This window comes from Prunus avium, chromosome 3 (assembly GCF_965620075.1).
Source record: "Prunus avium chromosome 3, drPruAviu1.hap1.1, whole genome shotgun sequence".
Taxonomy (NCBI): domain Eukaryota; kingdom Viridiplantae; phylum Streptophyta; class Magnoliopsida; order Rosales; family Rosaceae; genus Prunus; species Prunus avium.
Genome location: NC_142286.1, coordinates 26,144,297 through 26,216,385, shown reverse-complemented (window position 1 = coordinate 26,216,385; position 72,089 = coordinate 26,144,297). Strand labels below are relative to the sequence as shown.

Genomic DNA, 72,089 nt, shown 5'->3' with positions numbered 1-72,089 from the left:
ATCAAATTTTTAGAATCATCAATTTCACCAATTACCTTACCAGTTCTCAAGGTAACTGCTTGAACATGCTCACGCCCATTTTGTATCACTGTTTGGCTAGACATTATCCTAGCTTCCCTTTGACTCAAAGATGTGACAATTTGCCCCACTTGATTTTCTAGATTGGCAATGGCCTTAACCATTTTCTGCATGTGGGTATCATTCCTCTGCATATGGGTGTCATTCCTCTGCATGATGAAACTATCTGTGTGTCTAACCATTGAAGCAACAATTTCTTCCAAAGTTGGTCCTTGAGGTGGTTGGTGAGATTGACTAAGTGGTGGTGGATTATAATATTGGGGTTGACCATAAGGTGGACAAGTATTATGTTGGCCTTGATATGGTTGATATGACCCTTGTTGAAAATTTGGATTGTCGGTCCACCAGAAGTTTGAATTATTTCTCCACTCCGAATTGTATGTTTGTCGGAAATATTCATTCATAGGCAATTCATTATGAAATGAGCCAAAAACATTTGCTTCTTCCATCACAAATTTATTGGAGTATTCTTACATAGTAAGTTCCACAATTTCAGTTGCGGCTGCCATTGGAGATGGTGGAGGTGACTCCTCGGATGTTCCTGTAAGAAAAAGAAACAAAAATAAATCAAGATAAAATGAAACAACAATCAATAAACAAAAATAAAACTAAGTACTCTAAACATACTCAAACAAAACAAATAAGCAACCGTGCCAGTTCCCCGGCAACGGCGCCAAAAATTGTTGCATTCCTAAAAGGACACAAATTAATGTGCAAACAACCAATTAAAAATACCCGCAAGTGCACGAATCTAATGAAGTATAGATTATGTAAGTACGGGGTCGATCCCACGAAGAACTTGTCGGTTTCCTATAAGTTCTAATTTGAGTACGTAAAGAACACTAATTTTACACAACACACAAACACAATACAAATTGGAAACTAAAAATGAAGTAAGGAAGATAAAAGAAATGAAACAACACAAGAAAATAAAGAAAAACACAAACAGCACTTTCTATCACCCGTTTATCACCATTTGGACAGATTCGTTTCTCTGTTTTTCAGTTTCGACCTCTGTCCAGTTTTTGACCTATAACTTTCCAACCGTTTATCCAAAATTCACGTTCTTTATACGGTTGGAATCAGCACAGAAAATGCAAGAACACAACGCGGACCAAAAGTCCAAAACAATTACAAAACAAACAAAATTCAGTGACAAAGACACAAAACGTGTCAAACACGCAACTCACACACACATTGGGGGGGTTTTTTGATTTGGTTCAAGTGACCTATTTCTATTGCATGAAAGTAAATGGACTTTGAATTTAAATGTGAATGGCAGAGATGAATTATCAAAATGTGAAATTAAAATGTAACAAACACTAGGGTTTCGGAATCCACCCTAAACAATTCTACCCATGTTCATGGATACTCAAGTGATGAACTCTAAATGTATTGATGAAGATGTTCGCAATCAAGACCATGGGTCGTGGCTCAAGACGCATTGATTCTCTCTAATATACGTAAAGTGCATGGTTCGTGCTACAATACTTGTGCCCTCCTCATAACCGAACCTAGGTATGGTTCGTACTTCGATTCGATTGCAAGGAAAACCCATTAAGTTCAAAGAGAATATGAACATCACAAGAACCCTAATAGCATGGTGTTTACATTAGGTATTCAAGAAACCAATTCACATGGATGGTTCTTACTCCATCCATCTATTGCTTAGGAAAACATGAAGATACACATAATCCCAACAACCTCAAGAAGCATGCTTTCAAAGGTAATCAATCAAGGAAAACACACATCAAGGATAGATTAATTTGGTGAATTGGAATTCATCAATTGTTGTCAAGAAACCAATTCACATGATGCTCACTTAAACAAGTTCAATCATTTGTTGCTAATTAGAAATTGTGTTCTTGGTTATCTTACACAACTTCTCAACTTTAGCTACATGCATACAACCTAAGGTGATTAAGCAAAGGAAGCAAACACATATCATAAAATTCAATTAGTGAATGGGGTTCATCAACAACATCTAGAAATTCATACACTCAAGCATCAAAACAATAAGGTAATCATGTTTAGGGCTTCAACCTAAGCCCTAGCTATGGAGTTTAGTTCCTCATAATCATTTCAAACACAAATTCAAAATGAAATTAGAAAGAGTTTACAGATTTTCAGAAAATGATGAAAGCTTCAAGATCATCAATGGTGGAAGTCTTCTTCTCCACTTTTCTTGACTGCACCTTGTCTTTCTCCTAGCTCCAAGCTCCAAAATCTGCTCTCAATTGTGTAGAATGGTGGAATACCCTCTCTCCCGTTGCAAAAACTCCCCCAAATCTGATTGCAATCCCTTTTGACTTCCCTCTCTCCTCCTTTCCAGCTTTTCTTTTAGTATAAAACTTATTCTTTCTCTAAAGCTATTGCCCATTGTCCCCTTGCAAATGATGAAACCTTGTTTTAAGGTATAATCCAAGGCTCCAATTGACTCAGGAAATGCCACTCAAATGCAATCCATTGTTACCAAAAGGTGTGGTAACAAGTAGAAATAAAATGCTATTAAGTGGGGGTGAAAACTGGGCCAAAACAAACATCCAGAGCCAGCGTCAATTGTCCGATCAGCTGGATAGGCTACACTTGCCCAATGGAGCTCAAATTTGGATATGTTGTAGTTAACATCCATTGGAACAAGTCTTATGAAGATCATCACCTCATCCAAGGACCGGAACATGCTGATCCAAGGCCACGAAGTTGACCTACGAAAATGAACAAAAACAGAATTTATATCAAATAATGCACTTTTAGCTCATTTTCATACAAACCAAGGTAAAACCTATTAAAACACAAAAAAGAAGTAAAAAGCTATAAAATGTCAAGAACTAACTCAAAATAGTGGGTGAATAACATGAAAAATCATGTGTAAAAATGAACCGAACAATACCATGCTAAAATATGAAACCTAGTATGAGAATATTTGTTTGTGAGAATTTTATGTGTATTCTTCTTATTGTAGGAGGTCATATTTATAATACAACGAAACCTGAATGGGCAAGTAAATAATAAATTCCTTAATCTATTTACAATAGGAAATCAGGAATTAAAGTAAATCAATTACAATTATAATAGGAATTCTTGGTGTGTAAGGAAAGTAAGTTAACAGTCCACAAGTCACGGCAACACCTGGGTGTTCGCTCCAAGGCCTCCCCCAATTATCAGGCCACCAAGGCCTTCTCCAATATACCTAACTCGTTTGGGTTGTGGCGGAGAGAGAGAGAGAGAGAGATATATATATATATATATATATATATGTATATATATATATATATATATATAAACATAGGGAGAATGGGTCGTGGTATGGGTTTGCAGGTTAGGGCTCGGGCATGGGTTACAGGTGGGGATATGGGTGGTCGAGGGAGAAAAAAAAAATAGAGGGAGAGGGAGAGCAGAGGAGGAAGAGAGAGAGAGAGAGAGAGAGAGAGAGAGAGAGGGTAGAACGAGAGATGGAGGGGGAAAGTGAGGGATAGGCTACAGTGTGGGCGATGATATGAAGGGTAATCTTAAGGACTATTAATGTCACAAACATTCCACATCAGGATTTTAACAGAATTTCTAACGGAAGTAGCAGGGAAGATTTTGATGTTCGGAGGATAACCTTAAGAACTATTAATGTCACCCAAAAAAAAAACCTTAAAGATGATTGGTGACAATTTTGCAAACCTTAAGACTATTCGCGATAAAAAAACCTAAAAAATATTATGTTTGTCATCTATACGTATAAAGCAAAAGGCAAAGAATAGTAAAACATTCAACATACCAGAAAATGCCTTTGGTTAATGCAAACATTAAGAATTGAAATTATTAATTAAATGAGGATAATATGGTAAATTCACACTTTTTCATATTAAAAAAAAAAGAAAAAAAAAAGAAAAATCAAATAATAGATCCTACTTTTATGGAACACAACTACCTATTATCTTTTTTAATTCTAAAATAAATTATTATTATTATTTTTTAAAAAGCCTCTTGCAGGGCGAAAGTGTATGCTGTGAGGCTAGTATATATAAAGCAAAAAGCAGAGAATGGTAAAACATTCAAAATACCATAAAATGCCCTTGGTTAATGCAAACATTAAGAATTGAAATTATTAATTAAATAAGGATAATATGGTAAATTCACATTTTTTCATATTAAAAAAAATTAAAAGTAAAAGAAAAATCAGATAATGGATCCTATTTTTATGGAACACAATTACCTATTATCTTTTTTAATTCTAAAATAAAATAATTTTTTTTTAAAAAAAAAGCCTCTCACAGGCACGGAAGCGCGTGCAAAGAGGCTAGTATATATAAAGCAAAAGGCAGAGAATGGTAAAACATTCAAAATACCATAAAATGCACTTGGTTAATGCAAACATTAAGAATTGAAATTATTAATTAAATGACGATAATATTGTAAATTCACACTTTTTCATATTAAAAAAAAAATTTTAATTAAAAGAAAAATCAGATAATAGATCCTATATTTATGGAACACAACTACCCACTTTTTTTTTTTTAATTCTAAAATAAATTTAAATTTTTTTAAAAAAAGCCTCTCGCATGAATGAAAGCGCGTGCGGAGAGGCTAGTTAATCTGTCCATATATTTTAAGGAAAATGGAAAGAATGATGAAACATTCAAAATATCAAAATAGGCCATTAGTTAATGATAATATTAAGAATTAAAAATGTTAAGCAAATGCGGATTAGATAGTAAATTTATATTTTTTGAATTGGAAAAATATAAGATAAAAAACAAAATCAGAACATTGGTCCTAATTTTATGGAACAGCACATTTTATCTTTCTTAGTTCTATAATAAATAATAAATAAAATAAAAAACCAATTGGCACAGGTCTGTGCCAAGGGCTAGTGAAAATAATAACCAAGGTGGTTGGTGTGAGTGGTTCGGCACTCTCATTCCTTAAGAGAGGTCAGGGATTCGATCCCTGTTCTCGTATGGAGTCACCACTTTGGCCAGCACTTTACCCTTTACGGGCCGACCCGGTGTGAGCGGGGATTAGTCTGGGTTGTGATTAAGGCTTAAAGGTGCCACCTATAGTTGGGGCCCATCCATGACCACCTCGTGGTTCAGACCAAAAAAAAAAAAAAAAAAAAAAAAAAGAAAAAGAAGATTACCATAGAAACAGAAACATTGCATGCACCGTTTAAAATTAAAGATCTCCGAAAGAAAATTCCCTTCGCTTTGAAAAACCGTTTGGCAAAATCCTATGTCTCTACACAGCTTCAAAGAAGCCCTTAAACCCTGCAGAAACTCATCATCCTTAACCTCCTCAGCAATCCAATCACAGTCCTCACTCTCCCAAACCTTAGAAGACCCCACAATCCCTAGAAAGCCCCCCAAATCCTCTTTGTCTCAGCAGCTTCTGAGACTCCAAGATCCTCTGTCTCTCCCCCCAATTCCACCACAGAGCCAACCCAAACCAAACCACGACCTGAATGGCAAGGAGGATGAGAATGACGAAAAAGACGACGACCCAGAATCACTGGATTATGAGAAGCCTAAAGTGGGTTTGTTTGAGTTTGATCGCATAGGACCATATGAACCGTTGGTTTTGTCCTCTGAGGGAGAATTTCCTGTTATACAGGTATTTTACGTGCTTATAAATTTCCTTTGAACTTTAACGACACATTTGCATATGTATGTGTTGCGTAATTTCGTACTGGCGGGATATAGTTGATGTATCTCTAGTTTTTCTTTGTATTAATGGTATTAGAAGATTATTATTTCTTTAGCTTGCACAATGTAACTGTTCGGAATAAGGAACGAAAAGGTAAAAAAAAATTATTAGAGAGAGTTTCAGACCCGTGTTTGTACAAATCTAACATCAGCTTTTAATCCAAGATTGATTATTATTTGACCCTTTCCTTCTCTCTTAGTTCCAAAATTGTGTGACAGACAGAGTAGTATGGTCATTATGTAACATTACCAGCTTGAAGAGTGTTTGGTTTGAAGTGAATGAGATGGAAAGGAAAATAGTAATGAAGAGTGATGGAATACATGAGAAAGGTTTACGATTTTCCTTAATGATTTGTCATTTTATGGTCTGTTAACTGATTTAGGTCACTTTGTTGAGACAGTAATTGGATGACACTACTGTATACTTGTATCTTTGTCATCTGTTAGGGATCTGTAAGAAAACATGAATGAATGATTTTCATCTTTTTGGCACAGTTGAAGTGCCATTGATGTAGCTTTGGGTCTTTACAAGAGGTTGGGATAAGTTGCTTGAAATCAGATTTTATGAAATGGATTGCATGAAGGAGATATGGAAATTGTTGGAATTGTTTTATAGGTGTCGTTATCACTTCTTTTTATGGTTGCAGGTTCCGGCATCCATTAACTGCAGATTGCTTGAACATCAGAGAGAGGGAGTGAAGTTTCTATATAATCTGTACAAGAACAACCATGGAGGTATTCTTGGTGATGACATGTAAGTATATCCTCAACTTTATCTAATATAGTTCTTAAAGTTTTGACTTTCTTCGTATTACTTTTTGTTGTGTTGTCTGGACTCCTTTTTTCCTTTCCTTTTCTTTGTCATTTGATTCAATTGCTTTGGAATTTAATTCTGAGAATTTTCGCTTCCATTCAATGCTGTGATTGACTTAGTGGAAAATGGAATGATTGATTTCAGAGGCATGTCTCCAACAGAGTTTACCATGCATTGTTCAAACTTTACATAAGCACCTGATCTATCAGACTGTGAACCAAAGATACATGGTTGTACTCAACTTAAGAATGCACTAACTTGGACAGGAGTGCTAGGACAAAAATTTGGTGGTGGAATTTTTTCTTTAAATGAACTGGATGAATTCATGATTGTTTCTAGGAATAACCTTGACAAGCCTGATCATTTGCGATGAGGAACTCTTATAGTATTTGTGCGTAGCATTGGCACTCAGGATTTAATTTGCAAGGAAGGTAGCTGCCACTCTCCTAGAAAATATCTTCTGACATGAAGAAAGAAAAGGAGGCAAAGTTAATCTTCCATCTTCATGAAGTAGAAAATTTGACAGTTTTTCTAGTGCATATATAGTTAATCTTGATAGAATTTTGGACTATACTTATTTGGTGGAGTTCTTGTCTGTACATTATCATGAGGATGGTTTTACCCTTATACAATGTGAACATTTCCTTCTGTTTTTCTGTTGTTATATTGTAAAATGCTTACAATGATTCCTTTTCTTCTTCTGTTATTTATAAATGCTTATTGTAAAAGGATGTTTTGTTTGTCTTACCTTGCTAGACAATCTACATTATCATGTTGTCAGCCTGTCAATTTGGACCATGATGAACAGATTGACAGTCTGACAAGAGAGCATTACCTACACACATACACACTCTCACACATTGAAGTTCCTAGTGGGTAAGTTCTTTATATTTCGTGCACGTTGAACAGGGGACTAGGAAAAACCATCCAAACTATTGCATTCTTGGCTGCTGTGTTTGGGAACGATGGGGATTGTATGGACTCCACATTACTGAAGAAGAATCAGACAGCAGAAAGAGGCCCTGTTCTCATAGTTTGCCCTTCTTCAGTTATCCACAATTGGGAGAGTGAATTCTCTAAGTGGGCTAACTTTAGTGTTGCTGTTTACCATGGTGCAAATCGTGATTTGGTTTATGATAAGTTAGAAGCGCATGAAGTTGAGATACTTATCACAAGCTTTGACACATACAGGATTTGTGGCAGCCAGTTGTCAGAGGTCAATTGGGAGATTGTGATTGTTGATGAGGCACATCGGCTTAAGAATGAAAAATCAAAGCTCTATATCGCATGTTTAGAATTTAAAACCTTAAAACGTATTGGCCTCACTGGAACCGTGATGCAGAACAAAATCATGGAACTTTTTAATCTCTTTGATTGGGTTGCACCAGGAGCCTTGGGAACACGGGAACATTTTCGAGAGTTTTACGATGAACCCCTCAAGCATGGCCAAAGGTCAACTGCTCCAGAAAGATTTGTTCGTGTTGCTGATGAGCGAAAACAACACCTAGTGGCACTTCTTCATAAATATATGTTAAGAAGGACAAAAGAGGAAACCATTGGGCATCTTATGATGGGGAAGGAAGATAATGTCATATTCTGTGCTATGAGCGAATTGCAAAAACGGGTGTATAGGAGAATGTTACAGCTACCAGACATTCAATGCCTAATAAATAAGGACCTCCCATGTAGTTGTGGCAGCCCTCTTGCTCAAGCTGAATGCTGCAAAAGGACTGTCCCAGATGGGAAAATTTGGCCATATCTTCACAAGGAAAACCCTGATGGATGTGATTCATGCCCCTTTTGCATTGTCCTTCCTTGCCTTATCAAGCTCCAACAGGTAATATATTTCAAGTTTTTATAACTTTTAGCACTGCAATCATTTTGCTAAATTAGGAATAAATTTTCTTTCTTTTGTAGAAGCGCTTTTTCCTTTGTAAGTTTGTAACTGTTGACATTATAGTCTCTTTGAGGGAAGAGTTGGAAGAAAGCTATTTGTCTTTCCATTGGGTATAGCATGAATTTAAGGTGGTGTAGAGGCAGGACTTACAGGGTTATTTTAGTCTCCAATCATCAAATATTCTTAATACGAAAAATATGAATGAGAAAACAAAATAACTTGGAAGAAAGGCATCATATGTCTTGAAAATCAAACAAACATTGAATTCATTATATTTTTCAATACAATGTGTTTTCAGTATGCACACTTTCTGTGCATTATTTTTTACCTAAACGAAAAAGTTATTGACGTGATGGAAATCTCAAGCCTCAGATTCCTCCCAAAAAATTGGTTGCCTAGAGTTTCAAGTGCATCAGGAATTTAGGTTTGGCATTGTATTTTGGATTGTTATGGTGTTTGATTACTTGATATTGAAGAATATATTAAAGAATTAAGAACCTTCAAAAGCAGTGCTTACATGGAATATATTAGAACTCAGTCTAGAGAGAGAAAGAGGGAGAGATGAATTTTTGTATTATACATTGCTTTTCATAATTTTTACTGGATTGGTATTTGTTTGTATTTATATTTTGAAGATACTTTACAGATAAGTAATCACTTGGAGCTGATTAAGCCTAATCCGAAGGATGACCCAGATAAGCAAAAGAAAGATGCAGAGTTTGCCTCCGCTGTGTTTGGCACAGATATTAATCTGGTTGGAGGGAACACCCAGAATGAGAGTTTTATGGGCCTGAGTGATGTTAAACATTGTGGCAAAATGCGAGCGCTTGAAAAGTTCTTGTTCTCGTGGATTTCACACGGTGACAAAGTTCTGTTGTTCAGCTACTCTGTCAGGTGATGCACTGTAGTTTTTTTTCTTCTTTGTCTTCTGTCAGGGTTACAAACTGTAATTAATTTATTCAAAATGTTCTGTTGAACAGATTTTCATTTGTGGAGGTTTTGACTAAGCACAAAATAATTTGAGCTCTTAACTGAAGATTATATAACATAAGCTTTATCACTGATTCTGGAAACAAATGAATACATGAAGACATTTTGTGTAATACAGTCAAGATGGTCTCGGACTGAATATTTTCTGTGTCAATGAATTGTCCGTGCATACATTTTCTTCTTTAGGTTCTCTTTGGATCTTTTTTTCTCCTGAACTAGAATTTCTTCTTCCAGGATGCTGGACATACTGGAAAAATTTCTTATACGTAAAGGCTATTGCTTCTCAAGACTTGATGGTTCTACACCAACCAACTTGCGCCTGTCTATTGTTGATGACTTTAACTCAAGTCCAAGCAAACAGGTATGTTTTAAATCAAATATGACAACAGAAGTTCGTGCTTAAATTCTCTTTGACAGTGGTTTGTTGCTGTAGGTGTTCCTTATATCAACTCGAGCTGGTGGGCTTGGATTGAATCTTGTCAGCGCAAATCGTGTGGTGATATTTGATCCAAGCTGGAATCCTGCCCAAGATTTACAGGCCCAGGACAGGTCATTTCGTTTCGGGCAAAAGCGGCATGTTGTGGTTTTCCGCTTTCTTTCTGCTGGCTCCCTTGATGAACTTGTTTATTCACGTCAGGTGTACAAACAGCAGCTATCCAACATTGCTGTTTCTGGAAAAATGGAAAAGAGATATTTTGAAGGTGTTCAGGTAGAGAAACCGATCATTTTTTGCTTTTTATTTGTTCTGGAACTTTGCTATTGACATTCAACTACAAGATATTTGTATTTCACTTAATTGGGTTATTTCAGGATTGCAAAGAATTTCAAGGGGAGCTTTTCGGAATTTGCAATTTATTTCGTGACCTTTCAGATAAGGTCTTTACCAGCGAAATATTTGAGTTGCATGAGAAGGATGGACAAAAAGAAGGGTATGGTATAAGACAACAATCGACCGATGTTGGAAGCAATAGTGTTTCATTAAAAGAAGTGGGTGTTACATCCTTATCGTTGTCTGAGACCAGAACAACCAGTAATTCTAAGAAGGGTTTAACAAGTCAACCTGTGCTCAAGGATGTGGGTAAGTTTGATTTCTGAATTAGAGTTATGGTCTTCTGTTACTCTTTCTTTGCATTTTTCATCATTGTGCTTTCTTATCTTTTTCTTCTTAGAATTGTTGGATTGGCATAGTTATATTTATGTACAACTTCCTTGTGCTCATTGTGGACTTCAAATTGCCGTTATTTTGAAAAAAAGAGAGAGTAAATTTGTAGTCATTATAGAACCCTATTTTTTATAACTCCAAGGCATGACAGTTTTGGGCAATCATTTCATGCTCAGCAGCAATGAATTTTTTTTAGGCACAAATATGATGAAGGCATTTATAGAAGCTCCTAATTAGATTTGTGCTGTGCACAGTAAACCACTGGCTTCGAGGAGAATAGATATACTGAAAACAACTTGTGCCAGTGGTGCGACATTGAAATCAATATATGAGTCTTTAAGTTAGCGAAGATGTGGCAGCCTTGTCAGAAAACATTGCCAAGAAAATAATAATAATATGTATAAAAATTTGAATGTGGCCAAGTAATTGAGATTGAGTTGAACCATAAAGATGAACAATTAAGGGTAAAACTGAATAGAGGGATAGAGACTAAAATTGAGTCATAACCAAATTGTGGGCCTGTTGAAGTAATAGGGTTAAATATTAGGTATGTAATGGTTTTTCACTTAACACGTTTAATATTTGCTAGGATATTGGGAAGCGGAGAATGTGGTTTGCTTTAAAATATTTTATTCTTTTTTATATCTCTTTTGGAAGAAAACTGAAATGTCTTTGACTCCTTAGGTGTCGTGTATGCGCACCGAAATGAAGACATTGTGAATTATGGACCTGGAGGTCAAGGGGCGACGGAAATGATCCCTCAGAACAATGGTATCATGGACCCATACATTCGTGTTGCCCGGAGAAAGAGACTAGATGGTATAGTTGGAAAGGAGAATTTTCCTTCACGCAAGGATCAGAAAAGGATTCAGTATAGCCTCATTTCTATATTCATGGGTTTGGGAGAGCTAGAGTTCAGCAAGTGGGTAATATCTGCCACTCCTATGGAGAGGGAGACAGTGCTTCGGGACTTCAAGAAGCGAAAGGAGAAGATACATGATGGTTGAAGCATTATCTTCAAAGTTGTACAAAACTAAACAGCTGTGCTCATTGTACAAATTTGTATCTCCATGATTTGCCAATAGAAATTGCTCTGTATCTTCAATAACTTAGTTAGACCTTTGTATATGAATCTGCGGTACCAAAAGGCTACCACTCTTGACCGATCTTTGATGTAATATTGTCCTACACTTTCCACTAATTTTAGCTGTGGCAAAGGTGTAATAGTTTAGCCTATTTTCTTTGAGTTGAGAAACATGGATGACTAGATGGATTTCTATTTCCTTTTTATATGCTAGTGCTTATACCGTGGGTACTACTGGAAAGGGACTTGAACGCATTGACTGTCGGCTTAAGACTCCTTTTACTGGCCGGAGGTTTTTTGTCTGTAGAGATTCGCAAATAAACCGAGTTCTCTACATAAAAATACTTTATGTTCTTTTCTTGTTTGCATACCGAAGCATTTAGATAACAGTTGATCTCAAACTATTCAATTCTAAATTTTTGGTATGCCTTGTTTGAATCAAGATATTCAAAACTAAACAATTGAAAGTTTTACGAATGAAGCAATATTTAGGATGAAAATGCTAAAGCAGAGGGTTCATACATGACAATAAACATGAGTATTTCAGTATATTATGATTCTAATAGAAACCCAATTGAAACGTAAACGGCGTTATACGATAAACTAAACAAAACTCAAAACTTCAATCTCATTGTGTTTTGAAGTTACGCTATTACCGCGGCTCCAGGGATGAATATAATGTGTAAACTTTGAATGAAGTTTTCTTGGCAAATTTTAAATCCATAGACATGAAGCAGCTAACAAACTCACTACTAGTTGCAGTGACCTCTTCACTATTCTTGCCAACCTAGTCATTTTCGATTTTGGTAAGAGATCATATCGTTGGTGAGGACAGAAGTTGGACTATCAATTTTGATTACCAAACTTGGGCTCGAAGAAAGCTAGCTGTTCCAGGTTGGTGACAAACTTGGTAAATGGGCAGAAGAAGCAATTCAAATTCAAGAAATTAAGAAGCTCAGCACCTCAAAACTAGTTATAATGGCTTCTTCCCAGCTCTTCACTATCGTTGCCATTCTAGCAGTGAGCCATTAACAAGTGGAAATGATGTGATCAGCGCCAGAGAGAAATTGTTACATTTGTGGTGTTCCCAAGCATTGTGCAGTTGGCGGCCAGAAGCTTGCTATAACTGTGCTTCCATCATCATTTGCTTCTAGCCCAAGCCCCACCTGGGAATAATACAGAGACTAGAACTTGAAGTGTTGGAGCCAAATAAGGGTGTGGATGAAGAAGATTAACATTATTGGCATTATATAAGTAAGTGTGAGTTTGCAATCGGTTTGTAGTACTACAAACGTGACACGAATTGCTTTTTGGTTTACAATAAGAATCGAGTTAATAAAACTGTCACATAATAGGGGACAAAATTTTATAATTAGATGTCACTTTAATTGAGAAAGATTTCATACTTGTACTTTACATGAATAGACACCTGCCATAGCCATGAAATGTTATTATTTTGGACCTTGGGGCCCATTGTAACTAGGAGAACAAAATTTCATGTGGTCCTGCCAGCCTCTCTTTGGTATAGAACTCCAATTGATTTGGCACTTGAATTATGCAGACATCTTGGTTCTTAGTAAACCCACTAGCGGCAATTTCCTTGTCCAGAAAGACAAAAAACTTGGAACCCACCGAGGCCGCAGACAACTGCCCTCCTCACCACCTACCTACCCACTCAAGCCAAACGATAGCTCGGCCCCTCCATTAAAAAAAAATAATGTAATGTATGGTTTTCTTTCATAGATAAAGTAGTATGAAATAAAAACATTAGTTGATTTTGTGTAAATGTATTCAGTGATGGATCCACGAATTTTTCAAGGGAGGGGCAATATTTATAAGGTTAAAAGCTCCCTGAAAAAATTTAGACAATCAAATAACCTTAGAACCAGTAGTGGATCCAAAAAATTTCCGTTGGGAAGTCAACATCTAAAAGTTCTCAAAAATTTTAGACACGAAATACTCGTACAAATTCTAAGGATTCACTGATGAATTTTTTTTGTTTTTGAAAAATTTGCATAATCCACATTACACATGTATGTTTTGAGTAAGTTGATTAAATTTTTTTTTTTTTTTTGATCAAATAGAAAGATTCATTCAACCGTAGCACCAACCAATGATAACGTTTACAAATGAACGGAGAGCGTTAGTGTGGCCTCATTAAAACCTTGCCATCCAAAACCCCCAATGGGGGAAAATCCGGTCAAGGAAAAAGAGTACCACCGCATCTCAAAAACAAACAATGAATTACACCATAGCTATATCCTTATCTAAAAGAATGCTTAACCATGGAGGAGCACGGTCTTTCCAAAAAAGGCGAGATCTCACTCTCAACCCATGCTGAGCTAGACTATGTGCCACCCCATTACCCTGCCGGTGTTGGTAGAACACTCCAGTCACCTCTCGATCAACCATTAACCGACGAACATCCTCCACCACATTACCAATATTACTCCACCAATCCAAACCATCTTTAAGCATAGAAACAGCTTCTTGAGAATCAAGACCAATGGTAAACCGAGTAAAACCCATGTATCCCATCATCAATAACCCTTCCCGGACAGCCACTAACTCCGTGCCCAAAACATCCAAACCAGGTGGACCAAACGATGCGAAACCATAGATAAAGTTTCCGGCGTGGTCACGACAAACTCCCCCCAGACCCCGATCACCTTGCTCACGTCCCACAGCCCCATCACAGTTAAGGAGAAGAGTATTGACCCGTGGTTTCAACCAATGGGCCTGCGGAGAGACGAGGGGGAGCTTGGACCGCTCCTCACAAGATTTAAACACTTCCAGCATTTCCATCGTGTTTTCCACCATATTATCCACCCGTGTAATCTGTTTCCCATGCAAAGAATCATTACGTAGTTTCCACGCACTCCACGCACAACAAGCAAAGCGCTCTAAGTCAGCTTTCGACAGCATTGAAGCCACAGCCTCAAAAGCATCAGCGAAGGTGCCCCCCGCCATATTAATTCGCCGGATGAAATGGGTACACTTCCATAGCTTTTGACTCATTTTACACGACCACAAAGCGTGGAAAGCATCTTTAGGATAGTTCCCACACCTTGAGCACACATGAGACGGAAGCACCCTTTTCTTAAATAAATTGACTGCAGTTGGCAAAATTTCAGTACATGCCCGCCACAGCAGCATCTTAATTTTGTTGGGGACAGCTAGCTTCCAAATTCGCTTCCAGAAGCCTTCTTGAGCACTCTGATCCGATCCTCCCACTCCAAAATCATCATCGCACTGCCTTACCGCCACACGATACCCAGTTTTAACGGAATATTTCCCGTTCTTTGAGGAAAACCAATATTTGCTGTCACCCAGCTGTGAAACTGATCCCAAAGCGATGCCAGAAATGATATCCCGATCTTCCAAGCTAAAATGTTGCTCTAACAGTGGCAAATTCCAAGAGCCAGAAGCCGTTAGAAGGTCAGAGACCATAGACGTCTGCTCCAGCCCTCTAGTCATCAATGGTTTAAACGTAAAAGGTTTTGGAATCCACTTATCTTGGAGAACACGGATAGAAGCTCCATTGCCCACCCTCCAAAGCAAGCCATCCTCAATAACCTCACGTCCCCACAGAATAGATCTCCATATCAGTGACGGCGAACTCCCCAAACTAGCCTGCATAAAATCATCCTCTGGAAAATATCGGGCTTTAAGCATCTTAGCCACCAGAGAGGTGGGGTTCTCTAAAATTCGCCAAGCCTGTTTTGCGACCATGGCTTTATTAAAAGCTTCAAAGTGTCTGAAACCAAGGCCTCCCAGCCATTTTGGTTTACACAATTTTCTCCAACCCAACCAATGAATTCCTTTCCTACCACTCTTCCCCCACCAGTACCTTGCAATCATAGCAGATAATTCCTGACACAAAGATTTTGGCAGCTGAAATACTCCCATTGTATAAGTAGGTAGTGCCTGACCAACCGCCTTAATTAAGACCTCCTTGCCCGCCGCTGACAGCAACTTCGTATCCCAAGTATTAAGCTTGCGCCACACTTGTTCTCGCACATGATTAAACATCCGGGATTTGCTGCGTTGAGCTAAGGTGGGCAGCCCAAGGTAGTGTTGCGTCGATACAGCTGCACCAAAATGGATTAAGCTGCATCCTCAACTTGTGATACTCGCAAGTGCACGAGCCGTTCGGTAGTATAGCGTATGTAAGTGCGAGGTCGATCCCACGAGGATTGGTGATTGAATGATCCCATTCATTTTCCCTACACAAAACAGAAATGAAAAAGAAAGGAAATAAATACAACAAGAAAAAAAGGAAATAACTCAAGCAAATAAGTTCCCAAGTTCAATTAGATTAATGGATTGATTCTAGCTAAAGTATGATTAAGCCATGGTGTGTGGTCATAACCTTGTGTTCCTAATTCCCTAATTTGATCATTTGTTGTCTAACCTAAAATTAAGCATTAGGAACCCATTAAGCATAGAAGAACATTTTAAACAACCAAGTATGTATCTAATCCCTGTTGTCGAATGTCCATACATACTCTTCCTATTCATAGTTCAATTCGAATTAAAGCATGGTGTATACTCTTAATTCAAACCAAGATAGCTAACATGCAAGCCTAAATGGTGATCAATCATTCAAACTAGCATATTAACTTATAAGCATAATGAATAAGAACAAAAACCATAATTGAAACTTGGAAACTAATTCAACTTGAAAACTTAAGGAAAGAATTTACATTACAAAGAAAAATAAATTACAACTAAGAAGAAAAAGGAAAGCTAGAATTGAGAACTAGAAAGCAAAATTAAGAGAATTTGAGGGAGAGAAGGGAAGGGAGCTCTAGAGAAGTGTTTGAGAGCTCCCCCCCTTGGGGTGTGTTTACAAGCTTAGAGAACATCCCTATTTATAGGCCTAGGGGAAGTGAAAATCTGAATTCAATATGGCTAATGCATACAACACTTGTATTATAAAATCTTGAATTGGTTGATGCACTTGTATTAGAAAATCTGAATTGGTTGATGCACTTGTATTAGAAAATCTGAATTGGTTGATGCACTTGTATTAGAAAATCAGAATTGGTTGCTGCACTTCACCAATAAATCCCACCAGCAGCCCTAGCTCATCTTCATGTCACCATGACCAAGCTTCCAACCAGAAACAATAGCTCATCCTGAGGTCAGCATGACCAGCAACTTCAAGGGCTTACAAATTGGGCTTCTCTTAAGCAAATAACGACTTTAAGCACTCCAAATTGAAGTTCAGAATGTGTATGATCCAACCACATAAGTATTGGCCCAATCCAAGCTCGGAGGAGGAAGTTAAGGCCGAAACAAATTGCTAACTCATTTTGCTCGCTGACAAAAATCCATCCTGAGCATGGTTCAGTGTTTGCTAGGTGACGGACTCCAGATTTATCCAATGGGGCTGAATGTTGGATATGTTATAGTACACACCCATTGGAACAACTTTCATGAAGAATGCTGCCTCATCCGAGCTGTGTAGGTTGCTGAAACAAAGCTTGCAATATGACCTACGGCAGGGGGCTGTAGCCAAAATGAGTTTGTCTTTAAGCTCTTCTTCCCTTCATCCAAATTAGGCCTTAACATGCTTGAATTGCATAAATTATGCTCTCTTGCTCTTTTGGCCTACAAAACACACAAAGGGAGGCAAATAACTCAAAATTATAAGAAACTAAGCAAAAGAAGTAAGTAAATTTGGGCATGTATATGTATGAAATTATGAGCTTAACAGGTAGCGTTCATGACATGTAACAATCGGCACTCCAAGCATTTCAGCAATCAGTTGCTTCATCACCGGATCAGTGTTGGGGCTAAAACAAACTGCAGACTTATCAAAATTTATTTTCTGACCAGATGCTCTACATGCTGAGAATTTGAAGCAAATAAGCACAATCAGCAAGATGGGCATTACAACAAAATAGGCTATCATCTGCAAAAAATAAATGAGAAATAGTAGGTGCTCCCTGAGCCACGGAAATGCCGCTAATACGCTTGATTCTGAGTGCGTTAGAAAGCAAAGCAGACAGTCCCTCCGCACAAATTAAAAACAGATAAGGAGAGAGAGGATCTCCCTGACGCAGCCCCCTTGATGGCACAATCAGTCCCGACGCCACCCCCCGAACTTGAACAGAGTATGTAACAGTGGATATACAATCCATGATTAGCTCTACCCACCTATCGGTAAAGCCCAAACGCTTAAGCATAGCCTCAATAAATGTCCATTCCACCCTGTCATAAGCTTTAGACATATCCAGCTTTAGTACCATTTTCTTCAGCTTACTCCCACCACGCCGTTTAATAGCATGGATGCTTTCAAAAGCAGCAAGAATGTTGTCCGTAATCAGCCGTGTAGGGACAAACGCGCTTTGAAACTCGGAGATGATAAGCGGCATAATAGGCTTCAACCTGTTAACTATAGTCTTGGAAATCATCTTATAGATTACTGTACACAAACTAATCGACCGAAACTCCGTAACTTTTACCGGATTGTCAACCTTAGGAATGAGCGTCAAAAGTGTGTGATTAATTGCTTTCACACTGGCACCCCCATTCAATACATTAAGGCAGTACCCTACCACATCATTGCCTACCACCCCCCAATACTTCTGATAAAACAGTGCCGACATACCATCCACTCCTGGAGACTTAGTAGGAAACATTTGACCCAAAGAAGTTTCGATCTCCTCCCTTAAGAAAACTTGGTTGAGGCGCAAATTTTGAGATTGAGTGAGTACCGGTTTGACCACCTCAGTGACTGCCCCTGCCTCATGAAGTCCATTTGAAGCAAACAAGCCTTGAAAATAATCACAAAAAACAATGCCAATACTTTCCGTAGATGTACGCCATATCCCCTGATAATCTACAATAGTCTTAATTAGGTTCCGTCGTCCCCGCATTTTTGCATGTTCATGGAAAAATCTAGTATTTTTGTCCCCATATTTCATCCATGAGACCCGCGATCTCTGCCTCCACAACATCTCTTCTCGTTCCAGTAACACATCCATTTCCCTACAAATATCTCTCTGTTGAGCCTCAACTATTGGAGAAGACCTTCTGCTTTGGGTGTCATCTAACTTCTGCTGCAGACTTCGGAGCTTTGTGGGTATTCGGCCTACATGGTCATTATTCCACGTCCGTAGAGGCCCTTGACATGCCTTCAATTTCTCTACGACAGTTCCAGTCTCAGACTCCCAAGCATGCGTAATGACATCTTGGCAACCCTCAACAGTAGTCCACATTTCCTCGAACAAAAACCGCTTATGCGTCCGTGCCCAAGTACTTGGTCTCAAATATGACAACAAAGGGAGATGGTCAGACACCATAGAATTCAGATGATGCGTTGTGACCTCAGGAAAGGTCCTAACAAAGTCACCATTAGCCACCATTCTATCCAGCCGAAGCTTTACATTCCCATCACCTTGCCACCGGTTAGACCATGTAAACTTATACCCCTGAAACCGAATAGTTGTCAAACCACACTCCTCCAAAGCTTCCCGAAAGGCCCTCATTTGTGACATTGGTCGGAAACGGCGACCCAAGTACTCATGAGCCTCAAGTATTTCATTGAAATCCCCACCTACAAGCCATGGCCCTTGAACAGTCCCTGCAATTCGTCGTAGCAAATCCCAAGAGTGCCGTCGTAACCTTGTTTCAGGATTACCATAAAACCCAGTAAAGCGGAAAGTCTCCATATCCACACCCTTTAAAATAGCGTCAATATGCCCTGGAGAAGAAGAAAGAATAGATACTTCCACTCCGTGTTGCCATAAAAAAGCTAAACCCCCCGCCCTTCCTTCTCTTCCCACACTGAAGCACCCCATCATACCCAACTGCCGTTGCACACACTCCATCTGGCGCACCGTCTTTTTGGTCTCCGACAAAAAGATGATACGAGGCTTTTTATCTCTGAGAAGGAATCTCAGAGCTCGGAATGTTCGTGGGTTGCCCAGACCCCGAACATTCCAGCATAAGATTGTCATTGCTCGTGATGGGCCCGACCCCCGGGACCCATCACAGGTGTGCGCTTAGCACCAGATGTATTATCAGTCATCACCGGACTCCCCCGAGGCCTGGCACGGCCTCGCTGAAAGCCACGTCGTATACTACCTTTGCAGAATGAGGTTGGCGGCCCCAAGATAGCAGAAGCCGCAGTGATATCTTCCCCCAAAACTGTTTTGCCCTTGTCCAAACGCCTTGGAGCAGTATGAAGAATCTGTGAGATATCCTCATCCAGCCGCAGGGGACCCATATCCGACCTCGCAGCCTCAGTGACCCCTTGGTTCAGATGCACCCTACCTTCCCTGTGGCCAACCACATCACCATCGGCCCCTTGTGAGGAGACCGTGACCTCCTTTTCCTTGTGCACTGTTAAGCTCATAATTTCATACATATACATGCCCTATTTACTTACTTCTTTTGCTTAGTTTCTTAGATTTCTAAGTTATTTGCCTCCCTTTGTGTGTTTTGTAGGCAAATAGAGCAAGAGAGCATAATTCATGCAATTCAAGCATGTTAAGGCCTAATTTGGATGAATGGATGAAGAGCTTAAAAGACAAACTCATTTTGGCTACAGCCCCCTGCCAGTCCATTTCCGTAGGTCATATTGCAAGCTTTGTTTCAGCAACCTACACAGCTCGGATGAGGCAGCATTCTTCATGACAGTTGTTCCAATGGGTGTGTACTATAACATATCCAAAATTCAGCCCCATTGGATAAATATGGAGTCTGTTACCTAGCAAACACAGAGCCATGCTCAGGATGGATTTTATCAGCGCGCAAAATGAGTTAACAATTTGTTTTGGCCTTAACTTCCTCCTCCGACCTTGGATTGGTCCAAATGATATATGGCTGGAAAGAAGACATTCTGAACTTCAAGTTTGAGTGCTTAAAGTCTTAATTAGCTTAAGGGAAGCCCAATTCGTAAGCCCTTGAAGTTGGGACCCAGCTGCTGCCCGGGCAGCTCAGGCGCGCTAGAACTCCAAAACCTCACTTGGGCCCCGTCCTGCACTGGCAAAGGGCTATTGCTGGAATTGCTCTAAAGCCTTTCACAAACACTTAGTGGCCATTATTGCCCAACCCAGTCGGACCAGAGGTCTAGATTACTTATCTCTATGGTGTTTTCCGGCGAGGGGAGGTGCAGAATGTATTAACTCAATCTACCCCTAACACACCCCCATAGAGAAGAACCTATCACATACCAACTCGACCCACACACATTAGTTTTTCAAGCATAAATTCCTCCGACCAAGTAAATATTTCACATTCAGAAAGTGAAAAGTGGTTACACTTGACTTAAAGATTAATATTATTTGATACAAAAAAAAACACTAACCTCTTCCTAAAAAACTTAAATACACATTCAACATCACAGTCAAAGTACCTGAAACATGGAAACTTCATAAAATGAGAATATGCTATTTGATAAACAAAATTATCCGGCAAGTAAACAAATCAAATCAGTTTAACAATCAACAATCAAACGTTACAATAAACAGTATGAAAAAATGGCTGATATTTTTAAGAAGCAAGTTCTTACATCTATGCATTATGATGTGATATAGATACCATTTGTGGAAAATCAATCATGGTGACCTTCTCGTCGTCATCAATCTAAAAGAACCAAAATTGGAAAATAAATACAAGTTTACCAGTGAGTTGAAAGAGCAAGCTAAAAAGCATGGGCGGAACTAATCCTAGGGCTATACTGGGCTATAGCCTAGGGAGATTTGGGGATAAAAAAAATCAGACATATATATTGAAAGGACTCGACCCGAATTCCCCCTTGGAATCTGTGACGAACCTTGCTTCTCGTCCGGCATCTAAGCCATGATGGACCTGCTTTACTAAAAAGCCCTTTAGCCCCAATTTAAACTGATAGACTACTCGACTTCTATCGAAATTTTGGCAGAATCTCCCCTGTAATTGGAATATTTCCCAATTTACAGTACCTGCAAACAAGTGCAAACAAGTGCCAAAATAAATGCAACTTTCAACATACACAAAGTGAAGGCACGCACAACAGTTAATACTATTCAAATGGGCTTCATGCCCTCTACCCAAACTTAAACGAGTAAGTAGAGCAACTAAAGATTAAGTTTACAACCCAGGGAAAAATAAAATGTACAGAGTGATAATAGCACACTCCTACAGAGCAGATATCGATGATGCCTCGACGTGGTGGTCTCGACCTCAGCTATCTAGAACCTTCAGGGCGCAAAACAGAAAATGTGAGTGCACGAAAACAAACGTTAAACACCATTTATAATCAACATAAAGAACCCCTCCATTCTAGAAAATAATGTAAACTTGTTAATTTAATCCTTATTGTAAAACCGTAAATTCAACACCGCCAAAGTAAACCCATTAATATGAAATATAATCATCAAAACCCAAAAATCCTTTTTCTCGTAACTATACCCTTGTAAAAATACAATAAGCCAAGTAATTTCCAAATATCTCATCTCAATTCCGAAATTCATTTCAAATGTTCATACCTGTGCAGAGTACTCTCAATGCACATGCCCAAGAAACCTCAACCTAGAAATTTAATCCACATATACCCGTATATATATACATATATAGATATACATATAGACACGTACACACATTCACCACAACAAGATATGTACCAAGGGAAACAATCCAACTCGGGGATTGTTTGTTCTCAATCACATGTCGGGATCCTGCAACATACATGTGGCTAGGGATGAGCAGTCCAATTGAGGGACTATTGCTTCCCAGCACGCACGCCGGGACCTGCATCGCACGTGCGGCTAAATCCAGTTATACGCGTAGACTAACATCCTGACACACCTCCCAAAAAATATATGTGTGCCTTGATGGGTCCCAAAGAACAACTTTAATTCTTTTCCATAATTCCATCATCTTTTCCATAACGAACCAGGGGAAGGTACAACAAATGGTGTGTAACCACATAAATCCCATATCCCAAAACCTATCAAATTTCATAAACATAACCAAAATCCAAATCCAACATCGCCATAGTCCAAAACCCAAATCCATATACTTTAATAATAATAATAAATAAATAATAATCCATGGAAATCCCATAATCTCATTAACCCCAAATAAACCAATTTCCAATCAAATCACATTTCAAACCCGACCAAAACACAATAATGCATACAGTTGCCAATATGAAAATAATATTCATTTGAAAACAAAGTCCACTCACAACAAGTCTAAAACTAGCTCAACTGTGAACGAGTTCATCCTGAGCGATACATTGCGCCTGGGTACCTATTTGAGAGAATAAACGGATTTAATTAATTAACATACCCAACAACAAACTTTAACTCGAAACTCTAGTTCCCGGGTCTCAAAGTGTGCCCAACCCTTAAGAAGGTTTATAGGGTCATTCTAGCACTTCCCGATGGATGAGACGGTCTCAGAAGACTCATGGTCAACCAAATGGTCAAACTTTCCATATTGGTCAATCAGGCCCACGGGGCCCACGACCTTCGATTTTCGACCCGAAAGTTCCTATAGGTCCAACAAAGTCTACTGATCAAGTTCCGAAGATTTAGTCTTGATCAAGCGGTCGGATCTAAGCCAATCACATGATCGGACGGCGATCGTTTCGCCTACTTAGAATCATTGATTCAGAGTATCCGGGACTCCGATTCTCGATCCCCAAGTTCCTACATGATCCCAGAGGTACATGGAATAATATAAGTGAAATTGGAACCGATCGAACTATCCAAACCTATCGAACCCAAATATCGCATAATACGTGTGATATTCATTCGATAGTTAAACGATAACCAAATTCAAATCCGAGCATACCATTGTGCTCAGGACGACGTAGGGATCATTCTAGGTCTGAAAACAAATCACCGACACAAGGCGCACGCGTCGCCATGCGCCACCACCGATTGGGTGTCTTGAGAAAATTCCGGCAACGAAAAATCTCAACCAAAACGGACAAAACATATACCAATGGATCAAGCACAACTAGGGGAGTATCTTTCACAACTGCACCGACCTCCAATTTGGCCGGGAAGTGGCTGTAAAACCATCAAACCGTTGACAATTATAGAGTTTTTAACCCACTCTCTCAAACTCCCAAAATTAACCTAAACCAATTTCATAAACAGCTATAGCATGAAAAGTAGGTGAAGTTGCATACCTCACTCATCGGATTCTGTGACTGGAGTCGCTGGAAAGGGCATCGAAAACTTCGAAAACCACCGACACTTCCAGTCGTTCCAGTCCAAAATCCTTGGGTTTTCAAGCTGCGAAAAGGGCTGGGTTAGGTAGGGGACGTTGATACAAAACTTTTGGGACCAATTTCGCCAAAAACGATTGTCGGACGACGAAAAAATTGTCGGCCAAAGTTTTGGCCTGTTATGTGTGACAGAGAGAGAGAGAGAGAGAGAGAGAGAGAGAGTTCCTGAAAAAAAAAAAGAATCTGATTTCTTACTGAAATTGGAACTTCGCGATATTTACGGTTGTGCCATTGCACTTCCGTAGATCATAACTTCTTCATTTTAACTCCGAATTGAGCCTGCCGCATGTCTACGAACTCGTATTCACGAGCTCTATGCAACGGTGCTACTCAATTCCCCAAATTCCTTTCCAAACAAAAGTGACTAAAGTACCGCTACTCCCAAGGTCAAAAATGTAATTACACAAATAAATAATTAAATAAAAACAATTTGTTGGGTCAAGGCGTTACATATATATATTTAACTTGTTTTATATATAGCCCAATATGTACTAACCTATTAAAGTCCAAAAAATCAAAGCCTTTATGAATTTAGTTGCATAGAATCAGTAAACATACACATTAAAATAGGTACACTTACAATTATGTTGTTGAACATATTTTCATTTTGATAATATGTGTTTTTTAGTTGCATTTAATATGTATTTGTTTTTAGTTAAAGCTGATTAGAAATTAACATTCAGCTTTGCACTCGAGGTCCTAAGTTCGATTTCCCCCTCACCCAATATCACTTATATAAGAAGGAAAAAATTCATTGGAAATTAATCAATTAAACTATGAACTAGTGTGTATTTTTTTTTTAACAAAAAAATACAAGGGGGAGGGGGTTTTCTCACACTCACACACTACCAAGGTGCCATGGAGGTTCAAACCTGAGACCAATGGTCTACAAGTGAAGGCCATTTTCCACTGGGTTAGACCTTGTTGACGAACTAGCGTGGTTTGTATGATTTAATGTATGCTTTTATTTCTAGAAATACTATAGAATCTAGAAGTACAAAAAAAAAACATCATTAAATTTTAAACTAATAACTTTAGCTAGCCCACCCGTGAAAACATTTCTGGTTCCGCCCTTGCTAAAAAGGCATTTGGAGCACATATGTTAACTGAAATATTAATACAAGCATATAGGAAAATTGTAGCAAGTGAGCAGAGGAAAACACAATGACAAGATTATGAAACATAATGCAATGTGGAAGTTGCAATGTTGTAATATCAAAGACTGCTTGAAATGCTTACCATGATGTTAAATTCGTTGAAGTTGTAGTGAATTAAACCATGTTTTGCTAGGCGAACAACAAGTCCAATGATTGCTTCAAAAACCATCTCTGAATTTTGCAATTGCTTCACCTGCACGTTGCAATTTTGAGAAGAAGAAGCTTACATCCTTGTACTAGTGACATAATGACATAATGCATGTTACAATCCATAACATTAGGAACAAGAAAACCATGCTCTTCTAAGGCTTCCCCAAGCAGAAGGAAAGCATAAAGATATTAAAAAAAAAAAAACATGATAAATACATAATCGGGCAACACACAAAGATAAAATGCCAAAAGCTAAAGGCAAACCTTCATAAAAGTGAATTCTTTGAGTGTAGCAAGGCGGGACAAGTAGAGCCAACTAAAACTGCTACGATGTTTTAAGTAATCACGCTTTGATTTAACAGCTTTAAAAGTAACTCTACTGAGTCTATGTAACTTCATTGCCATCATAGTACCATCTTCCGTGGCCACCTCAAAGATATATTTTTTTAAAAACAAAAAGAAATTATATGAAGAATAATGACAATGGATAATAGGAATGGTAGGCGCAAACATTTTTTTATATAATGCAAAAAGGAAAAGAAAATAACAGACTCTTTCCCTACACCAATTTGTCAACCAATAGATACAAAGACTCCACGGTTGACCAAAGATTTGATTGCAAGAAAATCTTAACCGAGGTATGTGAGTTGAAAACCATCATCTATATTTACTTAACAACAAAGAACATAAGAGAAAATTCAAAACAAATATTATTGATTGTTAGAATCACAACAGTTGTATTACATTTAGAAGAGTCATGATGCAAGAGCTTATGCTTGAGCAGATTCTTGAGAACTTTATAAGTGCCTCTATGCCTGTAAATTTGAGGATTATGTCACAGTTATAGAAAAAGATGGGCAATTTCAAATTCAACAATAACAAAATTCAAAACTAAATATGTTGATGTCCAAAATTGGATTCAACTTAGATATAATAACTGTGGAGTCTTCAGTAGGACTAAGGGGTTGTGGACATTCGGCAACGGTGATCTTGCAGAAGAAAGATGAAATAAGCAATCGTCAAGCTTCGGGTACCGGTGTGGTACTTGCTGAAGGCTCTCTGATGCTTATCAGCAAGTGTGGGGTACATAGTGATTTCAACAGAGTAATAGTAAAGGTGAAAAGGTAGTTACCCCTTTTACTTGGGCACTATTCCTCTTTTATGGAGAAATGAAAGTGGGAGTTTGCACAAAATTTCGATGTGGGACATTGTGCAAATCACCGGGGTGGCGACACGTGTCAAAGGCTTAAGTTCTGTAGTTGAGAACTTTGGCAACCGTCGTTGGCAGGCAATTGCTATGAGTCTATCTGCACGCTGGTCTCCTAGTGCCAAATGTGCTCGGTTGATTATGGTACAAACAGTTGTCCCCCAAGTTGCCGATCAAGAAGTGAACTCTAAATAAAGCATTTATTGTTCTGAATGTACTCGAAAAAAGAACTAGATTGTGTAATGATAAGACTAAAAAAGAATACTTAACAAAAAAATATGATCCTTTCTTGAATGGACCCTACCAGGAATGGATCAAAAAATTGTTTACACCTTCAATAATAAATGAAGCTTCTATAAAAAAAAAATTGCATAGAAAGGGTTTGTATAAATAAAATTCATGGTATCCTTCTTATTATTAATTACTTAGAACTTTAACAAAAAACAAATCCATTTAATGTAAATGATAGAAAATCATTAGTAACATAAATTGGTTATTTATTGAATTTAATCAATGAATTGGCTGTAAAATCAACATCAAGTTTAAATTTTCAAAGACTTTTTTTAGTTCCAGAACACGAATAAGTATTGTTGTTTTGACTACAGTTATGGATGATTTTACAATTAATTAGAATAGACTAATCCGGTGTATGTTCCACATTAATAGGAGTACGTCTATGTTTCTGCTTTACGAATATGATTTTTTCTGGGGGGTTGGGAACTTGTAAAATGTCGAATAATCAGATCGAGTGTTTCGGTATGGTGAATATCTTAGGCAATCCCCCAATCCCCCAAGTTTGAAAGCTAGGAGTTGCTTCGGCAAGGAGGTAACTGGGTTAAGTTGTTGAGTTGGTGTCGGGCATGTAGGCAAGTGATTGGCATAGGTCTTGCCGATCGGTGGGGTGACTGGCGTTTGTCACGCGAGAGCCCCTTGTGGGATCAGAATGAGCCTTGCAGATCAGCAGGGCGATTGTGCACATGGTGCGCAATAGTCCCCTACACGCTCGGCTCGGGCCTTGCCGACCGACAGAGTGACTTTGCGCATGGCATAGGGTCGCATGTAGGATCAGCATGGGCCTTGCTGATCGGTAAGGTGACTTCGTGCTTGTCGCGCGAGAGTCCCCTGCGGCAGGGCAACTGTGTGCATGGCGAGCGAGAGTCCCCAGCAGGATCGGTACGGGCCTTGGCGATCGACAGGGTGACTTTGTGCTTATCACGTGAGAGTCCCCTGCATGCTTGACATGGGCCTTGCCGATCGGCATGGTGACTATGCTCATGGCGCACGATAGTCCCCTGCACGCTCGGCACAAGCCTTGCCGATTAGCACAGTGACTATGTGAATAGCGCGCGAGAGTTCCTTGCAGGATCGGCAAGGTCCTTGTTGATCGACAAGGTGACTTCGTGCTTGTCGTGCGGGAGTCCTATGAGGCAGGGCGATCGACAGGGTGACTTCATATGCTTGTCGAATGAGAGTCCCTTACAAGCTCGGCAAGGCGACTGTGGGCATGGCGCACGATAGTTCCCTGCATGCTCGGCATAGGCCTTGCCGATCTGCATGGTGATTGTGCGCATGGTGCCTGAGAGTTCCTTGTTGGATTGGTACGGTCCTTGCCAATCAGCAAGGTAAGTTTGTGCTTGTCGCGCAAAATTCCCATGTGGCAGGGTGATTGTGCGCATGGCACGCGAGAGTCCCCTGAAGGATTGGCACTACCATTGTCGATCGACAGGGTGACTTCATGCTTGTTGAGCGAGAGTCCCTTACAAGCTCGGCACAGGCCTTGCCGATCGACATGGCGACTGTGTGCATAGAGGGCAATAGTCCCATGCAGGCTCTGCACGAGCCTTGTCGATCGACAAAAGGACTGTGTGCATGGCACCCGAGAGTCTCAGTTAGGCTTGACATGAGCCTTGCTGATTTGTAGGGTGACTTCGTGCGTGTCATGAGAGAATCCCCTGCAGGCTCAGCAAGGTGACTTCGTGATTGTCGCACGATAGTCCCTATAAGATCGGCACATGCCTTGTGCGAGTCTCCAGCCACTTGTCATGTTTAGCATGGAAATCGATGTGTCATGGCAAAAGCGGTTATGGCGTAATAATGGGCTTTGGTTTTTGGATCGAGGCATCGGCATTGTGTTAGACTATAAAAGCTTGTCTAGGGTTAGAAACAGAGGTACGTAGCGTTGGAGAGAGATTTTAAGAGAAGATTGGAGGCGATTTCCGATTAGGGGCCTGAGGTGGCATATGCGATTTCCAGCTAATACCCGGACGACAGCGACGAATTTCGGCAAATATCCCAAGGGCATATGCGATTTCCGACGGTCATTCACAGTGGTGATAACAAGGTATTCATGTATGTTTCGCCATTTTTTAGATTGAAATGTATGTATGCTTTGAATTCGTGCATGAGCCTTTGAATATGTGTATGAACATTGAAAATCATCTTTAGAGTAAGAAACCCTAGGCATTCCATCCTTCATGATCCCTTGTCTTCGGTGGGGAAGAAAATGAAATTGAGGAGCGTAACGTTCTGAGGATGCTGATGATGAGAGTTCTGAATTGGAATATGTTCTAGAGGGTATGATAGATGAAGGTAGGATGTTGGTTAATGAGGGTCAAGGGGAAGAGCAATCGTTAGATTTTGGGATGGCAGCCTATGGGGAGATGCAGAGAAATTATGTTGCCCTAAAGGCAGTAGGCAATCGAATTCTTGCCTTGCCCCATTTACCAGAAGAGGGGTCTAGTAATCAGGAAGCATCATCGGTGTCTGGTGATGTAGTGGTAGCTTCTGCTTCGACGGGTATAGATGTGCCAGTTGGAGTTCCCATACCCAAAAAGAATGGACTGATCGAAGAGGAGATTGAAGAGCTCAAGGCCAATTATAGCATTCCTCCCTCAATAGGGTTAAGGCTACAAACTTCGACAGATACAGTAAGATATCCTTCATAGGGCTGTGTGTTGATATTCACGGATATCTATAAGCATGGGTTTAGACTGCAGCTTCATTCGTGGGTTCAAATGATGTTGTCAAAGCTAGGATATGCACTGGGCCAATATAATTCCAACTTTTGGATTCTTCTTCATGGGATTTATATTGCATGGTAGTTGGCGAAGTTGGGGAAGCCAACCTTTGAGCAATTCATGCACTTGTATTTTGTGTCTAGGCAAATTGCCGAAAGGCAAAAGAGAGAGGCTACTTCATAAGGCGCATGCCATCTTCGTAAAAGTCCTGGAGGAATCAGTGGTACTTGGCCTTCGACAACTGGGAGTGCGCGCCAGGGAAGACTGTCACCAAACATGTACCTAGCCATTTTTAATCTATAGATCTTTGGTCGCAACTTGTGGCTTCTATTACTTGCATGTGCTTGTTGTAAGAATTGTTGTTGCCGAAGCCTGATGAGTTGTGACTAACCATATTCTTGTTAATGCAAGTTTAGTCAAGTGGAATCCGTTGTCGAAGGAGAAAGAAGACGAGGTGGACTTGGTGAGGGTGTTGCTTTCGGAGAAGGAGCGAGAGTATATGGACTTAGGTGGCGTTTAGGAGTGTGGTGTTTAAGGAAAAAAAAAGCAGCTTAAAATAAAAATATTACAACTAAAAGTGTTTAGTAAACCAAAGAAAACTAGCTTATTTTAAAAACAATCCTCATAAAAAGCGATTTCTCAAAGTGGCCATAAGCCAACTTTCAAAAAAGAGTCGTTAGTTGATTAATGAAAGTTTCATAATTCCTATAATGCCCCTAAATATTTTACAAAATGACAACGCTTGACCCTCTTGACAAAAATAGATCTCGCTCACTCTCTCTCAGACCTTCACTCTCAAAGTCTCACTGCTCTTCTCACGTTTCTTCTTCTTCCTCCTCCTACATCTCAAAATTCCAGTCTCAATCAAGGAAGTTAATTGCTAACAACGATCAGCCACTCATCAGTGAGTTCATTCTTTTCATTACATTTATGATTTTTGGGTTTATGTATGTTATGAAATTAGGTTTTTTTTTGTTTTATTTTTTGTTTTGTTTTTTTTTTTTTGTTTTTGTTTCTATGAGATTGGGGGCTTTGTGTTCTTGGGGCTTTAGGGGGAAGACACGGGAGAGGGTTTAGGGTAACCAATATTCATCGTGCATTTTGTTTGGTAACCAATATTCATACATGTAGGAAAAGGAAAGTTTTTTTCTTTTTAACAAACCTCCCCACTTCTCAGAGTCAAGAATCCAAGCACAATAATCTTCAATTGGTTTACCGAGAAATGCTTCAGAATTATGACACAAATTCATTAAAAAAATTAGTTGATATTAATTCTAGGATTTTTCATTTCTAAGTGCTGTTTACATCTCACTTGGCCATTCCAGTTGCATTGGCCTAATACATTAGCTTAATCAATATTTAAGATATTTGTAATTGTAAGTATCAGCTTAGGTCTTGGAAATTTTTGATTGAACAACAGTGTATTTACACCCCCTTCTTCAACTATGGCTCTAAAGTAAGTATAATCCTTACTTATTTTGTTGTTAGTGTTAATTGGTTTTGTATATTAGGAGTTGCCTCCTCTACTTTGCTATTTTTATGCCTTTCAATGTAATGTATATTGGGACAATTATTCGCTATTATCTATTTCTCATCCTCAACACATATTGCTTTAGTAAGGATGGGAAAGAATGTGGGAAGTTCATCAAAAGCTCCAGCTACATGGAATAACCATTATATATCCATATTCTGTGATCTGTGCATCAAGGAGGTGGATGCCGGACGTCGTCCTGGCACTCATTTTTAAAAAGAAGGATGGGAAAATTTAAGAGTCAACTTTAATAAAGAGACAGGAAATAATTATGATAAGGGGCAACTGAAAAATAAGTGGGATGCACTCAAAATTGTGTGAAAATTGTGGAAAGAACTCATAGGCAAAGAAACTAGTATAGGGTGGAATTTAAGCAAGGGTACTGTTGATGCATCTGATGAGTGGTGGAGTAATAAAATTCATGTGCGTGCAATATTTCTTTTTAGATTAATCTTTTGTCTTCCCCTTTTTATTTTATTAACATGCGTTTATATTAACAATCTAGATGTCTCTATAATGTAGATAAATGCTGAATATGCAATTGGTGAACATGCTTGGGCACCTTCATGTGGTATACTCCCACCAAAAACTGAAGAGGCATCCATGGGTGATGTTATCCCACTAGAAGGAAGTGATGACTCATATGATTCCAATCCAATTGAAACAATTCAAGCTATCAAGAATGCTACAAGGAATGGGAAAAGGAGAGCACCTGAACAATTGAATAAAAAACATAAAGATAAGAAAGGAAGAAAAGTTGGAGGTGCTGAAAAACTAGCTGGCCAAATTAACCACCTTGTTGGTGCAGTTGAGAGTAAGAGCACAGCAACATCATTAATGATGAAAATGCAACTGGGCAGTAGTATTCCTGAAGTGATGGAAGTTGTATGATCTTTACCTGGATGTAAACCTACTAGCACTTTGTGGATGTTTGCAACTCGATTGTTTTTTAATCAAGAGAAGCGAGAGATGTTCTCTACCATGAAGACTCCTAATGTCAAGCTTGCATGGCTAACTTACAAATTTAACAACCAATAGGACAGTTGACTTATGACTTTGTTATGGTTATGTTGTTTGGATAATTAGTTTGTTGTGCTTATGTTGTTTGAATAATTACTTTATTGCAATGAATTATTATTTGGACTAAATTTACATCATAGATTATGGTTAATTGGGAATGTTGATGATTATAGTTATAAATTGCATGTTTATTTGAAAATATGGACAATCCAGATGATGAAGAGGAAGAGATTAACCTATCTATATGCGTTTGTGCACGAGCAATTGAATTATATTATCTGAAATATATTCATAAAAACCCTTGTATGGATTCTTCACAAACAGGTAATATCTTGTTGGTGGAATTATTACATGGGAATGATAGGAAATGTTATACCATGTTGAGGATGGATAAAGATGTATTTTACAAATTATCTAATAAGTTGCAATCTAATTATGGGTTGAGGGGTTCTAGGAATATGAATTCCATTGAGATATTGGGAATGTTTGTACACATGCTAGGACATGGTGTGAGGAATATGTTAGCACAAGAAAGATTTCAACACTCTAGTGAGTAGATATTATAGTTACATGTTGGATGTTGTATGTCATATGGCAATGGATGTCATCAAACCGATGGATTGTGAATTTAATGATATTCCACAAGCAATATTGAGAGATTCTAGATATATGCCTCATTTTAAGGTAAAAATTGCATCTATCACTTCTCTCTACTTTTTATTGCTAATTATAGTTATACACATTGAATTAACTATCATTTTTAGGATTGTATTGATTCTATAGATGGAGTACATGTTCAAGCTTCAATACCACCTCAAGATCAAGTACCTTATATTGGTAGGAAAGGGATGCCAACTCAAAACGTTATGGCCATATGTAACTTTGACATGCAATTTATATTTGCATGTGCCGGGTGGGAAGGCACTGCACATGATACAAGAGTGTTTCTTTTGGTTCTACGCAATGAAAATTTAAATTTCCCTAAGCCTCCAAGTGGTAAAACTTTTACAATTAACCTTTGTGTTTGTCATTACTTACTTAGTCCAATTATATATACATATTAAGAAAAATGAATGTTGTATTTCACAGAGAAATATTATTTAGTAGTGCAGGGTACCTACAAATAAGAGGTTATTTGGGACCATATAAATGCGAAAGGTATCATCCCCCGGATTTTCGTAGGGGAAGCCAACCAACGGGTTATAAAGAGGTATTCAATCATGTTCACTCTTCTATTAGGAGCATTATTGAAAGAACCTATGGAGTATGGAAGAAAAGATAGAAAATTTTAAGAGATATGCCTAATTATCCATTCAACAAGCAAGGGAAGATAGTCATTGCTACAATGACACTTCTTAATTATATAAGAAGGCATGCCCAACGTGATAGACATTTTGATGCTTCAAATGATATCTTAAGTGAAGAGATAGGTGGGGATGTTGATGTACAACAAGAACTTCATAGTCTTCATGACAATGGAACACAAGAGATGGAAGCATTGAGAAATTGCATCGCTACAAATTTAATGAATGCATCTAATTAGCTTCTTGTTTAGATGTGGTCACCAAATTCCAACCAAGTCAGGTGGTCTCAATTCCAAGCCAAGTCAAGGAGACCAAATTCCAGCCAGGTCAAATGGTCCCAAATCCAAGCCAAGTCAGGTAGAGATCCAATTCTAAGAGGCCTAGCCAAGTAAGAAAATGCAACAAACAAATGGCAATAAATAAATAAAATCCAACTATTTGGGATAAAGGATCAGCCAAGTGAAAAATCAAATTGGAACTTTCACCAGCCGACTTCAGCAAGTGGCTAGATCTACTTGCAAAAATTGGAACCTCGTAGGATACTATCTAGCCGTCCCTCTTGCAAGAATTGGGGTGGCTGAGTTCTCTCTTCCTTGTAGACACAAGGCCAAGTTAGATGGACTTTCATCGCAGAAGGATGTGGCTGGTGAGGCTCACGGCTGTTTTAGAATTGGCTAGAGAAGGCAACGGCTGGAGTCTTCTGCTGTGTTGTTGGGAATTTAGTTGGTTGGAAGTGTGCGGTGACAAAGGTGGGGTTTTGTTTCTTTTTGATAAGATGCTGGAAGTTTATCAAAGAAGCCAACATTGGCCCACACGTTGGTACTTGGGTTGGAATCGAATAGTTGGCTAAACATATATGCTGATGGAGGTGGTGATTGGTCAATGACCATGCCCAAAACAAATGAAATATTTTAATATATATATATTGATCAATGACCATTCACAAATAAAGTGTTCTAATATAATGGCTAAGGAGTTGGTTGGAGCTTTGGTGGCTGGTCTTGAGTAGATTGATCTTGTGTTGGCTGGAAAAGTACGGCTGGGAAGGTAGCAGCTGGAGAGATGCGTGACTAATTTTGTACGACTAGATGGAATGAAAGTGTTGGCTAGTTTGGAATTGGTTGAAGCTTTTGTGCGAATGGAATTGGGCTTTGTGTGGTTGAGGTTTTATTCGACTAGTGGGTGTTGCCCTTTAGTTCACCTCATTCAAGTTATATATGTAAATTGTATGTATATAAACTGGGTTGAGTTGTTTTTATTTATTAGGTTGTTCATATGGGTTTTTTTTATATTTATTATATATATATATAATTGGTAAGGCCAAACAATGGCCTTATGGGTTGACTTGGGCAAAGTGGCCATTAGAGACTTAGGCCTCAGGCCTTTGTGCCTTGAATTCTCTTTATGCCTACATGCAAGTCATGGCCTTATGGCTTAGGCATTCTCAATGGCCATTAAGTGGCCTATTTGATGAATATATTACATTTTAAGTGATGATTCATATTAAGACACCTTGAGGATGCATGTGGATTTATTGAATTTCCAGCCACTCCAACATCATGGGATTATTTTCTCAAGATTAGAAGTCCGTCTTACTAGATCTCAAGACAAGTCTCAAAGGTGCAAGCCCAGCCCACGGAAGTAGACCCAACACTTTCGGATGTTTTCATGCATGTGACGAGATCCATCCAAGGAAAGCAATCAAAGGGAGTGATGTCAACTTGAAACATTCCTAAGAATGAGAGAATCAAGTGATTAGATTTGCAATCCAATTATCTCATTCGAATCAATTCCGCGAATTTAGGAAGCCACACAAGGAAAGATTTTGAACGAAGTTGACCTTTGGCCATTTAATGGCCAGCCCATGGGCTGACGGATGCCCCTATATAAACCTCATTAGACAAAGAGCAAAGGACCCCGACATCAGACACAAAAACCTACTTTTTGTCTTTCATTTTTATATCCCTAGACTAGATTTTTATTTTCCAAGCAAGTAGACTAGATCAGTTCTTCGCTTTCGTTAGTGTAAGTTTAATTTCTTGCATTTGCCATTACGTTGTTTTAAGATTCAAGTTTATCACTTATTTTTAATTGTTATCGAATTTTCTTTAAGTTTAATTTAATTTTAGATTGCTTTATTTTATTGCCTTTATCGTTTATATCGTTCTTATTTCATCCTTCGTTTAATTTACGTTTATCTATTGCTTTGATTTACTTTATCGCACTTTAATTCTTGTTTTTAAGTTTAATCGCATCTTTTAATTTCATTTACATTATTATCATTAAAATCTCAAAAATACTAAAATACTCATACAAAACCTAACCATCCTCGACCCCGAGGAAGTGAAAGAACTTAGGCCAAGAAGAGGTTCCTTGCTTGGCCGATCAATCAGTTGGTTAAAATTCAGAAGCACGAACACAACAATCTAACTTTTTCCATTCGAGCCAGTCAGTAGCTTGGTGGTGGCACGCCTACGCAATCCAAGAGAAGAATGACTAAAAGTTCCTTCCATCGACCACCTCGGCCGAAAAGAGGGAAACATAATTTGGCACGCCCAATAAGACAACTAGGTTTTGTATGGTCATAAACACTAAGGGGAATCCTGGAAGAGATCAAGAGTTTGAAGAGTCTAGACTTCGTTCAAAATTGGAGACAAGCATGGCTGGTTCACTTCCTATGAACACTCAGCCATAAAATGTTATGAACGGACAACAAATTCAAAATGGCAATGGCCGAGCTACGGTCATTGACCCTAACTATGTGGTGGTTGAAGATGTTACGGAAGTCGTTGGAGGACCAATCTTAAGGCTGAATCCGGCCACTTCGCTAAAGATCCAACAGCTCATCCGAGAAATGGAGACATCAAACTAACTCAACCATCAACGAATGCAAGACATGGGTCAAACCAAAGCTACCCAAAATGCTCAGATAAATGAGAGGTTTGATCGATTTCTAGGCCAACAAAATGGCCAAAATGGGAATCAAGTGGCTCCGAATGGAGTGCCAGCGGTGGGGCCTCAAGTGGAGGTTCAACCAAATGTCTTGGGTGTGAATCCGCCTTAACCGAATCCACCAGCTGGGGGTAACCCAGCCCTAGCGGTTAATGTTCTGCCGATAGGTAATAACCCATATGTTGCGGCTAACCAATTCCAAGAATTTCCGCCATATAACCAATGTCGTCCACAGGTCCACCAGGGGGCAGGAGTCAACTTTGATGGAACTCATATCAACCAATTCGCAGGAATCGGTGGATGGAATAATCTTGGTGGGAACACGAACTTGAATAATCCACTACTAGGAAATAAATTATCCAAAATATGGTGCCTCATGCTAGGAGGATTGGTAGACCAGTTTACTGGAGGGCTTATCTGGAGCATTTTGATCAAGAGGAGTTTCCATGAGGATTCAAAGTTCTGGATTTTGCATTGTTGTCAGGAAATGGACTTCAATCAACCGTGGAGCATATTGGCCAATTCACGGCTCAATGTGCTGAAATCGGACATCGTGAGGCCTTGAAATTATGGTTATTCCCAAGTATCGTCACAGGGGCTGCTTTTTCATGGTATGTCAAACTTCCTCAGAACTCCATTCCAAATTGGCAGACAATGAAGCAAATCTTCCACAAACAATTTTTTTGGCTATAGCTAGAGGTTTCGATGGCCGACTTGGCCAAGATGCGTCAAGGATCAAATGAGTCAGTCCAAGAATACTTGGGAAAGTTCAGTGAAGCAAGGGCTAGATGTACGGTTAACAAGCCTGAACATGAGTTTGCAAAGTTGGCCCAAGGTGGATTGTTGCTTGATCTCCGGAATAAGTTTGAGGGTATTAAGTTTCGCGACATTTACGACCTCCTACTTCGAGTGGATCGATATGAAGCTCTTCTAAAGGAAGAACAACAAAATAATCGGTCGACATCTCGGCCGACCTTTTATAGAGATTTGCCAAAACCTTCCACATCTAGAACCACGGATGTCCATGCAGTGGATGTTAATGGTCATGATATTCCGTCGGCTAACAAACTTAGAAATAAGACTTTTTGCAAATGGCATAATGTATGGTCTCATGCAACTAATAATTGCCTCATTTCCCGAAATATTGTGCAGGACCTCATGGATCGAAAGACCTTGAAATTTCCAGAGAAAGCTACAATGGGTGTCAATCAGAATTTGTTTCCTAATGCTCAGGCCAACATGGTGAATGCCAACTTCCCAAGGCTAGATCAACCTCGATCAAGGTTGGACTAGCAAAAAATAATGAGAATTGTAATAATTTAATTAATTAAGTATTAATTTATGTCAAAATCGAATGTAAAATGAAAAAGTTGTAAAGGTGTAAGCATCAAACCAACAAAACAAAACAATGAATATTAAGCAAGATTAGTTTGTCCGACTAAATTAATATTGGGTGCACATGAAAGCTTCCCTCTTACAATTCACATTTCGAGAAAACTTGGGTGCATAGAGCGACAGAGAGAGGAGGATGGACGTAGAAAAGAGACGTTGGGATCTCTCTCGCCTTTCCCTACCAGAGATCTTAAAACCATAAACATAAACATCTATATATATTTACTTTTCTTCTTATTCTTGGGCAAGGCAAGATCACGCGACTATGACCTCCTTATGTCACAATGACCAGAAATCAAATACATGTACATATATGTGTGTGTATATATTTTTTCTTGTTGTTTAATGCAAGGATGGATGAGTGAAGTTAAGAAAGATTCCATAGATTCCCGTAAAAGCAGATGCAGACGAAAGAAAAGAGATGGGATTTAAATCTCTCTCTCACTCACTCTCACTCTCTAACCAAAAACATAAAGGCTCATGTATATAATATATTTACTCTTCTTCTTCTTTTTCTCAGGCAATAACAAGCGACCGTGACCTCTTTGCATTCATCAAAACTTTAAGAGAAGAGGGTATTTTCTCTTGCTCCGCCTAGATGATATTTGTGGAAATTGGGAAAGTGATGGGCGGAGGCCTTGTGAATAAATGGATGTTTTTAGAGCGTAGGATTTGGCTGATGCGATAAGCGCTGAAATTTTTCAGTAGCTGGTGGGTATACTGAAGGTATATTGTCATGGAGGTGTCTTTGGCAAGGAAGTCATGATTGAATTGATGAACGACCAGCTAAGATTCGTTGAATATCTGAATTTTTCTAGCTTCCATCTCATTGGCTAGCCGAAGGCCAACTATGAGTGCTTCATACTCTGCCCCGTTGTTGCAAGTTTGGAAGTTGAAGCGAATGGCGTACTCCAGAACCACCATATTTGGGGAAGTGAGGACTAAAACTGCACCACAACCCTTGGAATTGGAAGATCCATCAACATGAAGGGTCCATAGTGGCTCACTAAGGTCGAAGTTGCCTTCAGCAGCAAGGTGGATTAGATTCGGTGTCGAAGTAGGTTCAACAATGATCTGGGAAGGGACCGAAGGTATAGGTTCGGTGAATTATGAAATAAAATCAATAAATGCTTGTCCTTTTTCAGATGGTCGCGGCTTGAAGTGGATATCAAACTCCCCAAGTTCGATTGCCCACTTAATTAGCCTGCCATATGTCTCAGGCTTCTGCAAGACTTGTCTTAGAGGCTGATTAGTGAGGGTATGAATTGTGTGGGCTTGAAAAAATGGCTGAAGTCGTCGAGCTGAAACAACCAAGGCGAGGGCAAGTTTCTTAATGTCAGAATAACGACCCTCAGCGTCTTATAGTGCTTTATTGACATAGTAAACAGGGTGTTTAGCCCCAGTTGGTTGCCGAATCAAGTGTGGAGAGGAGAGGTGCCTGGCTCATATAAGCCTTCAGCTCGGTGAAACCTTTATCGCACTCTAGGGTCCGGATGAAGTTACGCTTATTGCCCTTAAGGGCCTTGAAGAATGGGGTACAACGATCGGTAGCCTTGGAGATTAATCAGGTAAAGGCTGCCATACGTCCAGTAAGGCTCTGGATGTCTTTGACTATCTTTGGCACCTTCATGTCCAGGATGGCCTGAATGTTTTTAGGGTTAGCCTTAATGCTTCTCTGGTTGATCATAAAGCCAAGGAACTTCCTTGAAGCAACGCCGAAGGCACATTTTGTGGGATTGAGGCACATGTTGTAATGCTTTAGCACGTCAAACATAGTAGATAGGTTAGTGATATGCTGATCTGCTGGGCGATTCTTAACTAACATGTCGTCAGTGTATACCTCCATGGTGCTGGTAAGTAGCTTCAACATTTTTTAGGCCAAAGGGCATCACCTTGTAGCACTATAGGCCCCGATCTGTGATGAAGGATGTGTGAGCTTGGTCATCGGGATGCATGAAGACTTGGTTGTACCCAGAATTAGCATCCATAAAGCTGACAAGCTCATGGCCTGCTGTTGCGTCAATAAGCTGGTCAATTTGGGGGAAAGTGTCACATCCCAGGACTGGCTCCGCCGTAGCACGATATTGTCCGCTTTGGGCCCCCCTCTCTGCCCTCACGGTTTTGTTTCTTGGAGCTCACGACCAACTTCCCAGTGGGTCACCCATCCTGGGATTGCTCTGGCCCCCAACTCGCTTAACTTCGGAGTTCTCCTGACTCCGAAGCCAGTGAGCTCCCAAAAGGCCTCGTGCTAGATGGATGCGGGCATGTACATATAAGGCACATCACCCCCTCTCCGTTTGGTCAATGTGGGATCTTACAGAAAGGAAAGCTATCATTGGGACAAGCATGATTGAGGTTGGTGTAGTCCACACACATGCGCCAACCACGCTTAGACTTGCGAACCATGACCACGTTCGCCAGTCATGAGGGATAATCTACTTCCTTAATGAAGCCAATGATGTGCAACTTCTCAACTTCAGTCTTCATGGCTTCGTAGGCACGACGGTTTTGCCGAACAAGACGTACGTTGGGATCAATGCCCAATGTATGAGAGATAACCTCGAGAGAGTAACAATAAAGGTGAAAAGTAGTTACCGTTTTTACTTAGGCACTATTCATCTTTTATGGAGAAATGAAAGTGGGAGTTTGCACAAAGTTTCACTGTGGGACTTTGTGCAAATCATGATTCACGTCCAAGGCTTAAGTTCTGTAGTTGATCGCCTTCAGCAGGCAATTGCCTCATCTGAGGAAGGTGTCTTCGGTTGCTGAGATCATGATGATGTCATCAGTGTTTAGGGATTTCCAGAAGTGTCTTACCTTCGGCAGGTTATAAGTTTATATGCGTACTGGTCTCCCAGTACCAAATGTGCCCATTTGATTATGGTACAAACAAAATACATACTTGAGTGAAGTTATGCGCTCCACTAGCTCACAGGGTACAATTTCATGCTGAAAGAAAAGAAAGGGAAAAACTTTAAATTTAAGTAAATGCATACTTAAGATAAGCTATGCTGGTAATTTATTGCATTTAAAATACAAAAGAGTATCAGAGGCTTTTACATTTCTCATTCCCATTTCCACGGCAGTTTGGACCCTAAAATCCTCTTTGGAGAGGTATCTCAACATGTTCACGTCCAACTTCATTCTCTCTTGCTTTCTCTACTCAATTTATGCTCGGAATTTTGAGTTTTTCAATATGTAAACTTTAATGGAGCAGCAAACGCAGTCAAGAAGAGGAGGCAGTCTTATCTGTTACAATGGTGCAAATACAGTCTTATAAGAGAAAAAAAAAACTTGTGTCTGAGAGAGAGAGAGAGAGAGAGAGAGAGAGAGAGAGAGAGAGAGAGAGAGAGAGGAAGAACATGAAGTCTCATAGAAGGAGAGAGGAGGAAGAAGAGACACAAGCAATGGAGGAGAGAGAGACAGGCGCCGCCGTTTATTTTCAAATGGAAAACCTGGATGTGGATTTGATTGTCTTAGGTTTGGCAGTGCGAAGAAGATGATAGAGGCCTCAAGAGACAGGCACCGGTTGGAGAGTGGATTAGTCGACCAGAGTGAGTGGGGTGCAGCGCAGCTTAGGAGGAATTAAGAGAGGGTATAATGCCTTAGATTTATTATTGAAGTATAACACAAGGTGGTGTCTTGGTGGTTTGGTGGTAAGTTGCTGGGTATTGAAGAGAGGGGTCAGGGTATCGAAACTTCCTCCCGCCTTTCTGAACTTTATATAATATTTATTTTATTTTATCTTACTGAATATATATGCTCTAATAAGTAATTTATTATTATTGTTTATTAGAAATATTGCCAACCAAACAAAAGCATACCCTCTGTTTGGATGAAGAAATTGAAATTACATGGAATTCTAAAATGATGTAAAATGGGAATTAACAATGTGTTTGGATGTGGGAAATAAACTTGGGATTTTGATAAAAGTCTGAATTTGTAAATTGAAATGAACTAATTCCTGTATTTGGATAAATAAAAAACATATAAATTTAGAAATTATTAATGGGAAAAAACATGGAATTTGGAGGTCATAAATTCTAACTTTAAATTCTATCTAAAAGTATCTCTAAAATTCCAAGAAAGATTGAGTTTTTCAAAAAGATAACTTTACAAATAATTGTTAAATTACGTACTTTAAATCTGTCACCCAAACAAGAAACTTTACAAATTCTATAACATCAATTTTTGTCATTCTAAACTCCTTTATTTTTGAATTTCTCATCCAAATGCATTTCGGGATAGAAACAAGAGGAAGGGGGCAGAAAAAACAAAAGTTAGGGTGTGCAAATCAAAGTCCAATTTGTTCAATTGAGGCGTGAGTACCACGTGCCTCTGGGCGCGTACGCCTACCTTCCCCACACGAAGCCCTCCCCTCTCTGACCTGCATTTACCAAAAACCACCGCACAAAACCAAGAAAACCAGTGGACATGTCAACCACCATTTCCACACATAAACATAAACATAAACACAAACACCACCCACGGCTTCTTTTGTCATAAGCTCTCAAACCCTTCTCTCTTAACCTCCTACCCATAATAATTATTAATTAATTAATTATAATTAGTTGTCTATTTATATAAATAAATACCCAAAAAGAATTTTTCAGGTCCTCTTTTGTTGTTTATTAGTTTTGTTGCTTAAGAGGTCAATTAGTCGTTGAGCTTTCTCTTTCTCTGTTTGATCGGCTGGTAGTTCCTATGTTTGACTCTAATTGAAGCAACCCTTGTCTCTTAAGCTCTATACTCCAATGGCTTTTCTCCTGTTCTCTTTGATTTCTCGCTTTCGCTTGCATTTCGAACAAAGAGGCTTGGTGGGGAAGATTCGGAGTTGAATTTCTCGAATGGGTTGCTTGAGTTTGGAAATGGGGGTCGTGAAAATTTTGGGGTTTTTGTGGTCTCAGAGAAGGAAGTTGAGGTTTCTATACTGGGTTGCATTCTGGTTGTGTGTAGCTTTGGTGCTTTTTCAGCCGGTGGCGGGTCTCAGACCCTTGCGGGAAAGGGCTCGCTCGTGGGGTGATGAGGTTGGTATTAGAAGTTTTGTTTCTTTTTGTTTTATGTGCCTAACTTTGTTGTATTTGGTTGTTTGTGATTGAAATGTATGATGTTTTTGGGGTAAAGACTGAATTTCAATGTGGAAATGTGATTTTGATCTGCTAAGTGCTGCTATGTGTCTGAATTTTGATGGGAATGATGGAGATACGATGATAATTGCAATATCAAAGGTCATGAGGTTAATGGAGGAGCTCAATAGTGGTGTTAGAAGTTCTACATACTTGCTAGAAAACGTAAAGGGTCATGTTCTGAACCTTGTTATGAAGTTGGCTCGAATGCCAGCTGATTAATAAGTCATGCTTCTGAGTTATTTAGTGGAAAATTCTGAGTTCTGCGGCCTATCATGATTCGAAGTTAGTTTAGTTGGATATAGTGAGTTTTACATAAATCTATTGTTGTCTTCTGTTTTGTGAATCCAGCTACCTCACTTAACTGCAGTTGAAACTATGTTACGTTGGTTGGTATCATATAATTTGAATGTTGATTTAGCCACCCATTAGTACTTAAGTTATATGAACAAGGAGAATATGAAATCGTCTCTGTTTGCTGGTTACTTCCTTGGTAGTGTTCATTTTTAGGCAGCATAAAGCTCATCTGTGCATCTTACAAACTCCATTCTATATCTAGCGAAAATAATTTGTACACGATTTTGGTAGCCCAAAGATAACTTGTTTAGGTTCGGCTTACTCTCTCTCACTCGTATTATTCTATTATTTGTATTTATTCTTAAGGTTTAAGTTTGCAATTTCATTTTTGTACATTCATTAAATCTGTAACCACAGGAAAAATAAAGGAAAGATTCAATCACCTAAAGGCTTAGTTTGTTGTTTACTGCTAACTGATAAAATTTTTCAATTACAGCACCTGCAGACATTGACATTATCTTTTTCTGAAGTAATCTCATCATGTTTATGACCAATTTATTATTATTATTATTTTCATGTCATAAAATTGAGGAAACCAATTAAATTCCTCATTTTTCTGTTTGCAGTGGCTATTTGTAAGAAAAGATGAAAGTGATTTGGGTCCATTTTCTACATGGAACATAACAGGAACTTACAGAGGTTTGCCACTTTATATTTTTGTACGATCTTATTGTGGCCATTCCTTGCGCAAAGTTGTTGATTACTAACTGAATCATAAGATATTCTTATTACTGGTCATAGAATTTGGTATTATGAAGCTTATTGCTGGGGTAATTGGGTAGGAACTGGAAGTCGTAGAATTTAGGGGATTGTGTAGCTTTAACCATGCTATTATGAATATACATGATTCCTGAAGGGGAATTTTTATGGACTTAGATAAACTATTTGATAACTTAAAACTTGGCTGATTCAAATGGCTTCAAACTCACTTGAGAGATAGAAGCATGCATGGATAAAATGATATTAATTGATGTCAACAAGTGAACAAACCTTGCCCTAGGTAGCTATTACTTTCTTTTGGCATTTGTTTAGGTAGGTTCTGCCCACCCAAGTTGTAGCCTTACTGATGAGGACATCTTTGTCAAACCCAGTAGGGTTTATAAAAGAAAGAGATGGAAGAGGAAATCATTTAATTTGGTCTTTAAATCTGGCAATTTTGTATTCCTGCTTAGTTTCTAACTTGTTTGCTAAGTTTTCCAGATTTTAGTAGGATTGTTAGTTTTTCCAGATTTCAGTTGGATTTCTTAGTGTCCTATTTTATTTGGATTAGGATTTCTTTCCTAGAATAAGTTTAATTTTTCTTTTCACTCTAGGGTTAGATTATTATAAATACACCTTCTATGTAATTCATTATGGGAGTTGAGTTGTTGAGATATAAAGAAAAGTTTATTTTCCAGAGATTTGGGACTACTTGGTGTGAAGCCAAACCCCTGGAGGGATTCCAGACCCATCGTTGTTTGTTCTATTTTCTGTTTTTCATTGTTTTGCTTCTGCTACTCTACTTAAGCCTACATTCACCCATGTTCTACATCAAATTTGGTATCAGAGCCAGGTTGTGTGAAGCCAAAACCCCTGGAGTGATTCCAGACCTATCTTTATTTGTTCTATTTTTTGTTTTCTATTGTTTTCGCTTCTGCTAAACTACCTAAATTCTCAATTCACCCATATCCTACATCACTTACTGTGCTGGTCAGAAAAATTTAAGGGTTTCTAATACTCAATAACTAAGATCTTATTAGTTATATGTTTGAAGGTACAGATTTAATGCCTTTGTCTATTCTTTAACCTTCAATGCAATTGTTAGCATCAAATAGGTGTATGATTTTGTAGATAATGCTTCCCATTAGTGCTTTCTTAATAAAGATTTTTCAATAACAATGTTTGGAAAAACTTCACAATTACTTATGTTATTGGTTTTAGTTTTCTTAAAAGGTTGTATATACCAATCAAAATCATGGATGTTTTGATAACGTTTTACATAGAAGGTTGTGAGAAATTTAATATTTTCGATACTTTGGATTGCAGTAAGTTTATACATTAACCCCTTAGTTGTGTTCACGTACAAGTAATTGTTATTCCACATCCTAACAATTTGAGGTTTTGAGAACAGTGGTAAGCCAACAAACTTACGAATATATCAGAACAGAAGATCTTGAGTTCTGATATTTGCAACTGCAACCTCCCAAATTACATTGAATTCCATGTGTCCCAGTCGTGGAGGAGGCCCCCACATGCGAGGGGGACTGTTAAGAGTTTAAAATGATTGTTCCACATACTAACAGCTTAAGCTTTTTGAGAACAGTGATAAACAAACAAAACTTAATTAATTGAAGATGCAAGAAGATATAATATTTTCTTAGACTTACTTGGTTTCAGCCCCATTCGCAGAGCAAACATATTTGAATGAGTCCTTAGAATTGCGTCACATGAAGCATAGAGATATGTACTTGTCACATGCATTGGGATGAACACTTAATTTTTCAATTCGTTATGCTTGTCTGATAGGTGCTTGCATCTTATGGTTCAGTTTACATAAAGAAATGGAATTATGATTAAACTTTCTGAATTTTTTGCCATGCTACAAGTAGCACAATGTCATCAACTGACTTAAATTGTTGAATACACTATAATGCTACATTTGGATGAGAGATTTAAAAGAATGGATTTCAATTTTAATAAGTTTACATTGTTTAGGAAATATCATTCAAAATACTATCAAATGTCTTTGAAATAAATTCGAAATGATTGGATTCAATATAAAATTTTAAATAATTAACTATTACTACAGTGAATCTTTTCTGCTTGTATTCTCTCTTTCCTCCCACATAGGTGCACACTTTTTCTGCACTGTTAACATTATATTCAAGCACTTTAACTTTATACATTAATGGAGCCTAAATTCAAATTTTCAATTTAAAATCCATTCATTGGCCAGGTGTTTCTATGTTGACCTGATTAGGTGTGTTCTTTACATGTGAGTTGCAGGGACTTGGAAGTTTCCTGATTCTGCAAATAGCTCTTCCAGATTTCCGGATTTTAGGAAATCCGACGGCAACTCTATCATCGAATTAGTTAGCACGCAAACAAAAATAACTGGTGTACATTACGTGCAGGTGAGCAGTTTGAACCCTTAATGAAGGTCATATCAAAATAATGTCTGCAAGTGGTAAATAGCATGCCTTGGTCCATGAGATAAAAGGTGCTTATCGAAAAAGGTCCCCGTTGTTATGAATGATATTTGCAAGACGCCATGTTATCTGTTTGGTGATGAGTTTGACATCTATACATACTGCATGCAGGTGGTGGGTGGGTGAGTTTTTGTCTGATGTATGAATGAACTTAGTTCTGTATAAATTTATGTGTATGCAAAATTTGAAAGTCAGATGATTCCATGCACACTAATGGCATGAACCTAGGGGGCCCCTTCTCTTGTGGACAGGCCAATGCAGCAATGCCTCAGGATTCTTTTTTAACCTGAATAAATTTTCTCCTGATGGGACATGTTCTCCATGATTTAAGCAGTCAAGTTTTTGTAGCGTTAGAACTTGATTTAGCAAGTGTGGCTATTGATTTGTGATTCAGTCTTTATGTGGACTTTATCATTTCTTGTTGAGCTTGATGACCTGCTTTACATTGCCTTATGAGTTAATAGATATATTGAAGCCATCAAGTATTTAATTTAGATGTAGTTCCTGGGAACATGTTCAATTGTAGGATATACAATTGATAGCACTCTTCCTCTAGATGTTTATTCTTAGTATTTGTTTTTAGCATTGTTTTTTCGAGTTATTATCATAGTTTTTTAATAAATAATTTCTGTTTCTTCTGTTGGCTGACAACAGGGTGTAATTATTTTCCATGATGTGTTCGACAATGAACACAATGTTGGTGGTGTTCAAATCAAGGTGGAAGGTGTATTTATATGGCCGTTTAGACAACTTCGAATGGTAGCTAACAGGTAATTTTCATGGTTTTTCTTAATCAAAGTTCGTCTCCTCTTTGTTGATTTCGTTGTTTTCACCTGGTTTGAAATTAAATTTTTCCGTTATACATATTTTCTCTTTCATTTTGCAGTGGAAAAGAGGGAGAGTCCAGTCAAGAAGAAGATTACATGTTGTCAAATCCGTATCATATGGTAGCATCTTTTGTTCTGCTCATTGTTATGCGGGCTAATAACTCTACGTTATTTTCTGTTATCTTATGATGCATTGTGTCATGGTGCTAGCTTGCTGTGCTTAGTCATATCTTGTTAGTTTACATTTATGTTGAATTTTGTCATCTGGAATGCCAGAGGCAGGGGTGGAGGTACATGGTTGCCCCAGGGGAGTTGTGCTCAAGCTTGATTTTTTTTTTCCTTGGAAAAACAACTAATTGATGAGTTTTATTACATGGAATTAGGAAAATAAGATGGAATTCAACATGGCCGTGTGAGGGATCTAAAATCCAGTTGAATTCCATCTTATTTTCCTAATTCTAGTGTATCTTTCTTTGAATTTTAGATCCCCCACATGGCCACACTCCTCTATTCTCTAATCTCTCCTGCTATCAATCCATTTTGTATTATTGCTTAAATTCAAATTTGTGTTTCAAATAATTTAGTGCACTAGATTTAACTAGAGGTTATTTTGATCTGCTGTCATTAATTAATATCTTCATAATATAAAATGTTTCACTAGATTCATTAAATGGTAATTCATATACTAATTGCCAAAAGAGATATTGTAAAGCAAAGAAGCAGTGAATGTTTCACCTGGGTTTGGTTTCATGTTCCAAGACTGCTACCATTAATTACACTAGTTTAGATTTCGGTATGATAGACATGATACTTCTACTGATGAGGGTTTTGAGTTCTCACATGCTACATGCATAATTTCTTTGAACAGCTTGGAGTTTTCTCTTCCCAGGTTTTCCAAGAATCTCCTCGAGATAAGATATGGAGGAAAAAGCATTGTAATTTCTCCTACTCTGCTATGAACTCACCTTCATATTGCTTTTATGATGTTATATTAATTTCATTTGCTCTTACTGCAGCTCCAATTTATGAAATGGAGAAACATTGTAATATAGAAATTGCGGGCCAAATTTCACGTGTCTCATCCCCCCATAATGGTATTTGAGTTTTCTCAGCGTATGGAATCTTTCTTTCCTTTATTTGCTTCCTTACCATCCTTTTCTGAAAACTTTAAAAAATACAGTATCTGTAAAACGTACTTACACACTTCTTGGCAACAGTTTGCCTGATAAGAAATAATTCAGTTTTGGATAATTGAGAAGCTACTTTGCATAAAATTGCATGTCTTATGGATTTTCCCCTCCCCCCGTCGCCCATATCTAAACACATCTCAAGTGAAAGGCTAGATCTGATCCATCCCAATGATGACATGTTTACTTACTTGGAATGGGGGAATCATGAATCGGGGAATTCAAGAATAGGGGAGAGAAGGAATGGGTGCGGGATCAACTACCCTAATCAATCTATTTCCTGGTTTTTCAGGTATTGGATTATGGATTTTAATGTGGAGCCCACATAATTTTTATTCCTCATGTGTTAGTAAGCGCATGGGATGCCAATAATTGGAATAATTTACCCATGTGTTAAACACAGGGGGAGCCAATACCCATTCTGAGTAAGTAAACATGCTAAAAATATAATCCAATCCTTCTAGTCTAATCGGATCCTATCCCACTTGCCAAATGGAGAATATGTAATTAACTATGATCGTCATGTATGTCCATCATCTGATTCTTATCTTGTTTTGAAAATTCCATACTTATTATTAATTGGCTGCATATCTTCCATTAGATGGTGATCGTGATCGTTACCACATAGAAGCATTCATGGAGAGTCCTGCAGTGGATGATGATGGAGATTGTTTCTCACCCTTGATACTAAATGCTACATCTGTCAACGTTGAGGTGTACTACAACAAAGCAGTGAACTATACCTTGATGGTCACCTTTGTATCCTTTATTCATCAGTCTTTCAGGTTGATTTCAATGTTATATGCCATTTTTGTGTAGGAGTATTCCTTAACGTATTTCCTCAGGTCTCCTTTCTCCAAGTTCTTCTCTTAATTCGCCAAATGGAACATAGCAACACTCAGTCGGTAAGATTTTTTGTCTAAACATAGTTTCAGAAAGAAAAAATATGGATTTTAGTAATATATGCTGCCATTAGTATTATGAGTACAGTATTTATCAGTTCGGTTTTCGTACTTGACAGAAGTAATCACAGTGGCCTTTTGCAGGGGGCTGCCAAAGTTTCAATTCTAATGATTGGCCAACAGGCTATCATGGATGCTTATCTTTGCCTTCTACATTTGACCGCAGGAATACTTGTTGGTAAGTTTAGTGATTTATCATTACCAGCTTGTTTGTAAATGTTTCCAATCTTAGAAGTTTTAGTATAGTTGTAAGACATAATACTACCTGGCTCGGTGTATTCACTTCTCAATGAGTCTTGGGGCTATTCAATTTCAACCTTTCATCTTCTTCCTTGTATCTTACTGATCTGACTCATACCAAACCCACACCACTCCTCAACCAGATTGGTAACCATCTTCCTATTCCGCCACACTTCATCATCTTATCCAACTGGGTCCTGAACACACTCTGTTTGGAGTTGTGCAATCTGGATCAGGTGTCATAAGGGATATGGGCAAACCAGGTAACTCTGGTACGACAGTTGCAATGAAGCTGTTGTAATTATACTTACTACAAAAGGTGAAGTTGTTGTAATCAATTAAGGTACTCAGTTGCCATTCGGATCAACAGATAGCTAAGAAGTAGCGTTTTGGATACTTTGAAGGGTTAATTCACTCATTTATAGTAGCTTTTTGGAAACTAGATTTCTGAAGGGCATTAATACCTGATGTGCACTTTAAAATTGCATTGCAAAGTGCAAAATTTCACGTAAATAAATTTTTCTCAAGATCCCAAGGGAGAGTACATGACAGAGTCAGGAATTAGAAGATTTTTGCATATCCTTCTGATACTATTAACCATTCTGTAGTTTTTTCTAGTATTATTATTCAGGATGGTGGGGTAGGATATTTAATACTTTGTGCAAATTAACATGTCTGATATTGTAAATAGTGTGAAGAGCACTTTCATCATATATTTCCGTACATTTCAAAAGTTGTGGTACCACTTGACACCATGCTTGCAGCAAAGAGAGTGAACAGAACCCTTCTGACAGTATCCCTTTCTGTAGGCCATCTGTACAAAAAGTAGAATAATGATTGAATCCGTTCAATTATGCATGCAAACTGAAAGTATACTTTGGGTTATATCTCTCTGTGTCTCCCCCTTCTGTACAAAAAGAGAGTGAGCTCTTCTGACAGTTGCATCCGTATCTCTCTCTCACCCTCCCTCCCTCCCTGTGTGTGCACATGTTTGTGGATGTTGACTGTCGTTTTGACATATGCATGGCATAAATAAAATTATTAATTATTTTTCCATGCCAAGTCATACATATAATATTTGTGTCAACTGCGAATACATATGTTGGTGTATTATTAATTTGTTACAGCCTGATACGTGTGTTTTATTTCTTAGGTTTATAAACTACATCTCTTATTTTAGCAGCTGTCTCTTAATATGCTTAATGTTATTGTGCTCACATCCTTTATGGTCATCTCATGTTTTCATGACACTTTAAATTTCACCTATTGGATGGTCTTTTTGAAACCTTAATTTCCTGTTTCTCCCTATTAACTGTGCCTTTTTGCCTTATTTCTTGTTCTTACAGAATCCTTATTTAATGCTTTTGCAACTGCCGCTTTTTTCAAGTTTGTTGTCTTCTCAATATTTGAGATGAGATATCTTCTTGCTATATGGAAAGCAAGTAGGCCTACAAATAGTGGAGAAGGTTGGGAGACAATGAGGCGTGAGCTTTCAGTTTTATATAGCCGTTTCTGTAAGTGCTATTCTGGAATGTATGCTTTGTTTTCATGTGGGATGCTACTTCATCGACTTATGGTTTAACTTTTGAGTTAATAGCATTTATTGGGAATGATGTACACATACAGATGGGCTCTACATATCCATTAATATCCAATTTTTGAAGTAAATCTCTCTATATTCTCTAGGAAGAAGTATGTAGCTTAAAACAAAAGTTCGAAAGAAAAAAATGTCACACGACTGTCAGATCACTTAAAATCAGTTTTTCTTTTAGCTGAATAATGTTAGGGTTTAGGGTTATTTACACCCTTATTAACTGATTTTCTAAGGCATTTGATAAGTTGTTTGGTAACTTTTACCCAGTATAATGAGGTTGAAATTTTCCATCCAAAAGAGACTGGAAGATAATTGGGTGAGGGTTTTCATAAAATCTCTTGTTATTTCAAGAAATATGTAATTTGATAATGGTTCATAAACTTGACTAATTTAATGGCAAGAAACAATTATCAACCTAGGCTATCAGTGGGGTGACTTTGGAGATGTGCAAACAGTCCCTCAAGCCCCATGCATCTTGAAGATGTTCTTTACGAACTGATCAAAATTTCTTTCAATGTATCAATGCAGTTCTCTGAGATACTGATGTAGTTAGAACAAATACTATGTAACTTGATATACCTAATGACGTGGTTATCATCCAATGTATCAATGCAGTTCTCTGAGATACTGATGTATTTAGAACAAATACTATCTAAATTGATATACCTAATGACGTGGTTATCATCCTTAATCTTGGGTATCGCGATGGAGAAAAATAGATCGTAGATGGAATTGATATCCACTATGCTTGATGTGTGCTCGCTGATTTCCATTTTAGGTTTAAACTGTTGACTGAAATAATCATTATATGATTCGTTGTTTCAAACTTCAGGCTTTATCTAACTGTATAACTATTTTGCAGATGGGATCCTTTTGGGAGGCATTCTGTTCATGTATGAGTTCCATAACTTCCTGAGACCTATTCTTCTCCTTATGTACTCCTTTTGGATACCACAAATAATCACCAATGTTATTCGTGATTCGAGGAAACCATTGCATCCTCATTACATCTTAGGCATGACTGTTACTCGGCTTGCAATCCCGTTATACGTATTTGGTTGCCCTAACAACTTCATGCGTATTGAGCCCGACAAGAGTTGGTGTATTTGTTTGGGTGTATTTATTGGACTGCAAGCATCAATTCTTCTTCTTCAGCACTATCTTGGCTCTCGATGGTTCATTCCTCGTCAGGTTTGATGCAACTCTGGTCATATATATTTTCGTGGAAATTCATTCTTGTTCACATCCTTTTTTATGTCATAATGACACGCACAAGCTAATTGTGGCATTGATAAGGAATGTTAATTATATGGTTAACATGTTGTGGAACTTCCACAAGCTAGGAGCAGATTTATTCTTTTGGACTATAATGCAAATTTCTTCTTGCAGTTGCATGGTTGTTAACTTGTTATCACATAAGAATATTAACATATGATTACAAAAAGAATTGTCACTAAATTCTTTTTGAATTTTCATCTTGAAGATCTGTAGACAATCCTTTATTGACACACAAATTTTGTATTAAGTTTTGAATTTCTTTTGTATTTTGAAAATAATATACTCTATGTCAGCTTGTAGCACCTTGGCATTCTTTCTATATCCGTGCATGTGTTTATAGAGGTGCACATGTATGATTCTCTGCTGCTCTTTCCAAAGATATCTGAAGTTTGCAAGGGCTGTTTGAATACAGCAATAGCCTTATATATATATATATATATTTTAAACTTAAATTGTCTTTCGTTGAGGTGCAATTATTGCAACAAGGTTTCCTTGTGGAAGTGTAATTGGTATTTTACCTTGACAAAGTCGCTTGTACATATCATTTCTGTTTGATGGTTTGCAGATTCTACCTGAAAAATATAGCTACTTTAGAAGGTATGATCAGGATACACATCACACCACAGACTGTGTCATTTGCATGACTGCAGTTGATCTCGCACAGCGTTCAAATGATTGCATGGTACAGTGTTGGGATATTTTATATGGTAACAAGTTGCTAGACATACGTACTTGATCTAATATCTTATTTCACTTGCAGGTGACACCGTGCGACCATTTCTTTCATTCAGGTTGTTTACAAAGGTGGATGGATATAAAGATGGAGTGCCCAACTTGTCGGCGTCCACTGCCACCAGCCTGATCTGTTCACTCTGTCTATATCACGTATAGGATCAACTGACATCGCCCAACTCACTAATCTTGGTAAATTCACTTGATAGCATGCAAGCACTTAAGTATAAATATGAGTTTTTAGGGGTTGACTGCTCCAACAATTTTCTTAATTTATACAAGGCTAATTCTTTACATACCAATTGTTGCTTGGATTTTCCCATGTGATTTGAAGATAACTAGTAACGTGAATTTTTAATAATTCAACGACCATAAGATGCCCTTTTCATCTTAAATATTCTTTTTGTTGAATGATTTTTTAGTTCCACACATCTCTTTCCCAAAATAATGTTCAACGTGTATTCATACTTTCTGCAAATTTATTCACTGGGTTTTTTGGCTTTTCATGAACTATTCCCACCAGTTTCCAAATGATTAGATGTAATATTTCATAATTCTGAATCTGCCATTCTGTATTCCATTTCAGGTTGGGTATTGAATCCATAATCAACTTGAGTGCACCTTCAGAAGAGGGATGAGATACAAATCAAATTCCAAACTGTAACTGATTCTGCAACTGCCAACTCTAGCCAATAATTTTTTTTGCACTGTTGTATAATGTATATCTTAGTAAGCAATTCCATAGGTGCAAATCCTTATTAATCCCATCAATAGTTGGTTCCCTCTGCACGTTTTCATTTTTAGAAGTTGGTTGAAAGATGAGTAATTGTCTTCAATCATGGTTAACAGGAAACAAGAAAAAATGGCATCGGCTTTAAAGCTGTTTGTACGACATATATGTTTTGTGCATCTTCACATTCATAAGCAAAGTTATATTAGATTATGCAATTGTAAGCATTATTGTATCTCATGGAGCTCAGTCCTGAATGTAAGTGGTAGAAGGCTACAAGGATGTTGATGAACTTACACATGCTTGTTATAAAATCCCGGTAAGCCCTAAGATACAAGGTTTATGAACCTACAAATGCCGAGGCAATGCTTGTCATAGAATTCTGATAAGCCCCTAACTCAATTGAATCTTAGATCAGCTTGGGGTAAGATTTAGCTATAGCCAAATTGTGATGAATTGAGTTCTTTCTCATTGACTGTTTCCTTTCCTCTATGGTTAATCTTGTTTGTCACCTTGACTTGAAAAAAAAAACCCTTAACTTGATAGTTGATTCGGCACAAACAACCCTGCACAAGATTCTCTCCTCTAGACGTCGCTAGCACTAATTTATGATAAGCTGAATTTAGTTCATAATGTGGCTTGTTCACAGAGCTTGAGATTTAGTCGTTCGGGCTGGTAAACAACCTGTCCTGTTGAATTCAAGAAGCCAAGCATTATTTGCTTATTTGCTTGTCAAGGCTAAGGAATAGGCTTATTATTCCTTTTCTAGAAACGAAATTGGTGTTTGGCAGAATAGTTTTTAAAAGGTAAAAGTTTTCTTTTGGTCCTTCTAGTTTGACGGTTTTACTGCTTTGGTTCCTGTATTTTCAATCTTGTCAATTTTATCCTTGTAGTTTCAATTTAGAACAATTCATGGACACGTTTCAATTTATGTTAAATTCCTTCAAATTTCGTTAAACTTTAACCACATGCCCCTCATCCCTCACGTGTAGGGGTATTTCAATTCACTTCAACCCATCTGACGATCAAACACAAGCTGAAGCTCTTTTGATTCTCTTTAGGCGCGATTTTTGGGTTTTGGGTTTCGGAAAGATTTAGATCTCCTGTTTAAAATTTGTGTAAATTGGGAAGAATTTGGCTCAAGTGTACCAAAATACCCCTCTGCGTGAGGGGCATGTGGTCAAAACTTAACGGAATTGGAAAAAATTTGACCAAAATTGAAACGTGACCTTAAATTGCTTCAAATTGAAAATACAAAAATAAAATTGACAAAATGGAAAAACTACAAGGATAAAAATTGACAATTAAAACTATTGTAAAATTGGCAAACTACACGGACCAAAAATGACATTTTGCCTTTTAAAATGGGATTTGAAAATAACTTAGAACCATTTCGTCTTAGAAAACACAAAAATAGATTTCAACGTTTTCGAAATTGGAGAAAATATCTTCAATAGTGAAATGTTTGTGATGGCCGATGACCCACAATAACTCGACATCAAGCAGTATAAAAAGGAAAATGCTAGGCTTACCACATTTTTCATACCACATTCATACCACCTCTCCAATAGAGGTGGGGCCCCATTGTATTGGTGGGCTCCACCTCTATTAGAGAGGTGGTATGAATGTGGTATGAAAAATGTGGTAAGCCTAGCATTATCCGTATAAAAAATATAAAGTTTTTCTTATAGGCTCTGGTTGACACGATAATAAACAGGTCGGTTTAGTATTCATTCACAAAACACGATAACACCTATCCTTGTAAAGTTTATTTAGGGTACATGCCCCCTGTGCTTTCAAACTTGTCTCAGATTACCACATGTGTTTGCAAACGTCTCAAAATACCCCCCAACATTTGAAAAACGGTCTCAAGTTACCCGTTCCGTTAGTATTATTAACGTTCCGTTACATGCTTTGAGCCCCACTTCGTTTTAATCTTTAACCTCTGCGAATAAGGGTTTTTCAGTTCTAAGAAAGGGGGAAATTGGGTGAGAAGGGGAAATTGGAGAAGAGGGCTTAGGGTTTGTGAAAATCTGAGGTGGGCTTCGATTTTGGGAGAATCTGGAGAAGAAATCACTGTTTTATGTATGGTGTGAAGCAGGCGGCCGGAGCCGTGTGGAGAAAATATGGAGAGTGGAGAAGGAGAGAGAGCTTCAGGTATTTTTCTTGGGTATCAGGAGTAGGTTTAGATGTCCCTTGAATGATGAATGAAGTAATCTATTTATAAGAGCCTCGGGGCTAGGGTTTCGTAGAGATTGAGTCGGACTTGATTACATCCTTTTATTATGATAATATCTGAATTAATGGTATTATCTCATTAATTATGAGATAATACCCTATAATTAAGATATTATCCCCTTATTAGGATAATATCCCAATTAATGATATTATCTTATTAAATAAAGATAATATCTTATAATTAAGATATTATCCCAATTAATTAATTAACCAAATAAATAGGTTTAGTTAATTAATTTAAGGGATAATCTTCTTTTCCACGTGGCGTGCTGTGATTGGAGACGAAAATATTTGCTCCCACAAAAGCAATACTCTTTTTTTTTTTTTCTTTGTTGGGTGTTAGAAAACACAACCTAAGCCCTATCCATAGGTATTCGTTCCACTAGAAAAAACCCTAATCCTAAAATCATCCTCATCGTCAGTAAATGGGAACATCTAATGTTCCCCTTCACCAGCATCTCCAAGTATATAAATCTCATGATCCAACCATCATCATCTTCACTTTTGTTATCATCCTCAAAACCTTCCAAATTTTCAACAAGTTGCATGTTTTCATCACCAACACCATGTGGCCGACATCAATGTTGTCATACGGCAATATCTAAGAAGAGGGGCATATACACTGTCCACTTTTTGTTCTCTTTACAACCCCTTCATTGGTTGAAATTCCCTTTCCTTTTTTTTAGCTACTGCAAAGGATTATAGCATCATAATAAAAAGAGATGGAGGAGAGTATGAAACGTCTTTTCTTTTTCTTGGGAGTACGAAGAGTCTTATGAATTAGGGGTTACTACAGGCTGAAACGGCGCTGTAGCATGCCTTAATTCCCGCGCTCTTTGTGTGTGCATATTATCATGTACATATATAAATAAATAAAAACCTTCTATTTTATTCTCTATTTTATTTTGCCTGAAGTTCCTCGTATAAGAAAACCCCTAACTTTTTCTCTATCATAAATATTCATTTCACTAGATTTTTGGTATATCGATTTTTGAACATCAACATGTAGCTAACAAGTGAGGAATTGGTTTCTGGATTTTGATGTAAAAATGAAAACCATTTCTCTCTATGGACTCCATTGCTAATTTGTCTCCCTTCATTGCCAATCAAAATTTGATGAAAATGTCATGATTTTTTTATTAAACATTGTTCAAATAAATGACATGGGTGTGGGAACACATATTACGCAGGCCAATAAGAAGACGACACGTGAAAAAAGAATATTCCTTAGGTCAACTAATTATCCTAATTAAACCCTATTTAATTAGGGAAATTATTTTGATTTAAGATAAGAATATCTCCCTAAATAAAGAAACCAATTTCAACCAAATTTCTTGGATTAATTCCTATCAACTTTTTGGGAAGAATAATCCTAACCAAATAAAAATTATTCTCCCAAAACCCTAGCACACAAGGAGACTATAAATACTTTGCTACACAAGGCATTCGAGGTAATTCTAAAACCCTACAAAAATTCCTCACTCTCTCTCTGTCTCACCCTCCCTCTCACTCTCTCACCTCACAGGGCTAAGCACCACTACACACGGCTCCGACCACCCGGCTCTCCTTGTGAGAGAAAATTTCGTCTACTTTAGCTATTGTTGTATCTTTCTCAAGATTCAATTGAACTGACTTAGGCATCGGAGGGCCTTTGGCCAACAACCCCCGGGTGTGGTCTATTTACTCTTATTTATTTCGAAGGGATCAATGAAGAGAGAGAAGGAAGATCGAAGGTCGAGGAATCAACCCGCGAATATTCCTTGTGTAGAATGTTGCTAAAAATTTTTGGTGCTTTCATTGAGAGAACGAGTTATACTCAACGCGTGTTCTTGAATCAAAGTAATCTGTTTCCTCTTATTCATCACTCAATCGAAGCCTTCCAAACAACCATGGTTGGAAGCAAGCGCACGAGAAGTAAGACAACTGCGACGACTTAATTCGTAATGGATTCAAGCCTCCACGACTCCACAGCATTGTGGCATCCACCACTTTCCTATGTCGAAGGCACGGCCCAACACCCTAGCACCGTGGCTGCCGCCACAGCTCCAGCTGCTGCCGTTCCTCCTCTTAACCCCTTGGCCCAAAGCTCCTTTTTGGAGCCCACCATTGCGGCCAGCACGGTCTTGCAGCAACGAGGATTGCCGATCGACTCCAGTAGCCACCATCCATACATCCTCACGGTCTGGTGTGATGCACAGCAACATGATGGCGCTGCGGTGCAACCAGACATCAATTCTCATGGCCAACTTGGCGCTGCTGTCAATTTTGGCTCCGTTGTTGCCGTGCTCGACGTACACTCCTATGTACACCACTAACGAAACCCTAGCATATGTGCAATTGGGCTCCACACAATTCTCTCCTCATGATCCACGAAGTCAAGCAGACCTAAGTCTTAAAGTTGGCCAGCTGACTCAAAGAGTGGACGACCAAAATAACTTGGTTGGACAACTCCTAAACCAGATTGACTTGGTCCGAGACCTTGGCCTTGGATTGCAAGGTGAAGAGAGAGGATGGAAGAACACACCTGAAAGCGATTCGAGAGGCCCCATGCAGGTATAGCAAGAGCAAACAGGCAAGGAGACGGATAAGAGCGTGTTGCTCAGCAAGTTGGCATGTTGTAAGCATCCGCGAGCCCTACTCAAAGTAGATCGAGTCTCCGATCGACATTAAGTCCAAGGATCAACATGCACGAAAGATTTGGCCCATAATCTGATGCTCACCCCCGACTGGGCATGCAGAGAAGCATTCACACAAGATTAGGCCCCCGAAGATCTCACGATCATCCCCATGAAATGCATGAAGAAAGACGCTCACCTACTCAATCAGGAGGAGCCAACTCACGAAGACAAGCTGCAAAGGGTCCCTCGCAAGCTCAGTCCATGAACATGTCGCACAGGCAAGACAGTTGAGGAGATCTTCTCTGAAGAAACAATGAGGAGGTAGACTAGTGACGCCTGCATCATGGGAGACACCGACGTGAATTGCAAGCCATGTAGGCAGAAGATGTTGAGAAACTCGTGAATGACTGATTTTGAGACTTGAAGATTGGAGGAGATTTCAAAGGTGCTTTATGCAAGGAAGTGGACCAAGTGAACTCCTTACCGTTCACCACTAAGATCGAGCAAGTAGCTCCACCGAATCGATTCTCAATGCTTTCTTTCACACACTTCAAAAGGGATTCCAATCCTGAGAGCCATTTGAAGCACTTCAAAAGTGTTATGATTCTCTACAAGGATGAAGATGTGCGGATGTGCAAGGTGTTTGCGATTTCCTTACGAGGAGCAACCTAGGATTGGTTCCATACCCTGCCATCGAGGTTGATCGGCTGATTCAAGGAGCAAGTTTCCTCTTCACCAAAGAGAACACTTCATACCGGAAGATTAAGAAACAAGCCGACCACCTGTTCAACTTAGGCAAGAAGCATGATGAGTTCCTTTGAGACTACATCAAAAGATTCAAGGTGGAGAAAGCCAACATTGTGGGATGCGATGATCGAATCGCATTCTCTGCCTTCAAGAAGGGTTTACTAGCTAGCACGACCTGTATCGCGAGCTGACTATCATTCGCAACTAGACTCTGGCAGAGGTCTTCGCGACTATGGAATACTATGCGCTATGGAACGACGATCAAATCGCCGTAAAGAAGTTTGCTAAGCAAGCCGAATAACCACCCAAGGAGGCAGGTCAGGGAGGTGATAAGCCCAGCAGTACAAACTATGGAGGAAAGTGCAAAGCACCATCCCAAAGTAGCACTGTGATAACCCGATCCTAAATTAATATTTAATTATTAAAATATTTAAGTAAAAGACAATTTTACCCTGGAAATATTTTAATGAGTTTAAAAGTTGACTTTTTGTTTGGAAAAGAATTTGGGGGTTTTAATAGTATCATTGCGTAGAGCATGTCAAGATGAGTCCGTAAACACGTAGTGGGCTCAAATCAAAGTTATAACGAAAACGCTATGATCTACGGAAGCTCAATGGCATAACCGAAAATATTTCGAAAATGGTTTTTTAAAATACTAGAATTTCTTCTTCCCCCCTCCCCTTCCCCCTGTTTTGTAGCCGGCGGTTTTTGGGTCTCCACCACTTCATCAAGCCACCAATTTGGGTGGCACCAGTCCCAAAAGAACCAACACACTTTCCTCTTCCAGCCCCACCCCATTCTCGCCGCCACCACCGCCGTATTTCGCCAGAAAAAGCCCAAAAATGACCAGTTTTCTTTAAATTTTCTGACACTCGTTTCGGCAATTCCGACCTCCAATTTCTTCGATCTAGGTATGTTTTTTCATCCTCTCAATGTGTTCTAGCTGATGGTTGGGTTGTTTATGATCGATTTTTGCATTTTGTAACTCGATCTACCGCTTAAAGATTGGCCAGTATTCGGCTTGTGTTTTCGACAAGTTCCGGTCACATTTTGGTCATGGACCAAGAACAAAAGTTGCTCCACTCGTTGTTCGGATCATGTAGGTATAGGTCTTGACCAGCGATTTGGGGATTTTCTAGTCGCTGAAATTTCTATGAGCACCCACGTGCTGCCAGCACGTGTGCCGGCGTGAGGGCACTGTTTGGATGTCCTTTTTGGTCCTAAAATGATCCACATGTCATCTCGAGCACGATGGTATGCTCGGATTAGAATTTGGTTATCGTTTGACAGTCGATCGAATTACGCATATTAGGCGTTATCCGAGTTCAATATGCATGGACCGTTGGATCGACTTCATTTTCAAATATGTTGATCTAGGCATCTCTAGGATCGTGTAGGATTTAGCGGATCATGAATCAGAGTCCCGGATGCTCCGATTCAATAATTCAAAGTTTAGGATAAACGGAAACCATCCGATCGTTCGATCGGGAGTGATCCAATCGCTCGATCCAGACCAAACTTCCAGAACGTGTTGAAGGAAACCTTTAGAAAATCATGAGTTTCATTTGAATACCAACATAGATAAATAAAATCATGGCAACAGAAGCTTAAGCATGCATCTATGAGTTCAAAAACAAAAACTTTTCCCATGAATCTTTTAAGCCAAGTGATAGTTGTACTACTTTCCTAGAACATACTTCTAGTAAGATTGGAAGGAGGAGTTACCCTTGGTGCGTGCTTTCAACCCTATGATCGAATTCCACCAAAATTGTTGAAGCTTGAATGGCTCCTTCAAAATCTCCACCAGGTTGTTGAAGCTTGAATGACTCCTTCAAAACTTCAACTTAGGAGGTTCTCCAAAAGTCACCAAAATAGGTAACCTCTAAGTCTCTTCACCAACTAGAGCTTGAGAAGAAGATGATGAGCTTAGTGAGAGGATGATGCTAGTGATCCCTCACTAAGATGGTATGAAAGTGTAGAGAGAGTTTTTGGAAGACTAGAGCTTTCTTTCTCTCTCTTCATTTTCACTAATGACCCCCTTAGACTTCAAAAAGATGATCCATATGAACGTCCATCCCTTGACATTGGGCCTCTTGGGCTCAATTTCATTTAAGTTGTCATACAACCCAATCTCCGTGTCCAAAAGGATAAAGCCCAATGAGCCCGGAATTCAAAATTCCCGTTTAAAGCCTATTTCGACATCACGTGTCGTTTAAATTAATTCCATAATTAATTTTTCCTTAACCAATTAACAAAGCTTAATTGATCTCTTCAATTCATCATCTCCATAATGGTTTCTCAAATAACTCAAGTTTAACGGTGTGCGATCCATTAGGTTCTAATTAGCAAGGTCGTGGGCAATTTGAACTCTTCGTAATTGATTGTGAATTAAAACCCCTTTTTAATTCTCCCTATTAGTTAGGATCATTAGTCCTTAGGGCTTCCGCCATCCATGAGTGACACCTAGCAGTATGTCATGGATATCCAAGCTAAGTAGAATAAGCAGAGAACCTATTCAGGTGGAATTACAAAGCAATACGGTCCTTCCCTATTACAATGCTTTTAATCTCATTACTAGGGCATGGTGCATGTCAAATCCTTAATGAGATTGTCACGTCTTATATGATTTGTATTAGTATGACAAGAACATCCTTCTAGGTCATACCAAATACTCTGATAAGAGATTTGCTTAATCATATCTTCCGAGCATTCTCCTTCTTTACTGAAGAATAGAGATTCCATGTTGTACACTCACATGTCTCCATGAGTCAATCGTGTACCCCAACAATGCTTGTACCACATCCTTGATTAGGACATGTCTTTACAGCATCATCAAAGATCCACAACCTTCCCACAAGACAACCATGGTGCCTGAGGTCCAAGGACTAATTTGCATTATTGCAACTTGGAGTTTCTTGTTTGACATATAAGTAAAATTTCCATACAAGAAACTTTCGTTTGATCGTGTTCAGTGAACTCATTCTCTATTAAGCACCTACATACTTGTCTTAGTGTCTCCACACGAATGACTTGAGACCAGTCATCCTCCCAATTGAGAAGACATAGCATGTACCGGTCTTTTCGAATTGTCAGTGCCCATTTGACAATCCTATGACTAGGAACATTTAGGGCATGAAGATAATAGAGGAAATGTCTCCTGAATCTAACTTCCTTAGATTACTTTCTCTGTATCTCACATCCCTTGGACTTATTGTTTAAGCATGTGTAACTGTTAATGAGACATTTACTAATAAACAATAAACTTGCCCTTTAAGAGGATTAAACATAAGTCTAATACATGAAATATCCTTAAAAGATTACATCATATGATTGGCTTTTAGGGCATATTTCCAACAATCTCCCACTTGCACTCTAAAGCCAATTAGACATGTATCTGATACCCATCTTCTCAAGATGTCGATCCAATTGTAGTTGAGTCATTGTCTGCCGCGCAAATCTCACGGCCTGGAGTTCCGGGCCGAGGGGATATGCGTTGACACGCGGTTTCCTGCTTTTGGGTGCGGTGCGGTTGTGCGCGGGCGTGCCAGCACGGTCTACCGTGCGTCGAGATGTTGATGAGTGTAGGATGGATAAGTGGTGCACCTGTTTGAACTCATCTTCAAATCAAACGATTGTAGCCGAGAGAGGAACTAATCTCGGCTGTTAGGTTCACGGCCTGAACTACAAGGCCGTTGAGTGATGGTGTTGGTGGTGGGTTTTGGGCGGTGCTCCGGCGCGTCGCTCAGGGAGCGACGGTCGTATGATATATGGGGTGAGGGAACGAACAACAGAGATGGTGCTACGGCGCCTTGAAAATCAAGGGTCGTATGATATATTGATGAATGAATTTTCCTTACAGCCTAACACTACTCCTAGGAAAGCAAGTAAAGATATTGAAAGTGCATTACAGGAAAAAATAAGTTGCTCCGTGGGAGGCTTTGGTTTGGTGTTTGAACCTTTTGAATGTAGCTTGAGCCTTGTATTTATAAGAAGAGTTCTTGGAGGAGTAATCGAGGCTGAAAATCTGCATGGTGGAGCCTGATTAGAGCAAGTGGGTAGTCCAATCGACATTTGGGATCGTGAAGTATGGTGTTGTGACCCATAAATCCCGGTGAATCTCGGCTGCCGCTCTTGATCGTGGGTTCTGCGCTTATGGCCGTGGAGACGCATTTATGGCCTTGACAGCTGGTGACCTAATATCTCAAGCTGCCAGAATTCTTGTGAGAATGTCTACGTCTAATCACTCTGATCCTCATCACCAAATCCTGACTTCAATCACTTCCCACCTTCCCTCGCGCATTAAATGCTTATTTGTGGCCAGTGGGTTTGCTGCATTAAACAGGCACTACTTCATTAAATGAAGCATGGGTCCCTGCTATCACGTGATGATTTGACTTTAATATTTCTGGCCGCGATTTTGCTCGGCCCCGGCCTCGGCCCGCAACCGAGGCCGAGATGAACATGCCTTGGCGTTTTTCTTTTGTCTTCAGGAAGGCAAAGTACCTTGGCGAAACGCTGCGTTTCAGTTTTACGAGTAAGTGCCATGGCCGAGAAAAGGGGCTCCTTCGGCCAGCTCACGCCCGTGATTTATTAGGCACAAACATTGCCCCCACATCCCTGGATTCTTCGGCCTCGGCATGGGTAGGAGTCGAATGGATTCCAAGGGATGGACCCTTTGCATTCCTTCTGAAGTGATTGACAACTGGGGCATTAAATACGGAGGCCAGTCGGCGCATTTAATGCCTCAAGCACGTCGTGTAGGCCATCATTGCCCAGGGCGTCGCTTCGTTTTGTCAGAGGAAACGACGGCCTCTGGGCTTTTGACACATCATTGCGCCTGATGAGCGTGCTGACAGAACGTTACGTCTCTCTCGAGAGAGACACGCCCTTTTGTTTCGAATTCTAGCGCCAATATAAAAACCCAGACTTCCTCGCTCTCTCCTTACGCTTTCAGAATTCTCAGACGCCCAAGCTTTGTCAAAAACCCCTCTCTCAAACCTTCAAACCCACCAAACTCTCGAACCTCTAAGTTTACTAGAGAATCCATCCTGAACTCGCGACCTTCCAGAACCTACAAACCCTCTCCTTTTTTCAGGACTTTCTTCCAGTGTTCTTCACGTTCATCATCTTTTTCTCGCGTTTCCCCCTTAAACACTCATCTCAAACCTGCTCTAATGGCCTCCAGTACCTTCACATCCGTTGAAGTTCGGTCCCAAGCCTTCCATACTGAATTCGAGGCTATTTGCCGAGACATCCAGGATTCGGTCCTCCCCAACATCATCGCGCCCTAGGCTGATGATGATGGTGCCCCTACTGATTCCTGCGTTCTCGGCCCCTCCATTGATGGCGGAATACCAGAGAGGCTCGTGGCCCATTTGAAGAACAATCTGGTGGATCTCTCGGCCTTTGACGGGGGGGACTTCCAGGATTGGAACGTCCTCAGGCCGCAGCAACAGTGGCCAACCGTGACCCCAGATTGGGAAAAATGGCTGCCGAGGATGGAGCACTTCTTCGGCCAGCAATGGAAGGATCAAGGCATCTACCACTTGATCAAACTGTTCGATCGGCCGCCCGTCATGGATCGGTCGCTCTTGGCCGCGGCCTTGTGTTTTTGGTCGTCAGCCACCAACACTATGAATTTTCGGTTCGGCATGATGACGCCGACCGTGCTCGATATGGCCGCCCTGTTCGGCCTTTCTCCTCTCGGCGTGGAAGTGAACGCCGCACTCGTTGCTCCCGAGGCGGAAGGGAGTTTTAAGGCCACGTGGCCTACTCTTGCGAGGGTCGCCGGGAACAAGGCGAAGAATATGCTCAACTACTCCAACTTCTACAGCAACTTCGGCGTAGAGGATAGCGCTGAAGACGACGCCATTGCCCTCTCGGCGAGGTTGAACACGCCGCGTTCTTGTTGTACTGGTTGTGCAAGTTTGTGTTTTGCACCCAGGCGAACAAGGTCACCCTAGAGTTTGCCCATGTGGCCGATTACCTAGCGTAGGGCGGTAGGTTAGCACTTGGCCCATTTTTGCTCGGCCATATCTACCGCACGCTTCACAACGTCGTCACCGATGGAATGAAGCCGAAGCACGGTGGTCCGCTGTGGGCTTTCCAGTTCTGGCTGCAAGCCTACTTCCCAGAGCTGAGGGCGGCGACCGATATCAACGATGCCGAGCCGCTGGCCAATGCATTTGCCCGAGCCCCAAAAAAGCATAACACCTCGGCCTTCTGTTACAAATTTTTCTATGGCCTGGCTGAGAGGACTGGCACACAGTTCCGAGTCTGCCTTGCTCGGCCGTTCCCCCTGTTCCTAACTCACGACCTCTCCGTCATTCCTGATGTTGAGACGGAGAACGATTTGAAGGAGATCTGGGGCTCCTTCCTGGCTTCGCGCGACCTTCACTGCGGCTTGTCCAAGGCCGGGGCCGAGATTTATCTGCTAAACTTCGTGGCGCGACAGTTTGGCCTAATCCAGACGGCCCCACTCCCTCCTCTGTCAACCAACCGGCTCTCGTCCTGGAGGGCCGATGTCTCTCAGCAGCACGGCGTGGCTGGCATAACCTTCCAGCTTCAACAGGGGATGACCTTCCTGACTCTGACGGCCTGGTCGCGACGTAATGCGTATGACGAAGATGGAAGGGTCTGGTACGAGGAGTGTATCTCGGCCAGATTTATCCGGCCTGTTGAAGAGGCCGCAAGAGTGGCTCTAAAGAACGCAGACTGGGACCCTCTCACCCCCAAGGGCAGCAAAGTGAAGAAGGTATCAGCCGGGCATCCTCGACCGAGTACCCCGGCCGTGGCCGTTCCTAGGGTGACGGCCCCTCCCCTGGCTAGAACAGCGGCCGTGGCTTCCATCGCGGCCCCATCCTCGACTGCAGCCCCCGCTCGCAGGGCGACTCCTGTGGTGTTTGAACCTTTTGAACCTTTTGAATGTAGCTTGTGCCTTGTATTTATAGGAAGAGTTCCTGAAGGAGTAATCGAGGCTGAAAATCTGCATGGTGGAGCCTGATTAGAGCAAGTGGGTAGTCCAATCGACATTTGGGATCGTGAAGCATGGTGTTGTGACCCCATAAATCCCGGTGAATCTCGGTCGCCGCTCTTGATCGTGGGTTCTGCGCTTATGGCCGTGGAGACGCATTTATGGCCTTGACAGCTGGTGACCTAATATCTCAAGCTGCCAGAATTCTTGTGAGAATGTCTACGTCTAATCACTCTGATCCTCATCACCATATCCTGACTTCAGTCACTTCCCACCTTCCCTCGCGCATTAAATGCTTATTTGTGGCCAGTGGGTTTGCTGCATTAAACAGGCACTACTTCTTTAAATGAAGCATGGGTCCCTGCTATCACGTGGTGATCTGACTTTAATATTTCTGGCCGCGATTTTGCTCGGCCTCGGCCTCGGCCCGCAACCGAGGTCGAGATGAACATGCCTTGGCGTTTTTCTTTTGTCTTCAATCTTCTACTTCCCATTAGCCCCTACAAGGAATTGCAAACATGTTGGCTAGCGCCTGAATCAAATATCCAAGTAGAAGAACTAACTGTTAGAACTGATTCAAGAACAAGAATAGTACCTCCTGAAGGTTTGTTGTTGTTCGGGCTTGCAAGATATTTCTTGCAGTTCCTCTTCCAGTGCCCATTTTCATTGCAGTAAAAGCATATTCCTTTGGGCTCCTTTGCTTTCTTTTTGGTGATTTTACCCTTGGGCTTGACTACAGTAGTCTTCTTCTCCTTTCCCTTGCCCTTGCCTTTGGTTTTAGGCTTAGGTTTAGTAGAGGAAGAAGAGCCTTTCTCAAAGGCAGCCACAATCCCACTCCTACTTTTCTTTTTGAAAGTCTTTTTAGCTGTGACCAGCATGTACAACAACTCAGCAAGAGTTTGGTCTATTTTTGCCATGTTGTAGTTCATAACAAACTGGGAGAACTGGTCTAAGAGGGATGCAAGGATAAAGTCTTGGGCCAATTCCCCATCCAGTGGAGTTCCTAAGTTCTCCAACTGCTCGATGAGTCCAATCATCTTCAGTACATGCTGATGGACCGGTGCTCCCTTGACCATCTTGGTCTTCACAAGCTCACAGACAGCACTAAATCGTCTGTTACGCGTACCCTCACCATACAGCTCTTATAGGTGAGCAATCATATCAATTGCACAATACATGTGCTCATGTTGCTTCTGAAGCTCAGAGTTCATGGAAGCAAGGATGTAACATTTAGCTTGTGTGTCGTCTTGTATGTGCTTAACATGATCGCTCACTACTAATGAAAATTTTGCATTCTTGAATTTTGGACATATAGTTATCTTAGGCCCTTAGGATGATTATGGACTTTTAATATTTGATCCAACATGAGCCAAATGTTGGATCTTGGTCTAGGGAGGGTGATTCATTTTAGTTATGCGTTAACTAATTAAATATGCAATCCTAATCGGGCTTGAGGCCCATCTAACTTGAGCCTTGGACTTCATCTCCTTCTTTCTTCTCCTTTAGCTTACATCATATGAAAAGCAAAGGCATGCAAGCCTTTTAACAATTACATAAGAAAAGAAAAAAGGAGTGACATGCAAGCCTCTTTAACAATTACATAAGAAAAGAAAAAGGAGAGGCATGCAAGCCTCTTTAACAAAAGAATTAAACCTTATTAATTACAAGCCCAATGAACTAATAAATCACATCCCAAGGTTCAACCTAATTGATAGTCGGCCAATCACATAGTTCGATTGCAATTTGGGCCTTAGTCAATAATCATCTTTTCAACTACTTTAATCAAATTAAAATAATTGAACTTTAGAATGCAACTTAAACATTTTGGGTTTTTAGTATATGGGCCTAGTTCAAAACGTGGGGTTAAGTATGCAATTAATTAAAGACTCAAGGACCAAACCGCAAAGTAAAGTAATTGCATAGAAGTCCAAGACAAATAATATAATTGCATGAGGATTCCAAGAGGATTCCAAGGTGGGGCCGGGCATGTGAAGTGTGTGTGTATATGTGATATGCATGAGAGTGTTGGTTTGTCCCATAAAATGATCAAACAAGCCTTATCAAGTTCCAAGGAAACATTTCTAAGACCAAGAGTGTGGTCTCCCATGCAAACAAGTTCCTAGGAAAGGAAGAGGGGATAAGGGAATATCCTAAGACCAAGAGAGTGGTCTCCCATGAAAACAAGTTCCTAGGAAAGGAAGAGGGGATAAGGGAATGTTCTTTCAACCAAGGAAACAATCCCAAAGACCAATGGCACACTAGGCATGCCTATGTCTTGAAGTTCTAATTTTCTAAAAACTAGAGGAGAGCATGCTTTGACTAGGGGGACAAGTGGACATGGAATCTTGGATAACCAAGGTCAATGTCTTCATTCAAATCAAGACCAACACAATTTCGAAATTGAATCCCACCAAAATGGATCAAAAACTAGAACACATGCATTCATCCTATGAACTCACAAGAACATTCATATGAACTCAAGAACACACATAACACAAAAATCATATTTTTAAGTGTCAAATTTCGTGGAGATGAAAGTGGCTATCAACATAGAAATTTTACAATTCTCAAAGCTAGCATTGAAACATCACAAAAACCCCCAAAATCCAATATGGCCGAAACCCCCTTTTAACCATGTGTTCAAACTTTAATGTCTTCTCTTAAAACATCTATAACACTTAAAGATGCAAGACTTTTCAAAAAAAGAAACAATCAAGGTTTCACAACACATAACATTTATGTCACAAAGAACTTTTACCCATATTCATAAACAAAAATCCAAAATGGTACAACTTATCACTTGACCTTGGCTCTAGATACCACTTGGAGGAAACCTTTAGAAAATGATGAGTTTCATTTGAACATCAACATAGATAAATAAAATCATGGCAACGGAAGCTTAAGCATACATCTATGAGTTCAAAAACAAAAACTTTTCCCATGAATCTTTTAAGCCAAGTGATAGTTGTACTACTTTCCTAGAACATACTTCTAGTAAGATTGGAAGGAGGAGTTACCCTTGGTGCGTGCTTTCAACCCTATGATCGAATTCCACCAAAATTGTTGAAGCTTGAATGGCTCCTTCAAAATCTCCACCAGGTTGTTGAAGCTTGAATGACTCCTTCAAAACTTCAACTTAGGAGGTTCTCCAAAAGTCACCAAAATAGGTAACCTCTAAGTCTCTTCACCAACTAGAGCTTGAGAAGAAGATGATGAGCTTAGTGAGAGGATGATGCTAGTGATCCCTCACTAAGATGGTATGAAAGTGTAGAGAGAGTTTTTGGAAGACTAGAGCTTTCTTTCTCTCTCTTCATTTTCACTAATGACCCCCTTAGACTTCAAAAAGATGATCCATATGAACGTCCATCCCTTGACATTGGGCCTCTTGGGCTCAATTTCATTTAAGTTGTCATACAACCCAATCTCCGTGTCCAAAAGGATAAAGCCCAATGAGCCCGGAATTCAAAATTCCCGTTTAAAGCCTATTTCGACATCACGTGTCGTTTAAATTAATTCCATAATTAATTTTGCCTTAACCAATTAACAAAGCTTAATTGATCTCTTCAATTCATCATCTCCATAATGGTTTCTCAAATAACTCAAGTTTAACGGTGTGCGATCCATTAGGTTCTAATTAGCAAGGTCGTGGGCAATTTGAACTCTTCGTAATTGATTGTGAATTAAAACCCCTTTTTAATTCTCCCTATTAGTTAGGATCATTAGTCCTTAGGGCTTCCGCCATCCATGAGTGACATCTAGCAGTATGTCATGGATATCCAAGCTAAGTAGATGTTCGGTTAATTTTTACACATGATTTTTCATGTTATTCACCTATTATTTTGAGTTAGTTTTTGAGATTTTATAGCTTTTTACTTCCTTTTTGTGTTTTCTTAGATTTTACCTTGGTTAGAATGAAAATGAGCTAAAAGTGCATTATTGGTTATAAATTCTGATTTTGTTCATTTTCGTAGGTCAACTTCTTGGCCTTGGATCAGCATGCTCCAATGCTCGGATGAGGTGAAGATCTTCATGAAACTTGTTCCAATGGATGTTAACTACAACATATCCAAATTTGAGCTCCATTGGACAAGTTTAGCCTATCCAACTGATACTATATGTTACAGCAGCTCTGGAAATCCGAAGTAGGCCAGTTTTTTACCTCCATAATGTTATCTTGATTCTTCTTGTTACCATAACACTTGGTAACAAGAAATTACTTTGGTTGAGAGATATTATCTGAAACAAAGAGCATCTTGGTGAAGACAATAACAAAAGAGCCCATCATGGCAAGGAGACAAGGCTTAAGGCTTTAACAAAAGTAATTGTTTTATATTAAAAGATATTTTGGAAAAGCTGGAAAGAAGGAGAGAGGAGTGCAAAGAGCATCAGCCATTGAAATCATTCTATCAATTCCAAACTTTGCAGAGATTTTGAGAGCTAGAGAGCAAGAAGGAGGATAGCAAGGAGCAACGAAGGGGAGGGAAGAATGGCATAACAATTAGAGAGAACCTTGGGGAGCCTTGAGGCAAGGATCCAAGGGGTTGAAGATGCATTCTCTTTCTCCTCTTTGTTCTTAGTTTCTTTCATTTTATTTGTTTCTTGTAATTTCTTAGTTTCAATGTAACTTCTTATTTAGCTAGGGCTTAGGTTGAAGCCCTAAACATGAAAACCTTATTGTTTTGATGCTTGAGTGTATGAATTTCTAGATATTGTTGATGAATTCCAATTCACCAAATTAATCTATCCTTGATGTATGTTCTTTTTTGATTGATCACCTTTGAAAGCATGCTTCTTGAGGTTGTTGGGATTATGTGTATCTTCATGTTATCCTAAGCAATAAATGGATGAAGTAAGAATCATCCATGTGAATTGGTTTCTTGAATACCTAATGTAAACATCATGCTATTAGGGTTCTTGTGGTGTTCATATTCTCTTTGAGCTTAATGGGTTTTTCTTGTAATTGAATCAAAGTACTAAGCACACCTAGATTCGATTATAGGGAAGCCACAAGTATTGTAGCACTAGTACTGCACTTTATGTATATTAGAGAGAATCAATGCTTCTTGAGCCACTCGTACTGGTCTTGATTGCGAACATCTTCATCAACACGTTTAGAGTTCATCACTTGAGTATTCATGAACTTGGGTAGAATTGTTTAGGGTGGATTTCGAAACCCCAGTGTTTGTTACATTTTAATTTCACATTGTGATAATTCATCTCTACTATTCTCATTTAAATTCAAAGTCCATTTACTTTCATGCAATAGAAATAGATCACTTGAACCAAACCAAACCAAACCCCCCCCCCCCCCCCCAATGTGTGTGTGAGTTGTGTGTTTGATACGTTGTGTGTCTTGTTTACTAAATTCTGTTTATTTTCGTAACTGTTTTGGACTTTTGGTTCGCACTGTGTTCTTCGTTTTTGTGTGCTGAATCCAACCGTATAAAGAACGTGAAATTTGGATAAACGGTTGGAAAGTTATAGGCAAAACACTGGACAGAGGTCGAAACTGGAAAAACAGAGAAACGAATCTGCCCAAAAATGACCGGTCGTTACTGTTCAGGCGACCGGCCGCACATGAATCTGCCCAAAAACGACCGGTCGTCACT

The 72,089-nt window shown here is 39.3% G+C and overlaps 2 protein-coding genes and 4 pseudogenes across 3 annotated transcripts; 4 read left to right on the top strand and 2 right to left on the bottom strand.

Annotated features, from left to right (window-relative positions):
• The first annotated feature begins 5,239 nt into the window (after positions 1 to 5,239).
• On the top strand, positions 5,240 to 11,921 carry SWI2 (switch 2). The gene is made up of 8 exons (XM_021971516.2): positions 5,240 to 5,676; positions 6,416 to 6,522; positions 7,492 to 8,419; positions 9,126 to 9,373; positions 9,704 to 9,830; positions 9,903 to 10,178; positions 10,280 to 10,547; positions 11,316 to 11,921. Exons 1-8 carry the CDS (start codon positions 5,299 to 5,301, stop codon positions 11,636 to 11,638), a joined length of 2,655 nt encoding a protein of 884 aa, XP_021827208.2. The 5' UTR covers positions 5,240 to 5,298; the 3' UTR covers positions 11,639 to 11,921.
• A 7,760-nt stretch (positions 11,922 to 19,681) lies between these two features.
• On the bottom strand, positions 19,682 to 40,827 carry LOC148295819 (uncharacterized; annotated as a pseudogene).
• On the top strand, positions 31,106 to 32,053 carry LOC148295821 (uncharacterized; annotated as a pseudogene).
• On the top strand, positions 32,227 to 33,703 carry LOC148295820 (uncharacterized; annotated as a pseudogene).
• A 1,269-nt stretch (positions 40,828 to 42,096) lies between the features above and the next one.
• On the top strand, positions 42,097 to 54,139 carry LOC110767849 (transmembrane E3 ubiquitin-protein ligase FLY2-like). Of its 2 annotated transcripts, none has more exons than XM_088250811.1 (15): positions 42,097 to 42,710; positions 43,733 to 43,805; positions 46,152 to 46,279; positions 47,009 to 47,124; positions 47,241 to 47,301; positions 48,071 to 48,116; positions 48,198 to 48,275; positions 48,970 to 49,127; positions 49,214 to 49,273; positions 49,415 to 49,508; positions 50,917 to 51,084; positions 52,027 to 52,355; positions 53,008 to 53,124; positions 53,203 to 53,366; positions 53,761 to 54,139. In XM_088250811.1, exons 1-14 carry the CDS (start codon positions 42,531 to 42,533, stop codon positions 53,302 to 53,304), a joined length of 1,710 nt encoding a protein of 569 aa, XP_088106937.1. In that variant the 5' UTR covers positions 42,097 to 42,530; the 3' UTR covers positions 53,305 to 53,366; positions 53,761 to 54,139. The 2 variants fall into 2 exon arrangements, with proteins under 2 accessions (XP_088106937.1, XP_088106936.1); XM_088250810.1 differs by having other exon boundaries at positions 42,098 to 42,710; positions 48,050 to 48,116.
• A 12,841-nt stretch (positions 54,140 to 66,980) lies between these two features.
• LOC148295818 (uncharacterized) lies at positions 66,981 to 67,691 on the bottom strand (annotated as a pseudogene).
• Between the last annotated feature and the right edge of the window lie 4,398 nt (positions 67,692 to 72,089).

What these genes read in the sequence shown, in the direction of transcription:
- LOC110767849 (XM_088250810.1), top strand. Translation starts at nt 42,531, where the DNA reads ATGGGTTGCTTGAGTTTGGAAATGGGGGTCGTGAAAATTTTGGGGTTT. An exon ending in AACATAGCAACACTCAGTCG is followed by an intron (nt 49,274 to 49,414) that starts GTAAGATTTTTT and finishes GGCCTTTTGCAG; the next exon opens with GGGGCTGCCAAAGTTTCAAT. An exon ending in GATGGTTCATTCCTCGTCAG is followed by an intron (nt 52,356 to 53,007) that starts GTTTGATGCAAC and finishes GATGGTTTGCAG; the next exon opens with ATTCTACCTGAAAAATATAG.
- SWI2 (XM_021971516.2), top strand. Translation starts at nt 5,299, where the DNA reads ATGTCTCTACACAGCTTCAAAGAAGCCCTTAAACCCTGCAGAAACTCA. An exon ending in TTGTTCAGCTACTCTGTCAG is followed by an intron (nt 9,374 to 9,703) that starts GTGATGCACTGT and finishes TTCTTCTTCCAG; the next exon opens with GATGCTGGACATACTGGAAA. An exon ending in GATATTTTGAAGGTGTTCAG is followed by an intron (nt 10,179 to 10,279) that starts GTAGAGAAACCG and finishes GGGTTATTTCAG; the next exon opens with GATTGCAAAGAATTTCAAGG.